General features: G+C 48.0%; 1 long non-coding RNA gene across 1 annotated transcript; it reads right to left on the reverse strand.

Moving 5' to 3' along the window:
- Positions 1-8,210: 8,210 nt before the first annotated feature.
- On the reverse strand, positions 8,211-30,026 carry LOC149428540 (uncharacterized). Its single transcript, XR_016310718.1, has 3 exons — positions 29,774-30,026; positions 8,451-8,530; positions 8,211-8,329 (listed from the first exon to the last, which is right to left on the reverse strand). It is a non-coding gene; the product is annotated as an uncharacterized LOC149428540 (long non-coding RNA).
- Between the last annotated feature and the right edge of the window lie 42,063 nt (positions 30,027-72,089).

Raw genomic sequence — 72,089 nt, forward strand, 5'->3', positions numbered from 1 at the left:
ACCATCAGGAGCTCTGGGGAATATAGGTTAGCGCTTAGACCCCCCACCACGGGTGAGTCCCCGTCATGTGCCAGGGTGACCTGCTTCTGTACTCAGTGCCGGGACAAAGTAATCTAGAGGACCAGGGCGAAAATGCCAAATTGTGGCCCCCCCAAGATTTATGAGCATAATGTGTCAGCAAAAGCCCCCCTCCCCCCAAAAAAAATCATTTACTGCATGCTTACCCCCAAAGCATATATTCATTTTTCTTCCAGTACAAATCCGCCCCCTACTGAAAGCCCCCCTTCCCCTCACAGAAATTCCTCCCTCACCCCCCCCCCCCAGCTCAAATCCTCTCTCTACAAAAAATGCCCATGGCACAAATTCCCCCCCCAAATATTTCCCCCGCCTAGCACAAATCCTCTACCCCTCAACTGTCCTCTCCAAGCATGACCCCCCCCCCCCCCACACACACACATACTCTAAATCCTCCCAGGCACAAATTCCCCTCCCCCAATTTTCCATCCTAGTACAACCCCTCCCCAAAGTTCCCCTTCTATCACAAAAACCCCTCAATCATTCCCTGCCCCCCCCCCAAAAAAAAATTACCACTCCTAGCACCAAGTCCCCTCCCTTTACTATATTATCTTTTCTAGCCCCACCCCACCCTTCTAACACAAATCCGGCCCCCCCTCCCAAAATAAATCTCCCACAATCAGCAATCCTAGCACAGCTTCCCAAATTTCCCCTCTTAGAACCATTCTTGCCCCCCAGCCGCCCTCCTCATATTCCTTCTCCGAACACAAATCCCCTCGCCCAATCTCCTCGTGGTACCCCCAACCCTCATATAATACCACAGTGCCCAGGGCAGCAGCCCCTCCTACCCACCCCTTGTCCCGGCCCTGTCTGGTTGGTGGAAGCCTCTCTACTGCTATAGCTACTGGCCTCCAAGCCCGACCCCTGACCGGGACAATCTCCTTGTCTATAGTCGTCTGTAACACCAGGCTTTCCGGAAATCAGAACATATCCCCATTTCTGAACTTCCCTGTGGCCCTGGGCCTGGGACTATGTCTTTCCTTTACCTTCTCTTAGGACACCAGGAATAAGCCGATGATAAAAGAAGAAACTCCACACAGTAGCCTGAGGTGTTGGGGTGTGTAAGGATCGGTACTTGTCCCGATACAACAACCTCAAGTGTGCAGCCATGGTGGACATAGATGGGGGAATCCTTGCAGCACTCATGCTGTCAACAGCCCCTTCTGCCCACCCCTTGTCCCGGCCCTGTCTGGTTGGTGGGAACATCTCTACTGCTATCGCTACTGGCCTCCAAGCCCGACCCCTGACCGGGACCATCTCCTTGTCTATAGTTGTCTGTAACACCAGGCTTTCCGGAAATCAGAACATATCCCCATTTCTGAACCTCCCTGTGGCCCTGGGCCTGGGACTATGTATTTCCTTTACCTTCTCTTAGGACACCATGAATAAGTTGATGATAAAAGAAGAAACTCTACACAGTAGCCTGAGGTGTTGGGGTGTGTAAGGATCGGTACTTGTCCCGATACAACAACCTCAAGTGTGCAGCCATGGTGGACATGGATGGGGAAATTCTTGCAGCACTCATGCTGTCAACAGCCCCTCCTGCCCACCCCTTGTCCCGGCCCTGTCTGGTTGGTGGGAACATCTCTACTGCTATAGCTACTGGCCTCCAAGCCCGACCCCTGACCAGGACAATCTCCTTGTCTATAGTCATCTGTAACACCAGGCTTTCCGGAAATCAGAACATATCCCCATTTCTGAACTTCCCTGTGGCCCCGGGACTACGTATTTCCTTTACCTTCTCTAAGGACACCAGGAATAAGCCGATGATAAAAGAAGAAACTCTACACAGTAGCCTGAGGTGTTGGGGTGTGTAAGGATCGGTACTTGTCCCGATACAACAACCTCAAGTGTGCAGCCATGGTGGACATGGATGGGGGAATCCTTGCAGCACTCAGGCTGTCAGCAGCCTCTCCGGGGCCCTGTACTGATGACAGCGAGGTGTGAGAGACTCTGATCTTGTTCCTGCTCATGGCCTGATCCGGTGACAGGAATGTGCGGGAGGAGGCTTTTTCCTGGGGACCTGACACTCTGCGGGCTTGTCATGTCCCTATCCAATTCCTTCAGGGGAGGCCAAGTGGTTTCACCTCCAAATACCTTGTCAGTCAACTAAGCTCTTGGAGTGTAATTCAAACCTTGGCCTCCCTTCTTGTACCCTCTAACCTTCTGTGTACAGGTCCTCAGCTAACCCTTCACTGCCTGGATTTACTCACCCTCTTCTTGTAAACTTGACTGTCAGGTCCCTGTCACATCAGAGAGGTTTACTGACCACTGTGACCCCCAGAGAGAAAGCCCAATAAGGGCCCATTCATGCCGTGGTGCATACCGTTCCTGCACGCTGTGTGACTTTATATTTATTTATTTCAGGTACTTATATAGCGCCATCATTTTACGCAGCACTTAACATATACAGTTGTGTTCAAAATAATATCAGTGTGTTGAAAAAAGTGACTAAAGCTGAAAATCCTTCTAATCGCTTTTATTTCCATCCACACAAATGCATTGGGAACACGACACATTCTATTCCAAATCACAACATGAAGAAAAATACATCAAATTTGTGTTGTTCCTCTAAAAAAATGGAAGAAAAGTGAATATTAGACGGTTCAAAAAAATCTCAGTGTTTGTATTCTTCTTTCCAAACTCCAACATTCACTATATAAACTGAGAAATGTTTGAAGATTTTGCTTTCCTTTGAATGACTTCATGAATATTTGGTTGTAGTCGCACTGTTTCTGAGAACTGCTGTACATCTGTGTTGCATGGAGTCCCCCAACTTCTGGCCCCTGTGATCAGGTATTCCAGCCCAGGATGATTGGACCACATTCCACAGTTCTTCTCTATTTCTTGGTTTTGCCTCAGAAACGGCATTTTTGATGTCACCCCCCAAGTTTTCTATTGGATGAAGATGCGGGGATTGGGCTGGCCACTCCATAACGTCCATCTTGTTGGTCTGGAACCAAGATGTTGCACGTTTACTGGTGTGTTTGGGGTCGTTGTCTTGTTGGAACACCCATTTCAAGGGCATTTCCTCTTCAGCATAAGGCAGCATGACCTCTTCAAGTATTCTGATGTCTTCAAACTGATCCATGATCCCTGGTATGCGATAAATAGGCCCAACACCGTAGTATGAGAAACATCCCCATATCATGATGCTTGCACCACCATGCTTCACGGTCTTCACAGTGTACTGTGGCTTGAATTCAGTGTTTGGGGGTCGTCTGACAAACTGTCTCTGCCCACTAGACCCAAAAAGAACAATCTTACTTTCATCAGTCCACAAAATGTTGCGCCATTTCTCTTTAGGCCGGTCAATGTGCTCTTTGGCAGATTGTAACCTCTTCAGCACACGTCTTTCTTCCAACAGTGGGACTTTGCGGGGACTTCTTGCAGATTGCTTGGCTTCACATCGGCGTCTTCTAATTGTAACAGTCCTCACAGGGAACGTCACACCTTCTTTCATCTTCCTGGAGCTGATTGTTGGCTGAGTCCGCCCCATTTTGGCTATTCTTCTATCCATTCCAATGGCAGTTTTTCGCTTTCTTCCACGTCTTTCAGGTTTTGGTTGCCATTTTAAAGCATTTGCCATCATTTTAGCTGAGCATTTTCTGCACTTCTTTATATGTTTTCCCCTCCAATCAACTTTTTAATCAAGGTACGCTGTTCTTCTGAACAATGTCTGGAACGACCCATTTTCCTCAGAATTTCAGAGAGAAATGCACTGTAACCAGCATGTCCAACATTTGCTGCCTTCCTTCCTTAAATAAGGGCAATAATTGCCACCTGTTTATCAAAGAATGAATGACGTCACTAATAGAACTCCACACGGCTATTATTGTGAACACGCCCCTTTCAATGAGTGATTCAATGACACAGAATCAGCAGCATGCATGTCATGACTGTCGGGTCTGTTGGATTTCTATGACTCTACTACACCTGCTAGGAAATTATCTGCCATGTAGAAATATCATTTCCACCAAAAACAGTGATTGATCCGGTTAGTGATGTCTGACTGCTAGTATTTTCAACACAACTGTATATTGTGCATTCACATCAGTCCCTAACCCTCAAGGGGCGCACAGCCTAAAGTCCCTAACTTACATTCATACATACACATACTAGGGCCAATTTAGACAGGATCCAATTCACCTCCCAGCATGGTTTTGGAGTGTGGGAGGAAACCAAAGTACCCAGAGGAAACCCAAACAGGAAGAGGGAGAACATGGTCCTCCTGCAGACCCTGCACTTTCTGCTTCCCAGCTCCATCTCCAGCTTCTTCCTGGCCACAGCACTGTGCTAAGGGAGGGTGGAAGATGCGGGGGGGGGGGGGGGGAAATGATGTGGACATCTAGTCTTGACAATACAACTGAGGGCAACCATAATGCTGATGTGGCCCACAATGAAGTTTGACACCCCTGCCTTAGAGAATACATTGGTGGGTTTTGCCATTTTTTACATCACACGGTATTTTCGCAGCGGTTTTTCAAACCCAATACACTTTTTTGAATTTTAATGCAAACAAAAACAATACATAACCCATTTTTTTGGTAAAATATAAAAGATGACGTTACGCCGAGTAAATAGATAGCAAACATGTCATACTTTAATATTGCGTACGCCCACACAACGGCGACAAACAAACAATTGTACTATCCATAGGTGACATTTTAAAAGCCTTTACAGGTGACCACTTTATATTTACAGGAGAGATCTGGTGCTAGAATTACGGCCCGTGATCTGATGTTCACTGGGATACCTCACATGTGTAGGATGACCACTGTGTGCGTGCGTGCAGGATCAACGTGTGCGTTCGCCTTTGCGTGCAAGAATGGGGGGGACAGGGGCACTTACATTTTTTTTTATCTTACATTGTCACTTTAAAAAACATTTTTTGATCCCATTTATTGCTGTCACAAAGAATGTAAACATCCTTTGTGGCAGAAACAGGCCTGTGACAGGTACTCTTTATGGAGGGATCTGGGGTCAGTAAGACCCCCAAATCCCTCCTCTGCCTATAAAAGCGTTCAATCACACCAATATCGGAGTGATTGGATGCTTTTATTTTTTTCAAAATGGCGGCGATTGTTTCCGAGTAAACGGAAAGGGATGTCAGGTCATCGCTTCCAGTTTGCTATTTAACAGAGCTGGACAAAGCTGATCCGGTCTTTGCTTGGATCTGTGACTAGCCGGCTGGTCGATCGGGACCCCTGGTGGGACAGGAGATCACTTAAAAGTGGTGAAAGGAAGATGGGGGGGTCGCTCCGATTGCTATTACAAGAAAGCCAACTATCAGCTGTAAATAACAATACCGCTGCAGACATCATCCCGGTACAACCACTGGAAGACCCATGATGTACCAGGTAGGTGACTGATTGGCAAGTGGATACAATAACGATCTGCTCCAATTCCACTGTGTCAACACCAAAAAGAAATAGTCCGCACTCACCAGACCGATTTTGTCCCCTTGCTTACACAAGAAAGGAATAAATCCCTTGTGGTTGGATCATCACTTGGACCCAATCTGGAAGGATGCCCATAGTCTTCTTGTGGCTTGGGATTGGATCATCACCCAATCTGGAAGGAAGCCCATAGTCTTCTTGTGACTTGGGATTGGATCATCACCCAATCTGGAAGGAAGCCCATACTCTTCTAGAGGCTTGGGATTGGATCATCACCCAATCTGGAAGGAAGCCCATAGTCTTCTTGTGGCTTGGGATTGGATCATCACCCAATCTGGAAGGAAGCCCATAGTCTTCTGGAGGCTTGGGATTGGATCATCACTCAATCTGGAAGGAAGCCCATAGTCTTCCTGTGGTTTGAGATTGGAGCATTACCCAATATGGAAGGAAGCCCATAGTCTTCTTGTGGCTTGGGATTGGATCATCCCCCAATCTGGAAGGAAGCCCATAGTGTTCTTGAGGCTTGGGATTGGATCATCACCCAATCTGGAAGGAAGCCCATAGTCTTCTGGAGGCTTGGGATTGGATCATCACTCAATCTGGAAGGAAGCCCATAGTCTTCCTGTGGCTTGAGATTGGATCATCACCCAATATGGAAGGAAGCCCATAGTCTTCTTGTGGCTTGGGATGATGTTTTGACAGGTATTTCAAACAATACTGCATTAGCCCCCTCTTTATCTGTAATTTGGTCCTCTCCCTGGGTTTAAACCACTTGTGGCAGTGTTAGAAGGAGATGGAGAAGTCTCCATTTGCGTAAACCACTTTATTTCAGATAAAACTCTATTTACACAAAGATAGAAGAACACTGCATGTACAATACCTGATACAAGAAGCGTTGCTGGCTCTGCAGCATGCATTTCATCCTTCAGCAAGTGACGTGATGGAAGTCCCAACCTACGCGCTTCGTCATTACTGTGCGACGTCTTCAAGCTGCCTAAGCGTGTGGTGTCAGCCCTGCCTGTTTCCTTTCTGATGTGTTGCAAAGAACATAAACTCCATCCTCATCTCCATAACCTATCCTTCCCCTCTCCATAATCCCTTCTCATCTCCATAACCCTCCTCCTCTCCATAATCCCTTCTCATCTCCACAACATATCCTTCTCATCTCCATAATCCCTTCTCATCTCTATAATCCTTTCCTCCTCTCCATAATCCCTCCTCATCTTCATAACCCCTCCTCCTCTACATAATCCTTCCCTATCTCCATAACCCCTCCTCCTCTATGTAATCCTTCCCCATCTCCATAACCCCTCCTCTTCTACATAATCCCTCCCCATCTCCATAACCCCTCCTCCTCTACATAATCCCTCACCATCTCCATAACCCCTACTACCTTCCAACACCATTCTAATTTCTTAAGCACCTGACGTCAGTCTTTCCCTTTTAATTTCTGATGCATTTCAAAGAACACAGACCCTTCCTCATCTCCACAACCCCTCCTCCTCCTCTCCTTAAATCTTCCTCATCTCCACAACCCCCCTATAATCTCTCCCTATATCCATAATGTCTTTTCTTCCTGTCTTTAATTCCTCCTCTTCTCCATAAATGTTCCTTCTCCTCTCCATAATCTCTCTCCATCTCCATAACCCCTCCTCCTCCTCTCCATAATCCCTCCCCATCTCCATAACCCCTCCTCCTCTCCATAATCCCTCCTCCTCTCCATAATCCCTCTCCTTCTCCATAACCCCTCCTCCTCCTCTCTATAATCCCCCCCATTTCCATAACCCCTCCTCCTCTTCTCCATAATCCCTCCTTCTCTACATAATCCCTCCCCATCTCGATAACACCTCCTCCTCCTCTCCATAATCCCTCCCCATCTCCATAACCCCTCCTCCTCTTCATAATCCCTCCACACCTCCATAACCCCTCCTCTACATAATCCTTCCCCATCTCCATAACCCCTCCTCCTCTACATAATCCCTCCCCATCTCCATAACCCCTCCTCCTCTACATAATCCCTCTCCATCTGCATAACCCCTCCTCTACATAATCCCTCCCCATCTCCATAACCCATCCTCCTCTACATGATCCCTCCCAATCTCTATAACCCCTCTTTCTCTGCATAATCCCTCCCCAACTCCGTAACCCCTCCTCCTCTACATAATCCCTCCCCATCTCCATAACCCCTCCTCCTCTCCATAATCCCTCCCCATCTCCATAACCCCTCCTCCTCTACATAATCCCTCTCCATCTCCATAACCCGGCCTCCTCTCCATAATCCCTCCCCAGCTCCATAACCCCTCCTCCTCTGCATAATCCCTCTACATCTCCATAACCCCTCCTCCTCTACATAATCCCTCCCCACTTCCATAACCCCTCCTCCTCTGCACAATCCCTCCCTTTCTCCATAACCCCTCCTCCTCTACATATTCCTTCCCCATCTCCATAACCCCTCCTCCTCTGCATAATCCCTCCCCATCTCCATAACCCCTCCTCCTCTACATGATCCCTCCCCATCTCTATAACCCCTCCTCCTCTGCATAATCCCTCCCCAACTCCATAACCCCTCCTCCTCTACATAATCCCTCCCCATCTCCATAACCCCTCCTTCTACGTAGGAAGCGAACAAAAGGAAGTTATCAGCGCACAAGATTTCTGGCGGGATGGACGGGGATTATTCACATTTATGGAAGGGATGTAACAAAACACTTTGAATGATATATTGAGCAGAAGGAATGAGTGATCAGAAGTTCATTGTTGGGGTTTACATGCACTTTAAGGCAGATTTCACTCCACGTCATATGTTGCCCTGTTGTCTTCAAACATGCGACTTCAGAATTGATGATCTGCGGAATCTAACGATATTAGGACAATTTAGTGAAATACAATAAAAAATGTGTTTTCTTCACATTTTCTACACCCATCGTAATAAAAACCCAAACGTGCGTTTATACCATGGGAATGCAATTCTCCCACCTGGGTCTGTGTCCCTTGATGGCTTCTTGCTTCATCAGCTGAAGAGGAAGAAAACCAGACGCCTGACTCACCAACTTCGGCTGCAACCGAAAAAAAATATCTCCAGTCAACACTCTTTTAGTTTTTATACATTGGTGTCAGTGAGTACAATAATAAGTTCTGATGTTGGTGTCAGTGGCTACAATAATAGCCCCCAGCATTGGCGGTGTCAGTACTATTTCCCCCCCACCCCAATTGGTGAATACTGATAGGGAAACATAATCCTTACACTTCCTGCCTTGGTGGTCATGGCAGTAAAAGTTAACCCCCACCCCCCTGCATTGGTGGTCATGGCAGTGAAAGTTCACTCCCACCTCCCAAAATTGGTGGTCATGGCAATAAAAGTTCACTCCCACCTCCCGGCATTGGTGGTCATGACAGTGAAAGTTCACCCCCACCTTCCAGCATTGGTGGTCATGGCAGTGAAAGTTCACTCCCACTTCCCGGTATTGGTGGTCATGGCAGAGAAAGTTCACCTCCATCTTCCGGCATTGGTGGTCATGGCAGTGGAAGCTCACCCCCACCTCTTGACATCAGTGGTCATGGCAGTGAAAGTTCACTTCCACCTCCCGGCATTGGTGGTCATGACAGTGAAAGTTCACCCCCACCTTCCAGCATTGGTGGTCATGGCAGTGAAAGTTCACTCCCACTTCCCGGTATTGGTGGTCATGGCAGAGAAAGTTCACCTCCATCTTCCGGCATTGGTGGTCATGGCAGTGGAAGCTCACCCCCACCTCTTGACATCGGTGGTCATGGCAGTGAAAGTTCACTTCCACCTCCCGGCATTGGTGGTCATGGCAGTGAAAGTTCACTCCCACCTCCCGGCATTGGTGGTCATGGCAGTGAAAGTTCACCCCCACCTCCCGACATTAGTGATAGTTAAAGTTCACCCCCCATCCCCCTTCATTGGTGGTCGTGGCAGTGAAAGTCCACTCCCAGCTCCCGGCATTGGTAGTCATGGCAGTGAAAGTTCACTCCCACCTCCCTGCATTGGTGGTCATGGCAGCGAAAGTTAACCCCCATCTCCCCTGCATTGGTGGCCATGGCAGTGGAAGCTCACCTCCACCTCTTGACATCGGTGGTCATGGCAGTGAAAGTTCACTTCCGCCTCCCGGCACTGGTGGTCATGGCAGTGAAATTTCACCCTCACCCCCCTGCATTGATGGTCATGGCAGTGAAAGTTCACTCCCACCTCCCAGCATTGATGGTCATGGCATTGGAAGCTCACCCCCACCTCCCGACAGTAGTGGTAGTTAAAGTTCACCCCCCCATCCCCCTTCATTGGTGGTCATGGCATTCAAAGTTAACCCCCCACCCCCTGGCATTAGTGGTCACGGCACTGAAAGTCCAACCCCAACTCCTGGCATTGATGGTCATGGCAATGAAAGCTCACCCCCACCTCCCAACATTGGTGGTCCTGGTAGTGAAAGTTCACTCCCACCTCCCAGCAATAGTGGTAGTTAAAGTTCACCCCCATCCCCCCTGCATTGGTGGACATGGCAGTGAAAGTTCACCCCCACCTCTTGGCATTGGTGGTCATGGCAGTAAAAGTTCACCCTCACCTCTCGGCACTGGTGGTTATGGCAGTGAAAGTTCACTCCCACTTCCCTGCATTGGTGGTCATGGTAGTTAAAGTTCACCCCCCAACCCCCTTCATTTGTGGACATGGCGGTGAACGTTAACCCCCCGCTGCGTTGATGCTCGTGGCAGTTAAACTTTAAATTCTTACAGGTGAAAAAAAAAGTTGTCATTGTATTTTTCTCCTATTATTTTGCTACATAGTTAAAGCCTGGGAATAGGAAAAAATCCTCCCTTGTCACAGGGCTGTCCTTTCACTGCAAGGGTTAAATGCTTGTTTATGGTCCAGGGTAATGTAAAAGTACTTTTGCTTCCCCAACAACTGACAGGCTCCCTCCCCACTGCTAGTCTGGTCCCCACAACCTCTGCTCCCCTATGCTCTATTGGTCGGAGGTCCTCCAATGTCATCAAATACAATGCAGGTCAATGTGCTATGGATGGGAAGACGTGGAGGTGGAGTCCACAGCCATAACGCAGGGAAGTAGAGGAGATCCCTGGCTACCAGGGAGCTAGGGTTCAGGTGGGTAAAGCTGCTTTTTCTGGTACCCTGGACCTAAACGAGCCTTTAACCCATACAGTGTAGGGGAAGCCCCATTACAAGGCTGTTTTCCTTTCCCCAGAGATGGGCTTTAACGATTTAGCAAAGTATAAGTGAGAAATAGGTGAAAACTACAATGACAACTTTTTTTTTCACAAGTAACATCTCATGCTAATTAGAAATTTGCATTACTACATCGATTAGACCATAGCCTTCATGTCCAATGAGCCTGTTATACTTTTCCAGGCCTCATGGCGTGATATTAAACACATTCTGCGAGTTCCACCCCCTCTTCCTCCTGATGGAGACAAAAACCAGGCCGCTCTGGCCTACAGAACCCACCATAGACCAGCCTGGGGTCTGTGTTTCAGATGTTAAACATTCCCAGGGCTGGGTCAGATCTTTCAATAGGCCACCATTGTTTGAAGTTTCCATTAAAGGCAAGTGCTTCCCACAAGGGCGTATCCAGAGCTGGACTTGAAAGGTTGCTGCTCCCCCCCCCTCCTGCTATATTATACTAATTGCCTAGTTTCACCTTTATTTGTTGTCCTTAGGTTTTTATGAGGGTCCCAGCAGGATGTCGTGCTTACTGTACTGTTTGGCTCTCCTTTCATTCTATTCAGCCAGAAACTGCATTGAAATGCTCTCAGACATGCTCTGGGCAAGTGGCAATAACAAGGTGATTCCTAATTCTGACATTTTGTGGCTAAGAAGGAATGTCCAGGCCAAGGGTGGATTTTACGAGTGATACTGTGGAAAAGCGTGCTATGGGGCAGTAGTTAAATTTTGCAGCTTTATGGATTATAGTCTTGGGTCTTTGTGTCAGGGGCGCTGATAAGGGGGGTTCATTGTGTACCTAGTACTTATACAGAATGAAGGCACCTATATTGGTGCGTAAACAGTCCTATGCAAAAGCAGTAAGTGCCTAGCATGCCTAGTGGTCATGAAGGTCCCAGTTTCAGCCTCCAATCAGTGAGTAGTAGCTTCAGTGTAATGCACAGTCCAATGCCAAGGTTGGAAACTATAGTTGGCTGAGGAGATACTGTGGAAAAGCGTGCTATGGGGCAGTAGTTAATTTTGCAGCGTTATGGATTATAGTCTTGCGTCTTTGTGTCGGGGCGCTGATAAGGGGTGTCCATTGTGTACCTAGTACTTATACAGATTGAAGGCACCTATATTGCATGCCTAGTGCTCATGAAGGTCCCAGTTTCAGCCTCCAATCAGTAAGTAGTAGCTTCAATGTAACGCACAGTCCAATACCAAGGCTGGCAAGGTTGGAAACTATAGTTGGTTGAGGTTTCTTCTGCCTTTCACAGCCCTTGTTCCTATGAAGCAAGCAGGACTGTATTTCTTGGCCAGATGGCTCTGAGACTGAGCAAGACCTGTGGCATCTGGGTCAGAAACTATAGCTAGTTGATGTTTCTTCTGCCTTTATCAGCCTTCATTCATATGAGGCAAGCAAACCAAGAAGTACTTTGATGCCCCCAGGTCTTTAAACGCAATGGTATAGTTCTTGGTCAGATGCACCGGGACTGGGAGAGACAAGGAGAGGTACCTGTAGCACCTAGGCCAGGAATTATAGCTAGCTGATGTTTCTTCTGCCTTTAGCAGCTCTTGTTCCTGTAAGGCAAGCAGGACTAGCAGCACTTGGTTGCCCCCCAGTCTTAAAACACAATCTATATTTCTTGGCCAGACGGCATCGGGACTGAGTGAGACAAGGAAGGGTACCTGTAGCACCAAGGCTGGTCAGACAGTGGACAGTGGTTGGTAGAGGAATTCTGGGACAGTCCAGCGTTAGGGCAGGCAGAAAGCTAGTGTAGTCCGAAAGCAGTTGCGTGTAATCCAATAGGCAGTTCTGGGCTTGGGGCAGGAAACAATCTGAGGTCAAGTTCAGGTGGCAATCCAAAGAAATCTGGGTACAAGGCAGAGTTTCGCAATGAGAACTTCCAGCAACAGGTAACACACAACAGGGCACAACAAGAAGGGAGCTAAGAAGATGACATTATCACAAGTCCAGAGCCCTGGGATTCTGATGCTTAATGCTTAAAGCACCAGGAAGCACACAGTCAATCAGGGAGCAGGAATTAAAGGTAGGGTTCATAGACCAAACAGTGCTGTGGATGTGTTGAAGTAAGTGCAATGTGGTGTGGCAGGCAGAAAACACAGTCTCAGTTCACAAAGAACATTGCATTGTAAGCCAAGTCAGCAGTATGAACAGTCCTAGTGGGATGCTACCCATCTGGGTCCACTTACAACTGAGCAGCAGCAGACAATCAGTGGACAGAAGACTCCGAGATGCCAACAGCATCTGTCAGGAGTAGCAGAGTGTGGCTTTGCTGGTCGGACCAAAAGGGGAGGCTTCCTGAAAAGACAGATGTAGGTCCTGCTCTCTCCACTGGAACCTTTACCTATAGCTTTTCCCTGACAGACGGGGTTCCTGTCCCTAGCCTGTCTACTCAACAAAAGCACACCAAGCCCAGGAGCCAGGGTCTAAATAGACTCTGGCTGACCCAAGATGACCACCAAAATCACATGGGGTTCCACCATCCAATGGGATAACTACACCCTGTGACCGAGGAAACTGTTGAAGAACTGAGTTCCTCCAGGTATCCATCTGCATTGGCACTACAGTCGAGCACCATCCGCAGTGCAGAATAATGACTGCACCTGCCTACAGATGGCTAGGCAGATGGAGCTGACCTGTTACCTAACCACGAAGATGCCTTGGGTGGGCCATGCCACCATCCAATGAGCACATAGGTACTGCTGTCCCAGTTGCCCAACAATGAGGGCACGGATGGGATAGAGAATCAAGAATCCGCCTCGCGCGCCCAACATTTAATGTCTATGTATGCTACAGCCCTCATTCATTTTGTTGAAACACAAAATAAAGCACCTTGCCAAGTGCTAGTGTGTACTGAACCATTCAGTTTAATATACGTCTTCATTTCCAGGCAGGTAGGTATTCCTTTTTGATACAACATAGTCTTTCAACAGACATCCACAAATGACAATAAAAAGGATTCTGTAAAAGTAATCTGTGGTAAACCAGAACAGCAATAACACTCCTTTAAGGTGTGAGTCCAAACCTCAAGATATAGGGATGGCCAGGTGGCTAGCGAGAGTCTCAGGTTGCTACCATGTAAAAGGTGTATTCCTCCAAGAATTTAAATTCACTGGCAGTAGGCTTCCTCTCTTCCATTAGTGGTGGACATGTGGTCCTCCACTGGTTTAATATCTGTGCACCAAGTGCTTGCTTTGACATCTTCCTGGGGATCATGTTATGAGGGAGAAGGAAAAAGGCCAGGTCATGGGAAAATATGGAAGTCTGTGAATTTCTGCATTTAATGATTTCTCTGTTCACTTAATGGTGGGTGTGAAGTCCTCTATTAGATATTTTATACTGGAAAAACCATTGTGCCAAGTTCAGGGGTTTGCTGGCCAATGCTAGAGGGCAGGAATGCATGCCCAGGCTGCATTGATGGAACGGATGAGCAGCAAGTGCTCTATGTCTTCCTGGGGATCATGTTATGATGGAGAAGGAAACAGGTCGGGTCATGGGGAACTGAGAGGTCTGTAACTTTTTGAAGAACGAATGCCATTTCATACCTAGTGATTCCTCTGTTCACATAATGGTGAAAGGGTGGTCCTCCATTAGTGCAATATCTTATATTCTGGCAAGCCATTGTGCCAAGGTCTGGTGTTCAGTCAATGCCAGAGGGCAAGGATGCATGTCCAGGTTGTGTTGATTAGATAGGTGAGCAGCAAGTGCTTATACGTCTTCCTTCCTAGGGATCATATTATGATGAAGAAGGAAAAAAGGCTGGGTCATGGGGAGATGGGAAGTCTGTGATTCCTCTGTTCACTTAATGGTTGAAGTGAGGTCCTCCATTTGTTTGCTATCTTCTACTTTGGCAAACATTTGTACTAAAATCCAGGCCAACTGGCCAACACCTGAGGGCAGGGTTGCATACCTGGGCTGTGTTGAGTACCAAACGCTTATATTGTGTAATGTGTAATGATGGAGAAGGAGGAAGGCTGGATCATGGGGAACTGAGAAGCCTGTTATTCCTCTGTTCACTTAATGGTGGATGTGAGGTCCTCCATTTTCTTGCTTTCATCTACTCTGGCAAGCCATTGTGCCAAGGTTTAGGAGTATGGCCAACGCCAGAGGGCAGGGATGCATACCTGGGCTGTGTTGAGTACCAAAGGCGTATATGTCTTTCTGGGGATTGCGTTATGATGAATAAGGAAGAAGGCTGGGTCATGGGGAACTGGGAAGTCTGTTAATTTCTGAACAACACATGCCATTTCTTGCTTAGTGACTCCACTGTTCACTTGATGGTGGACATGTGGTTCTCCATCAGTTTAGTATCTTGTAATCTGGCAAACCATTGTGCCAAGGTCCAGGTGTCTGACCAACGTTGGAGGGCAGGGATGCATCCTTGGGCTGTGTTGATTAAATGGGTGAGCACCAAGCACTTATTCGTCCTCCTGAGGAAGAAGGCAAGGTCACGGGAAACTGGGAAGTCTGTGACTCCTCTGTTCACTTAATAGTGGACATGTGGTTCTCCATCAGTTTAATATCTTGTAATCTGACAAACCATTGTGCCAAGGTCCAGGTGTCTGACCAACGTTGGAGGGCAGGGATGCATCCTTGGGCTGTGTTGATTAAATGGATGAGCATCAAGAACTTATTCATCCTCCTGAGGAAGAAGGCAGTGTCATGGGAAACTGGGAAGTCTGTGATTCCTCTGTTCACTTAATGATGGACATGAGGTCCTCCATTTGTTTTCTATCTTCTACTCTGGAAAATCATTGTGCCAAGGTCTAGGGGTATGGGCAATGCCAGAGGGCAGGGATACATACCCTGGCTGTGTTGAGTACCAAACACTTATATATCTTTCGGAGGATTGTGGGATTGTGTTATAATTGTGTTATGATGGAAAAAGAAAAAGGCTGGGTCATGGGGAACTGGGAAGTCTGTTAATTTCTGAAGAAAACATGCCATTTCTTGCTTAGTGTTCACTTAATGGTGGACATGTGGTTCTCCATCAGTTTAATATTTTTCACTCTGGCAAACCATTATGCCAAGGTCCAGGTGTCTGACCAACATTGGAGGGCAGAGATGCATCCTTGGGCTGTATTGATTAAAGGGATGAGCACCAAGCACTTATTTATCTTCCCGAGAGAGAAGGCTGAGTCATGGGGAACTGGGAAGTCTGTTAATGTCTGAAGAAAACATCCCATTTCTTGCTTAGTGTTCACTTAATGGTGGACATGTGGTTCTCCATCAGTTTAATATCTTGTAATCTGGCAAACCATTGTGCAGAGGTCCAGGTGTCTGACCAACGTTGGTGGGCAGGGATGCATCTTTGGGCTGTGTTGATTAAATGGGTGAGCACGAAGCACTTATTCGTCCTCCTGAGGAAGAAGGCAGGGTCACGGGGAACTGGGAAGTCTGTGATTCCTCTGTTCACTTAACGGGGGACACAAGGTCCTCCATTTTTTTGCTATCTTCTACTCTGGAAAAATCATTGTGCCAAGGTCTAGGGGTATGGCCAATGCCAGAGGGCAGGGATGCATACCCTGGCTGTGTTGAGTGCCAAACACTTATGTGTCTTTCAGAGTATTGTGTTATGATTGTGTTATGATGGAGCAGTAAGAAGGCTGGGTCATGGGGAACTGGGAAGTCTGTTAATGTCTGAAGAAAACATGCCATTTCTTGCTTAGTGTTCACTTAATGGTGCACATGTGGTTCTCCATCAGTTTAAAATTTTTACTCTGGCAAAACCTTATGCCGAGGTCCAGGTGTCTGACCAACATTGGAGGGCAGAGATGCATCCTTGGGCTGTATTGATTAAAGGGATGAGCACCAAGCACTTATTCATCTTCCCGAGAGAGAAGGCTGGGTCATGGGGAACTGGAAAGTCTGTTAATGTCTGAAGAAAACATGCCATTTCTTGCTTAGTGTTCACCTAATGGTGGACATGTGGTTCTCCATCAGTTTAATATTTTTCACTCTGGCAAACCATTATGCCAAGGTCCAGGTGTCTGACCAACATTGGAGGGCAGAGATGTATTGATTAAAGGGATGAGCACCAAGCACTTATTCATCTTCCCGAGAGAGAAGGCAGGGTCATGGGGAACTGGGAAGTCTGTTAATGTCTGAAGAAAACATGCCATTTCTTGCTTAGTGTTCACTTAATGGTGGACATGTGGTTCTCCATCAGTTTAATATCTTGTAATCTGGCAACCATTGTGCCGAGGTCCAGGTGTCTGACCAACGTTGGAGGGCAGAGATGCATCCTTGGGCTGTATTGATTAAAGGGATGAGCACCAAGCACTTATTCATCTTCCCGAGAGAGAAGGCTGGGTCATGGGGAACTGGAAAGTCTGTTAATGTCTGAAGAAAACATGCCATTTCTTGCTTAGTGTTCACCTAATGGTGGACATGTGGTTCTCCATCAGTTTAATATTTTTTACTCTGGCAAACCCTTATGCCAAGGTCCAGGTGTCTGACCAACATTGGAGGGCAGAGATGTATTGATTATAGGGATGAGCACCAAGCACTTATTCATCTTCCCGAGAGAGAAGGCAGGGTCATGGGGAACTGGAAAGTCTAAAAGGGTAAGAACACAAGCCATTTCTTATTTAGTGCTGGTGTTCTGTTGCCTTCTTCATGCTACATACGCCGTCCTTTAGCCGTAGACAATACATGGATATGAGACTTGGACTCTTCGTTCGTCTCAAACATGCTCTCGCCAAGCCTTCCAATATCCATGCTGAATGCAGGTACACGGCAAAGCCAACAGCCACTTAAAGGCTCCCATCTCCAAGACTTGATCCTTTTGAAGTTATTGTGATGACATATATTGTGTCTACATACAGACGCGGGTACTTTTCACCACAAAACGTAATCTTTCAGAGATTGAATTTCTTGATACACGAAGTACAAGAATCGTGATCTCTTCATCTCCGATTATTTCGCAGCCGGTTTTCTGTGATAAATTTCCCCACGTGCGTGTTGGGTAATTCACAGAAGGCACGTCTAAATTGAAATAGGGATTAGAAGAAGAAAGAAAAGAAATAAAAGAATGTTAAAGGATTTATGAGACTCTTAAGCAAGGCGCTATGGCTGATTTATAACAGCTCACTGGTAGAATGGGCCACCCAGGGTATGTGCCAAGCAGAAAACTTCGAGAGCCTACAAATGAGCGTTTATAGTTGGGTGATGTGTGCTGGTGAGTCTGAAAGGCCTGTGAGAAAGCCAACATTTTATACTATATATCCTCTGGGTTGGGATTTTCGTTCCCTTGGGCGAAGCTTGCACTGGTATGGCGAACATGAATTACAAGAACGCTGAACCGGTTGCAGTTTATTGGGCCACTGGCTCTTTTATGGTGTTTGAAGTGCGTTTAATGATTTAGACGGAGAACCTTCTATGTGCGTTTTATCACTGCAGTCATTGTAGATATCGCCGTAAAAGAAGAGTCATATAAAAAGAGTCTGAAGTGTAAACTCTACAATGGACTTCTCTTATTTCATCCCTTCTGATCTGTCATAGACCCCCGGTTCACATCTATGCGGCCATGCGGGCCGTGTTGTGCACGGGCACAAGAGCCCATTCATTTGAATGGACTCCCGTACCCCAAGACATGGAGGGAACGCAGCCAACACAGGAACCTCGGTTCCCAGTACGGTTGCGTTTTCCAGCGCAGGCGGCGTGCCATTAGAATTAATGGCACTCGCCCGCAGGTCAGCATTTCTTTGTGCGGGTGGGGCGGCTGCACGGATTTTTGTGCGGAGCTGCGGCACCACCCGCACAGATGTGAACCTAGGGAGAAGCGCATTCTATTAGACATGTGCAGAACGGGGCGGGGACTGATGTGAATGTACAATATATATGTAAAGCGCTGCGTAAATTGATGGCGCCATATACAGTAGGTACCAGTGATGGGCTGAACATCCCCATGTTCGGTTCATGGTCGAAGATTCAAACCTAACGAAAGTTTGACCGCGAACTTCAAACCAGATCGTAGCTAGGGGGGCAGGGGGGTACATATGTACCTGGGCGCCAAGGTACAGGGGTGCCAAAATGAGGTCACAAGATCACTGTCGTGTCATCCGATAAGTCTGCCATCCACAGTGAGTTATGAGAGGAGAGAGGAGCCAGCTGGGGGAGGAGCGGAGAGGAGGGCAGTGAGCCGGGCATGTGCCGGGGGGGACGAGGGGAGAGGCCAAGCCGGGTGAGTAGTGCCATGGATGAAGAAGGGGAGAGGGGCAATGTGATCGGGATAGGGGAGGTGTCTAAAGGGACCATATAAAGCGGGGGGGGGGGGTGTCATGAGGTGGCCGTTCATCCCCGGGCGCAAAATATCCTAGCTACGCCTCTGCTTCCAACAGAGGGGACAATTCACAAAGCGGAATCTTACCGCGTCTGCGTATGACACCGTTCAGCTACAAAACACATTCTTCAATGTTTCCGCTGTCAGCAAAGCTCCGCACTGACAGCTGATTGTAAAAAGAATTGAATTGAAAACATAAACAGGGGTGTATTTACCAGGCAAACAAGGCACTTGCCTAGGGCGACATTTTTCAGGGGGGTAGCACCTCCCCCCAGAAGAAGGAATGAAAGAAGGGACACGTGCATGATGGGAACCAGGTGGGATCCGAGAGAGGCTGCGGGCTGCTTGATTCCGGAGCGGTGAAGATAAGTGTCTCTCTGTCGCTTGGGAAGGAGGGGTAGTGGAAGACTCTCCCGGGTGGGGGGCAGGGGTGTTGTTGGTCAATGTCCCTCTACGCAGGAGGGGGAAGGGAGGGTTGTGTTGGTCGGTGTCCATGGGGACAGACAATTTTTGTGTTGCCTAAGGCAGCCTTTCTCAACCAGGGTGCCCAGGCACCCTAGGGTGCCTTGAGGTCTCTTCAGGGATGCCTTGGCAAAATGTCTAAAAATTGCCCAAAACTTGTATACAAACCAGTGGGTGGACAGGCCTTTTAGTTAATAAATCACCTCCAATGTTGGGTGTCCTACAAGTGTGGGTGTTGCTGTGTTATAAAAACTATTAGAAGAGTTTCTCATATTTTAGAATGGGGTGCCTCAGGACCGTCCATCATTATAAAGGGTGCCTCAGGACCGTCCATCATTTTAAAGGGTGCCTCGGGACCGTCCATCATTTTAAAGGGTGCCTCGGGACTGTCCATCATTTTAAAGGGTGCCTCAGGACCGTCCATCATTTTAAAGGGTGCCTCAGGACCGTCCATCATTTTAAAGGGTGCCTCGGGACCGTCCATCATTATAAAGGGTGCCTCGGGACCGTCCATCATTTTAAAGGGTGCCTCGGGACCGTCCATCATTTTAAAGGGTGCCTCGGGACCGTCCATCATTTTAAAGGGTGCCTCGGGACCGTCCATCATTTTAAAGGGTGCCTCGGGACCGTCCATCATTTTAAGGTGTGCCTCGGGACTGTCCACCATTTTAAAGGGTGCCTCAAGACTGTCCATCATTTTAAAGGGTGCCTCGGGACCGTCCATCATTTTAAAGGGTGCCTCAAGACTGTCCATCATTTTAAAGGGTGCCTCGGGACCGTCCATCATTTTAAAGGGTGCCTCAAGACTGTCCATCATTTTAAAGGGTGCCTCGGGACCGTCCATCATTTTAAAGGGTGCCTCAAGACTGTCCATCATTTTAAAGGGTGCCTCAGGACCGTCCATCATTTTAAAGGGTGCCTCAAGACTGTCCATCATTTTAAAGGGTGCCTCGGGACCGTCCATCATTTTAAAGGGTGCCTCAAGACTGTCCATCATTTTAAAGGGTGCCTCGGGACCGTCCATCATTTTAAAGGGTGCCTCAAGACTGTCCATCATTTTAAAGGGTGCCTCAAGACTGTCCATCATTTTAAAGGGTGCCTCAAGACTGTCCATCATTTTAAAGGGTGCCTCGGGACCGTCCATCATTTTAAAGGGTGCCTCAAGACTGTCCATCATTTTAAGGTGTGCCTCGGGACTGTCCACCATTTTAAAGGGTGCCTCGGGACCGTCCATCATTTTAAAGGGTGCCTCGGGACCGTCCATCATTTTAAAGGGTGCCTCGGGACCGTCCATCATTTTAAAGGGTGCCTCGGGACTGTCCATCATTTTAAGGGGTGCCTCGGGACTGTCCACCATTTTAAAGGGTGCCTCAAGACTGTCCATCATTTTAAAGGGTGCCTCAAGACTGTCCATCATTTTAAAGGGTGCCTCAAGACTGTCCATCATTTTAAAGGGTGCCTCGGGACTGTCCATCATTTTAAAGGGTGCCTCGGGACTGTCCATCATTTTAAAGGGTGCCTCGGGACTGTCCATCATTTTAAAGGGTGCCTCAAGACCGTCCATCATTTTAAAGGGTGCCTCGGGACTGTCCATCATTTTAAAGGGTGCCTCAAGACTGTCCATCATTTTTAAAGGGTGCCTCGGGACTGTCCATCATTTTTAAAGGTGCGTCGGGACCGTCCATCATTTTTAAAGGTGCCTCGGGACCGTCCATCATTTTTAAAGGTGCGTCGGGACCGTCCATCATTTTTAAAGGTGCCTCGGGACCGTCCATCATTTTTAAAGGGTGCCTTGACTGAAAAAAGGTTGGGAAACACTGGCCTAGGGCAGCACAAAACCTAAACACACCCCTGATCTCACCCCATCCATACCAAGCTCTTCGGTTCTGGTATGGATTTTGAGGGGAACCCCTACGCCAATTTTCTTTTTAAATGGTATGGGGGTCCCCCTCAAAATCCATACCAGACCCGTATCCAAGCATGCAACCTGGCAGGTCAGGAAAGGGGGGGGTGATGAGTGAGCGCCCCACTTCCTGAACCATACTAGGCCACATGCCCTGAAAATGGGTGGGGGTGCTTTGGGGCAGGGGGGCTCCCCCCAAAGCACCTTGTCCCCATGTTGATGGGAACAAGAGTCTTTTCCTCACAACAGTGGACGGTGGTTGTAGAGGTCTGCAGGCGGGGGGGGGGGCTTAACAGAATCCCCAGATCCTGCCCCCCCATGTGGAAAAAAAAAAGTGTAGTGTAAAAAATGACAGGAGACCGTCTGTGACAAGTCCTTTATTAAAATTAAAAAAATGTCCCCTGAAGTAGATCTAACGTCAATCACGATGTCCGCCGCCACCGCCAACCCGAAAAAAAACCCACTCCGCTCTCTACGCCGTCTCCTACCGTCTGACAGCTGTACCGGATGACATTTCTTAAATACTGTGATGTCACAAGGGGGTGGGGTCACCTTGCCCCTTGCGCCGTCATTGTGATTGGCCAAAGCATTGCACCTGACCTGTGGCCAGGTGCATTTTTTTTTGCCAATCACAATGCACTGTCAGGGTGCAGTGCATTGTGGGGCGCGGCAGGCGAAAAGACCGCCGAACGCCCTTACGGTTTGTGCGTTCGCCGAACATACGAACATCATGTCCAACCCTAATAAGTACTTAATACATAAAAATATTGAATCGATCCAAATTAATTGTGAAGAACAGCTGGTTCTATTTCATTCAAAATTTGTATTTATTTACAATTGAAGTTCTATTGCATTCTATTCTTTTCTTTTATATTCTATTCCTTTCTATCAGTTTCTATTTTATTCCTTTATTTTCTATTCTATTCCTTTATTTTCTATTCTGTTCTTTTTTACTCTATTCTATTCTTTTTGAAATTTGAATTTCGGGGCTAGACAGCTATATTCTTTCTATTTTTTTTTTTCTATTCCTTTATTTTATTTTTATTTTCTATTTTTTTTTCTACTCCATTCTTTTATATTCTAGTCTTTTTTATTTTACTGTATTGTATTCTTTTCAAAATTCAAATTTTTGGAAAACAAATATAACGTTTATGTTTATATTTAAAATTTGTTTTTGAATTCGATTTCATTTTCGCATTTGATTCAAATTTTGGACAAAATTTAGTTTTGTTATTTCGGATTCATTTAAATTTGTTACTATTATTATAATTTGTAAATTCAGAAATATCCGAATCTGAGAATAGTGAAACGTTTGTCCGAATTTCTATTTGGACCGAAACGAACCGCACATGTCTATTTTCTATAATAACTCTGAAGAAGAAAGGGGAACCGTTCATCATGTTGAAAGCCTCAGAACCGTTTATTAATCCATCCAAAGAACAGACCAATCCATGTGAGGTGCAAATACCAACGCGTTTCAGGAGTAACCAGTGGCTACACTGTGTTCCAGCTGGAGTCATGACCTCAGGTTTCCTGTTCCAGGGTGGCTCCATTCTCTTGCAGCATCCTATGGAGCCACCTTTGCATGTAGGAACTAGAGTTGTGTCTTCCTACACTGTGTGCATCAATAGAAACACACGGGCCCATAGTCTAGGATGGCAAGGTACTCTTCTGCTCCTCTCTCCGCCAAAAGCGGCAGGTTATATAATTTTCACTGCGTCATAACCATGGTGATGTCAACTAACATGACCGCAGGTCATACCCCTGACATGTAAAATGAACAAAGCATATCCTTCTATAGTGTATATTGCCTCCATCCAAAGCACTGAGTGTGATTTCTGTCTCCTCTCTCTGTCCTCTACTATCTGCATGAGTTGCTTCTGACAGATTGTACAGACCAGGGGCGGACTGACCATTCGATCCACTAGGGCACTGCCCGAGGGCCCGGGGTCAGAAGGGGGCCCCATAAAATGCCCCTGGTACCTTTTTATAGGCTTTTTTTGGGTGTGTTTTGAGTGTGGGCAAGGACACAGGGGCCCCATGATTCACAATTGCCGGGGGCCCCGTGAGTTGTCAGTCCGCCCCTGGTACAGACTCCAGGTAATCAAGAGGGAACGGGAGGGGGCTTTCAGCACACAGTCTATGATTTGGCAGCCGCAGCTGTGCATGTTTCCCTGTGGGACTGTGTAGCAGGGGGGTGTCCTATCCCCACACTCAGGTCTCAGATTACACTCAGCTCCCTGCTCTATGCTGTGCAGTGTGTATCATCAGATCCCCACCCCCTGCCTTCTGGAGCTCAGAAGAATCCTTTGATCTGTATGTTTTAGAAGGCTGTAGATAAGCAGGTACAACTTATGTAGGAGGATTTGTTTCATTTCTGTGTATCACCCGAGGCCAGTCACTTCACTGGCTTCTGACAGATTGTACAGACTCCAGGTAATCAAGAGGGAACGGGGAGGGGGCTTTCAGCACATAGCCTGTGATTGACAGCCACAGCTGTGCATGTTTCCCTGTGTGACTGTGTAGTGGGGGGGGGGTTGTCCTATCCCTACACTCAGGTCTCAGATTACACTCAGCTCCCTGCTCTATGCTGTGCAGTGTGTATCATCAGATCCCCACCCCCTGCTTTCTGGAGCTGAGCAGAATCCTTTGATCTGTATGTTTTAGACGGCTGTAGATAAGCAGGTACAACTTATGTAGGAGGATTTGTTTCATTTCTGTGTCACTTCACTGGGTATATGGAAGGGTTTACAACCACTTTAACCTATGGCTCGGCAGTTGGGGGTTGGTAAAACCCTGTTTAAACTGTCTAGTTTTACCACCCCTCGCCCATCCGTGTAAATGAATAAGGCATTTAGGACAGGGGTGGGCAACTGTGGCCCTCCAGCTGTTGGTGAACTACAAGTCCCATCATGCCTGAATTACAAGTCCCATCATGCCTGAACTACAAGTCCCATCATGCCTCTGCCTTTGGGAGTCATGCTTGTAACCAATGGTGTATTTAGGTTTTGTGCTGCCCTAGGCAACACAAAAATCGTCCGCCGCCCCTCCCGCGGAGACAGCCTGACACCAACACCACCTGCCCCCTCCACCCCCATCCGAGAAAGCCTTCCACTACCACCACCCTCCATTCAGCGGCCCCTGGTCCAGACACTCACCTTCACAGGTCCAGACATTCACCTTCACAGGTCCAGACATTCACCTTCACAGGTCCAGACACTCACCTTCACAGGTCCAGACATCCCCTGGAATGAGAGTCTCTGAGGCTCTTCATACACCTTCAAAGAACCTACAGCCTCTCTCGGATCCCACCTTGTCCCCATGCCGCATGGGTCCCTTCTTCCGGGGAGTGGTGCCCCCCCCCCCCCCTGAAAAATGCCGCCCTAGGCAAATGCCTTGTTTGCCTTGTGGTAAACACACCCCTGCTTGTAACTGTCAGTTTTGCAATGCCTCCTGGGACTTGTAGTTCTACAACAGCTGGAGGGCCACAGTTGCCCCCCCCTGATTTAGGAGATTGTGTGTTAAATGCCGAAATCAATAGTAAGGAATCTGCCTGCAGCTGACGGAAGCCCCGTCTATGGCGTCCAACGTGTCGCCGTAGGTTCTCGCTCCTGGCTCTTTCTGATTTTTGCTCTCGCCATCGCCTTATTGAATAATCCCGCCAGACCTGAAGACAACAATTGTAAAAAGTACAAAAGAGAACGGCGCACTTTTTTTTTGGGCTTTTTCCTTCCATCTCATAAATATAGAGCGGAGTCTCAGAGGAGCGTGCCTCCTTGATAACCATATGTTATGTTTCCTATGCCGCACCTGTTCCTCGCACATCGCCGCGCTCCGTCCATAATAGACAACATTTTGGAGTTTAAAAAGAGGCAGAATTTGATTTTAAATTGTGTCATCGCCGCGATAAAAAGATATTTATGTGCAAATACAGCTGAGATAAAGCACAGGCGTACTCATCGGCCTTCACAATGGACTGGGTTCCTGCATTGACTTGGCCTCAATTGTGGGCGAAGCTTCGCCACGTCCCCGATAATTCATGAAGAAAATGGGATTTAAAAAAATAAAGCGACACCAAAAAACAGCCCGGTACTTGTGTAGGCTTTTGTTTGTACCTCCTGGGGTCACTTACGGTTTCCTCGGGTGTGTAGCGCCAGGGAAGCTTTTTGTGGCAGCTTCAACCCAGCAGGAAAAGGACTACGAGGGAAATTCACATCAACGCTGGAATATTCATGAAATATTGTCATTGAACTTGTGTTCTGACATTGACTTAAAGCCCCTGTGCAAGGTGAAGGAAACCCTGGAAGCATGAACTGTTGAGGGTGCTTGAAGACTGAGGTTGGGAACCACTGATTTTTATTAAGCCATTAATCATCCAGGGCTTAATGTAGAGCAGTGTTCCCCAACTCCGGTCTTCAAATGGGCTCCAATATAGCAGCCATGGCTTAATGTAGAGCAGTGTTCCCCAACTCCGGTCTTCAAATGGGCTCCAATATGGCTGCCAGGGCTTAACATAGAGCAGTGTTTCCCAATTCTGGTCTTCAAATGGACTCCAATATGGCAGCCATGGCTTAATGTAGAGCAGTGTTTCCCAACTTTGGTCTTCAAATGGGCTCCAATATAGCAGCCAAGGCTTAACGTAGAGCAGTGTTTCCCAACTTTGGTCTTCAAATGGGCTCCAATATGGCATCCAGGGCTTAATGTAGAGCAGTGTTTCCCAACTCTGATCTTCAAATGGGCCCCAATATAGCAGCCAGTGGTTAATGTAGAGCAGTGGTTCCCAACTTCGGTCTTCAAATGGGCTCCAATATAGCAGCCATGGCTTAATGTAGAGCAGTGTTTCCCAACTTCAGTCTTCAAATGGGCTCCAATATGGCATCCAGGGCGTAATGTAGAGCAGTGTTCCCTAACTCCGGTCTTCAAATGGGCTCCAATATAGCAGCCAAGTCTTAACGTAGAGCAGTGTTTCCCAACTCTGATCTTCAAATGGGCTCCAATATAGCAGCCAGGGCTTAATGTAGAGCAGTGTTTCCCAACTCTGATCTTCAAATGGGCTCCAATATAGCAGCCATGGCTTAATGTAGAGCAGTGTTTCCCAACTTTGGTCTTCAAATGGGCTCCAATATGGCATCCAGGGCTTAACGTAGAGCAGTGTTTCCCAACTTCGGTCTTCAAATGGGCTCCAATATGGCAGCCATGGCTTAACGTAGAGCAGTGTTTCCCAACTCTGATCTTCAAATGGGCTCCAATATGGCATCCAGGGCTTAATGTAAAGCAGTGTTTCCCAACTTCGGTCTTCAAATGGGCTCCAATATGGCATCCAGGGCTTAACATAGAGCAGTGGTTCCCAACTTCGGTCTTCAAATGGGCTCCAATATGGCATCCAGGGCTTAACGTAGAGCAGTGTTCCCCAAATCCGGTCTTCAAATGGGCTCCAATATAGCAGCCATGGCTTAATGTAGAGCAGTGTTCCCCAACTCCGGTCTTCAAATGGGCTCCAATATAGCAGCCATGGCTTAATGTAGAGCAGTGTTCCCCAACTCCGGTCTTCAAATGGGCTCCAATATGGCATCCAGGGCTTAACATAGAGCAGTGTTTCCCAATTCTGGTCTTCAAATGGACTCCAATATGGCAGCCATGGCTTAATGTAGAGCAGTGTTTCCCAACTTTGGTCTTCAAATGGGCTCCAATATAGCAGCCAAGGCTTAACGTAGAGCAGTGTTTCCCAACTTTGGTCTTCAAATGGGCTCCAATATGGCATCCAGGGCTTAATGTAGAGCAGTGTTTCCCAACTCTGATCTTCAAATGGGCCCCAATATAGCAGCCAGTGGTTAATGTAGAGCAGTGGTTCCCAACTTCGGTCTTCAAATGGGCTCCAATATAGCAGCCATGGCTTAATGTAGAGCAGTGTTTCCCAACTTCAGTCTTCAAATGGGCTCCAATATGGCATCCAGGGCGTAATGTAGAGCAGTGTTCCCTAACTCCGGTCTTCAAATGGGCTCCAATATAGCAGCCAAGTCTTAACGTAGAGCAGTGTTTCCCAACTCTGATCTTCAAATGGGCTCCAATATAGCAGCCAGGGCTTAATGTAGAGCAGTGGTTCCCAACTCTGATCTTCAAATGGGCTCCAATATAGCAGCCATGGCTTAATGTAGAGCAGTGTTTCCCAACTTTGGTCTTCAAATGGGCTCCAATATGGCATCCAGGGCTTAACGTAGAGCAGTGTTCCCCAACTCGGGTCTTCAAATGGGCTCCAATATGGCATCCAGGGCTTAACATAGAGCAGTGTTTCCCAACTTCGGTCTTCAAATGGGCTCCAATATGGCAGCCATGGCTTACTGTAACTTTGCTTACTGTGTTTGATTATGTACCTGATTGCTGGATGCCAGTAGTTACACACAGATCAGGCATACAGTGAAGGAAATGTGTATTTGCTCCCCCCCGATGCTGAATGTTCGCCCCTCACACAGAAATGATCGGTCTAACAATGGAATGTTCGCCCCTCACACAGAAATGATCGGTCTAACAATGGAATGTTCGGTGTAACACTGAGAGACAGAATACAACAACAAATTCAGCAGAAATGCGTCTAACAAATGATGACTGATCTGCATGTTCATGAGGGAAAGAAGGATTTGATCCCCGAGGCCCTAAGGGCAGTAGAAAAAGTGCCAAAGGGCCACATGTGGCCCTTGGGCTATGGATTGGCCACCAGGGTAATAGATAGTCAAAATTATTATTATACAGGATTTATGGCGCCAACAGTTTGCTCAGCACTTTACGATATAACGGGAGACAATACAGAATACAGATCAATACAAGAGGGATAGGAGGGCAAAATAGTAGAAACATATCTCTGAAATGCAAACCATCCAGCCCTTTCCTCCTGCACAATTAATGATGTTCCGTCTGGTCTGTTCCGTTTGATGGGTCTGTTCCGTCTGTTCAGTCTGGTCGGTCTGTTCCATCTGGTCGGTCTGTTCCGTTTGATCGGTCTGTTCCGTCTGGTCGGTCTGGTTGGTCTTTTCAGTCTGTTCGGTCTGTTCTGGCTGTTCAGTTTGTTCCGGCTGTTCGATCTGGTCGGTCTGTTCTGTCTGGTCGGTCTGTTCGATCTGGTCGGTCTGTTCGATCTGGTCGGTCTGTTCTGTCTGGTCGGTCTGTTCGGTCTGTTCTGTCTGGTCGGTCTGGTCGGTCTGTTCTGTCTGGTCGGGCTGTTCTGTCTGGTCGGTCTGTTCTGTCTGGTCGGTCTGGTCGGTCTGTTCTGTCTGGTCGGGCTGTTCGGGCTGTTCGGGCTGTTCTGTCTGGTCGGGCTGTTCGGGCTGTTCGGGCTGTTCTGGCTGTTCTGGCTGTTCAGTTTGTTCCGGCTGTTCGGTTTGTTCCGGCTGTTCGGTCTGTTCCGGCTGTTCTGTCTGTTCCGGCTGTTCTGTCTGTTCGATCTGGTCTGTCTGTTTGGTCTGTTCGGGCTGTTCGGTTTTTCCGGCTGTTCTGGCTGTTCCGGCTGTTCAGTTTGTTCCGGCTGTTCGGTCTGTTCTGTCTGTTCTGTCTGTTCTGTCTGTTCCGGCTGTTCGGTCTGTTCTGTCTGTTCTGTCTGTTCTGTCTGTTCTGCCTGTTCGGTCTGTTCGATCTGGTCTGTCTGTTCTGTCTGTTCGGGCTGTTCGGGCTGTTCGGTCTGTTCTGTCTGTTCTGTCTGTTCTGTCTGTTCTGTCTGTTCTGTCTGTTCTGTCTGTTCTGTCTGTTCTGTCTGTTCTGTCTGTTCTGTCTGTTCGGGCTGTTCGGGCTGTTCGGTCTGTTCTGTCTGTTCGGTCTGTTCTGTCTGGTCGGTCTGTTCTGTCTGGTCGGTTTGGTCGATCTAGTCAGTCTGCTCACTCTGGTCAGTCTGCTCGGTCTGTTCCGGCTGTTCGGTCTGGTTGGACGATGGTTTCATGTTGAATCTGGTCGGTCTGCTCTGTCTGGTCGGTCTGTTCACTCTGTTCCGGCTGTTCGCTCTGGTCGGACTGTTCCGGCTGTTCCGGCTGTTCGCTCTGGTCGGACGATGGTTTCATGTTGTGTTGGGTGACGGCTCCTCCTCCATCTTTCCCTCCTTTGTAAAATTTCTTGTATGTAAAGGTTGAGGGGTGTCGGTGGAAACACACAGTACACATCGACTTACAGTACACATCGACTTACTGTACACATCGACTTACAGTACACATCGACTTACTGTACACATCGACTTACAGTACACATCGACTTACAGTACACATCGACTTACTGTACACATCGACTTACAGTACACATCGACTTACTGTACACATCGACTTACAGTACACATCGACTTACTGTACACATCGACTTACAGTACACATCGACTTACTGTACACATCGACTTACAGTACACATCGACTTACTGTACACATCGACTTACAGTACACATCGACTTACTGTACACATCGACTTACTGTACACATCGACTTACTGGAGGAGCGTTGGTTTTTGTTCGTTTGTCATTCGTGTACTTCCTAGAATCCCGTATATCTTCTCCTCCATACAGAGCGGAATGGTCACGTTTCCCCCGATTATCCCAATGGCCGAACGAAGGCCCTTCCAGCCAATCGATGTGAAGTTCGGCCGGGTTGGGGAATGGAGACGGCGCTCACAGGGTCACAAATCCCTTTCAGCAGTCTGTGTGATATCATGTGACATATTCATCCGCGCTGCCAGAAGGAATAGCCGGAGTCACGTGTATGGCGTGTCCTGAAATAGAGTCTAACGTTCCATGAACTCCGCAGAACGACACGCTGGAGGCTCCTACAGAGAACCAGCCAATCCCAGGACAGGGCTTCTGGGGATCGAACGCTCCACCCTGGGACAAGGACGAATGGAAGATCCAACAACGAACAATTCCGGGAGAAACTCCGGTCTGTAGAGGGAATAAAGGAGTGACCGGAGCCTGGATGGGGCACACTGATTGGTCCGTCTTTAGGACTCCTGTTTCTGGGGTCACCAAACGTCTCCTTGGAAGGGCCCCATTGTAGATTTTACAAATATTCGCAGGACAAAAGAAAGAATGAATACAATGTAAATGGTTGTTTGTTGGGGTTCAGCAGGAAATGATACAAAGTAACAGAGAAAACAAAGAAACAATTCCAAATCAACTTCAGCCCAGCAGGGTCCCCTCTAGATTCCACCTTACATCAGGGGCCCCATCAGGGTCCTACTCATATCAGGGTCCCCATCAGAGTCCAACTCATATCAGGGTCCCCATCAGGGTCCAACTCATATCAGGGTCCCTATCAGGGTCCAACTCATCAGGGGCCCCATCAGGGTCCAACTCATATCAGGGGCCCCATCAGGTTCCAACTCATATCAGGGGCCCCATCAGGGTCCAACTCATATCAAGGGCCCCATCAGGGTCCAACTCATATCAAGGGCCCCATCAGGGTCCAACTCATATCAGGGTCCCTATCAGGGTCCAACTCATATCAAGGGCCCCATCAGGGTCCAACTCATATCAGGGTCCCCATCGGGGTCCAACTCATATCAGGGTCCCCATCAGGGTCCAACTCATATCAGGGGCCCCATTAGGGTCCAACTCATATCAGGGTCCCCATCAGGGTCCAACTCATATCAGGGTCCCTATCAGGGTCCAACTCATATCAAGGGCCCCATCAGGGTCCAACTCATATCAGGGGCCCCATCACATTCCCCCCTTATATCTGGGTCCCCCAACATCTGGGTCCTCATCTGAGTTCAGAGTCCCCTTCAATGTCCCTCTAATATCAGGATCCCTATCAGAGTTTCCCCTTACATCAGAGTTTAGAGTTTCCCCTTACATCAGGGTCAAACTCATATCAGTCATCCCCCATATATAAGGGTCCCTTTCAGAGTCCTCCAACACCAATGCAAAGTTCCCTTACATTAGCGCCCCCCCCCCATGTCAGGGTTCCTATCATAGCTCCCCTCTATGTAAGGGTCTTCATGAGAGTACCCCTTTACGTTAGGGTCCCCATCAGGGTTTCCCCTTACATTAGGTTCTCCATCAGAGCCCCCCTTATATCAGAGTCCCAATCAGAGACTTCTTTATGTCACAGTTCCCGCCTGAGTGTCCTCTTATGTGTCCCCATCAGACACTTCCTTATTTCAAAGTCCCCATTAGAGTCCCCTTACATCAGAGTCCCTATTGGAGTGCCCCCCCGTCCCATTATCAGGGTTCCCATCATCATCATCCCCCTTTATGTCAGGATCTCCATGAGAGTACCACCTGATGTTAGGGTCCCCATCACAGTTTTCCCTCACATTAGGGTTTCCATCAGAGTCCCCCTTTTATCACAGTACCCATCAGAGACCCCCTTATGTCAGAGACCCCATTAAAGTCTCCTAACATCAGGGTCTCCTTTCAGAGTCCCCCTCCCCCCCACACCAGGGTCCACATCAGAGACCCCTTTATATCAGAATCCCCATCGGGGCATCCTCTTATATGTCCCCATCAGACACTTCCTTCCTTCCTGTCAAAGGCCCTATTAGAATCCTCTTACATCAGAGTCCGTATTGGAGTGCCCCCCCATCAAGATTTCCATCATAGCCCCCCTTTAAGTCGGAGTCTCCATGAGAGTACTCCTATGTGTTAGGGTACACATCAGAGTTTTCTCACACTGGGGTCCCTATCAGAGACCCCTTTTATCACAGTACCCATCAGACACCCCCTTATGTCAGAGTCCCCATCAAAGTCTCCCTACAGCAGGGTCCTTTTCAGAGTCCCCCCTCACATCAGGGTCCTGATTGCAGTGCCCTCCCTCATATCAGGGTTCTCATTACAGTCCCCCCTTATGTCAGAGTCCCTATCCAAGTTTCCCTTCATGTTAGGGTCTCCAACAGAGTCCCCCTTATATCAGAGACCCTCTTATGTCAGAGTCCCCATCAAAGTCTCCCTATATCAAGGTGCCCACCAGAGTCCCCCCTTCTATCAGAATCCCCATCAAAGACCCTCTTACATCAGAATCCCTGACAAAGTCTCCCTACATCAAGGTGCCCACCAGAGTCCCCCCTTATATCAGAATCCCCATCAGAGACCCTCTTACGTCAGAATCCCTGACAAAGTCACCCTACATCAAGGTGTCCACCACAGTCCCCCCTTATATTAGAGTCTCCATCAGACATACCCTTACATCAGAGTCCCCATCAGAGTCTTCCTACATAACAATCCCTATTAGAGTATTAGAGCACCCCCCTCCCCCTCAAATCAGGGTTCCCATCACAGCCCCTGTTATGTCAGGATCTTCATAAGAGTACCCCCAGAGTGCCCATCAGAGTCTTCCTACATCATGGACAACACCAGAGTCTCTCCTTATGTCCGAGTATCCATCAGAGTCTCAATTACATCTGAGCACCCTTGCTTTAGAGTCCCTAGCGGAGTTCCCCCCACAGTTCCCCTTATGTCAGGCTCACCCTTTCAATAGGCTGCTCTATGAAGTCCCTGACGCTTTTCCAAAATCTTGCGGCACCGATGTGCATGGCGCTGTGGCACCCTAAAAAATGCGTGCATTGCAGATGCATGGGGGTGCCATTAACAATCAATGGCACCTCCATGCGTTTGCTAACGTGCAGCACTTTTGTCTGCCTGTCGGGTAAGCACAGGGGCGGACTGACAACTCATGGGGCATGCGATTTTGTATGCGTTCCCGGCACACGGAGATGTGACCCGAGCCTCGGTGCTCATAGACTTTCGGGGTACAGAATATCTGATGAATAAATCTGTGCGGTGCGTCCTGGTGGGTGCATCCTTGTGGGTGCGTCCTTGTGGGTGCGTCCTTGTGGGTGCGTGCTTGTGGGTGCGTCCTTGTGGGTGAGTCCTTGTGGGTGCGTCCTTGTGGGTGCGTCCTTGTGGGTGAGTCCTTGTGGGTGCGTCCTTGTGGGTGCGTCCTTGTGGGTGCGTCCCGGTGGGTGCGTCCGGTGGGTGAGTCCCGGTGGGTGCGTCCTGGTGGGTGCGTCCTTGTGGGTGCGTCCCGGTGGGTGCGTCCCGGTGGGTGCGTCCTTGTGGGTGAGTCCCGGTGGGTGCGTCCTTGTGGGTGCGTCCCGGTGGGTGCGTCCTTGTGGGTGCGTCCCGGTGGGTGCGTCCTTGTGGGTGAGTCCTGGTGGGTGCGTCCTTATGGGTGCGTCCTGTTCTGGCACAACACAGAAACATACGAGAGGAAAGTATCCGATCCAGAAGAGTCCTTCCATCCATCGAAGTGTTACCCTGAACCCAACGCCAACCAGCTAACCTGACTCTGACCTCCTAATGGGACTCTCTTAACCCCAACCTGACCTTTAAATGAAGGCGGCTGATTTAATCACTTACAGGTTGTATTACTAAAGGCATATAAGGACCGCCCACTCGGCAAGAGAGGATATTATCCTCACTGAAAAAAAAAAGTAAAATGTAACAAAAAACAAAACAAATCCAAAAATAGAGGAAAAAAGATGGGAATGGAAAAAGACTGAATCGGGGAGACAATGGGGATGGTCCAAGACAAATAGGCGGCTCACTTTGTGGGGGCATTTTCACTTTGCAAGCAGATTACCTCCTAATTCAGTGAATGTGGTGAAATTTTACTTCTCAAAGAATATCCAATCACTTCCAGGAAAAAAAAGACAGATGTTTTGCTTGCACATGATTGGATGAGAGAAGTCAGCAGAGTTTCAACTCATTGACTAAGCTCTTGGAAAATTTCCCATCCCATCCTCCTATGCCACTTTATTAGGTCCACCTTGCTAGTGCCAAGAAAATCTCCCCCACACCATGACACCACCACCAGCCTGAACCGCTGATACAAGTCAGGATAGATCCACCACACCATGACACCACCACCACCAGCCTGAACTGTTGATACAAGGCAGGATGGATCCCCACACCATGACACCACCACCACCAGCCTGAACTGTTGATACAAGGCAGGATGGATCCCCACACCATGACACCACCACCACCAGCCTGAACCATTGATACAAGGCAGGATGGATCCCCCACACCATGACACCATCACCACCAGCCTGAACCATGGATACAAGGCAAGATGGATCCCCCACACCATGACGCCACCACCACCAGCCTGAACCATGGATACAAGGCAGGATGGATCCCCCACACCATGACACCACCACCACCAGCCTGAACCATTGATACAAGGCAGGATGGATCCCCCACACCATGACACCACCGCCACCAGCCTGAACCGTTGATACAAGGCAGGATGGATCCACCACACCATGACACCACCACCAGCCTGAACCATTGATACAAGGCAGGATGGATCCATGCTTTCATGTTGTTTACACCAAATTCTGACCCTACCATCTGAATGTCGCAGCTGAAATCCAGACTCATCACACCAGGCAATGTTTTTCCAATCTTTTATTGTCCAATTTTGGTGATCCTGTGCGAATTGTAGTCTTCGTTTCCTGTTCTTAGCTGACAGGAGTGGCCCCTGATGTGGTCTTAGCTGACAGGATTAGGCCCCTGGTGTGGTCTTAGCTGACAGGAGTGGCACTCGGTGTGGTGTTCTGCTTCTGTAGCCTATCTGCGTCAAGGTTGGACGTGTTGTGCGTTCAGAGATGGTATTCTGCATACCTTGGGTGTAATGAGTGGTTATCAGAGTTCCTGTTGCCTTTCTATCATCTGGAACCAGTCTGCCCATTCTCCTCTGACATCAACAAGGCATTTTCCTCCACACAACTGCCACTCACTGGAGATTTTCTCCTTTTCGGACCATTCTCTGTAAACCCCAGAGATGGCTGTGCATGAAAACCCCAGTAGATCAGCAGTTTTTGACATACTCAGACCAGCCTGTTTGGCACCAGCAACCATGGCACGTTCAAAGTCACTTAAATCCCCCTTTTTTCCCCAGCATGACCTTCAGCAAGTCATCTTCACCACGTCTAGATGCCTAAATTAATTGAGTTGCTGCCATGTGATTGGCTGATTAGCAATTTGTGTTACCGAGCCATGGAACAGGTGGACCTAATAAAGTGGCCGGTGAGTGTATACGGTAACTCTTTTCGGAATTTATTCAGTTATTATTTGTAAGACTTTAGCGCTGCTGTTTTTTTTTTTACTTACTGCTTTGTATCTTCCTGGGGTTCAGCTTTGAATCTCAGCTTCGAATATAACTCCACATCTGAGACAATATCCAGTCTAGGACAGACCTTCACCATGATGGGTTTCACATCGCAGAATACAGAGCCTGACTTGTGATTTGTTGATGATGAAGCCGGCCTTTTCAGTGGAAGGAAGCGATCTAAGCACACAGGAAAAGAGCGAACACTCCCAAAAGGCCATTGCACATGATGGATGGACTGTAGCGAGGCCACTAAATCCATACATACGTCCATGCGCGCCACGCTCCGCCTCCTCCTTCTCTTTCCCAAGCCCTTAACTAAGGCCAAAAAAGCAGATGACAGACCAACAGGACGCGCTTTTGTTTTGCAAGAAGAATGTGAAAAATTCCACATGATGAGGAAATGGAGCTCTGCGGCAGGAAATTTCCATGTGTCCTGCTTCTCTTTGACATTAATGGCGTATGTGTGCTGCCATTGTTCATTGTGGAGCTCCGGAGAGATGTAAAGGGTTGCAGATTCCCCCATAAAGCGACAAATCCTCGCGCCGATGGCTGTGATGAGGAGTCATGTGAAGAGCGGCCAGGGCGCGTTAATACGGCCGTCTCTTAAAATCGGTCTCTTCTTCCATTTAGTCGTCGCACGTCAAACCACAAAGGGAATGGCGGAGGATTTCTTGTTCGGTTTGCTGTGTTATATTAATGGAGTTGATGGAGATTAGAGGCCCTCAGATCATCCATAATATGCCGCTCTTTGATCTCCTTTAAGGGTTACCACCATGGAAGTCGTATTCAAAGGAGAAAAAGAAATGTATTCGTTCGGTTTCAAAGGGGGTTTTCACTTTGAGGAATTGTTCTGTACCAAAAACAGGACTTATAGGGAATCTAAACCCAAAACCAAAAATGATTATTAATATTCAGGATTTATATACAGCTGACAGTTTGTGTCTTACTTTACAAAATGAGGGCCCACAGTCAGCGGTGAATTTAGATTTTGTGCTGCCCCAGGCAACACAAAAATTGGCTGCCCCCCCCCTCCCACGGAGAGAGCCTGACACCAACCAATACCACCTCCCCCCTCCACCCCCATCCGAGAAAGCCTTCCACTACCACCACCCTCCATACAGCGTACACCCCACCCCCTTCACAGGTCCAGACACTCACCTTCACAGGTCCAGACATCCCCTGGAATGAGAGTCTCTGAGGCTCTTCATACACCTTCAAACAGTCCGCAGCCTCTCTCGGATCCCACCTGGTCCCCATGCCGCATGGGCCCCTTCTTCTGTTCCTTCTTCCAGGGAGTGGTGCTGCCCCCCTGAAAAATGCCACCCTAAGCAAATGCCTTGTTTGCCTTGTAGTAAATACCCCCCATGCCCACAGTACAGTTATGATAGCATTCAATACAAGAAGGATCAGAGGGCCCCGCTCATTAGAGTCTATAGCAGTGGTTGTTAACTTGCAAGGTATAGGGGGCCTCAAATGCGGCCCCTACTGTGTCCAAAGGGCAGCATATAATGTTTGTTGCATGTAATGCTCCAGAAAACTGTTGCAGACTGAAGACTTACTAGAGGAAATGGTCAAAAATATTCTACTGGAATGGTTAGAGGCTGAAGTCATGCAATACGTGCAACACAGGCTATCGCCCCTTCAGTCTATTATGAATGCTGCTGCTAGACTCATACACCTCACCAACCGATCAGCGACTTCTGCCGCTCTCTGCCAATCCCTCCACTGGCCTCCACTCAGTGTCCTCCACCCCTCTCTGCCAATCCCTCAACTGCCCTCCACTCAGTGTCCTCCACCCCCCTCTGCCAATCCCTCCACTGCCCTCCATTCAGTGTCCTCCACCCCTCTCTGCCAATCCCTCCACTGGCCTCCACTCGGTGTCCTCCACCCCTCTCTGCCAATCCTTCCACTGACCTCCACTCAGTGTCCTTCACCCCTCTCTGCCAATCCCTCCACCTGCCTCCACTCAGTGTCCTCCACTCCTCTCTGCCAATCCCTCCACCTGCCTCCACTCAGTGTCCTCCACCCCTCTCTGCCAATCTCTTCACTGGCCTCCATTCATTGTCCTATACTCCTCTCTGCCAATCCCTTCACTGGCCTCCATTCAGTGTCCTCCACCCCTCTCTACCAATCCCTTCACTGGCTTCCACTAACCCAATGTATAAAATTCTAATTGCTAACCACAGCTTACAAAGCCGTCCACAACACTGCCCCGGCTACATCACCGACCTCATCCACAGATATCGCCCGCTCCGCTCCTGCCAAGATATCTTCCTCTCTAGCTCCCTCATCACCTCCTCCCACACTCACCTCCAGGACTTCTCCAGAACCTCTCCCATCCTCTGGAACTCCCCACCACAGTGTGTCCAGTCAACCCCCACCCTGTCTGCCTTTAGGCGATCTTTGAAAACTCACTTCTTCAGGGAAGCCTACCCCACCCCCACCTAAGAACTGTACTTGAGCCACCACCACCAGATCATCCCCCGCAGTTATCACCCTTTGTATCACCTCCCCCTTCCTGTAGATTGTAAGCTCCACAAGCCGGGCCCTCCTATTCCTCCTGTACTGAAATGTATTGTAATTGTACCGCCCCCCCCCCCTTATATTGTACAGCGCTGCGCAAACTGTTGGCGCCATAAATCCTGTATAATAATAATAATGATGCAATAGGAGACTGTAGGGCCATGTTGCCTGAAACTGCAAGACTTTACTTCTAAGGGACCCTTTTCAAATCTCAAATGTTCCCTCTACTGACTGCTGGGGCTCAAAGGCTGCACTTCAAACACTAAAGGGCCACATGTGGCTCTTGGGACATAGGTTGGGCACCAGGGGCTTACAATAGAAACAGGAAGGATCAAGTGATACAAAAGGTAATAACTGGGGGATGAGCTGCTGGAGAAAGTAAAAGTACAGTCGTTAGGTGGGGGTGGGGGGGGGGGGGTGGGATAGACTTCTTTGAAGAGATGAGATTTCAGGGATTACATAAACTTGGAAAGTAGGAGATAGCCAGACATTTTGAGGTACAGAGTTCCAGAAGATGGGAGAGGCTCTGGAGAAGTCCTAGAGGTGAGTATCGGCGGGAGGGGATGAGGGAGCTAAAGAGTGAGCTAGAGAGCAGGAGATCTTGTGAGGAGCGGAGAGGATGGTTTGGGTGATATTTTGGAATGAGGTTGGTGATGTAACTCGGAGTTGTAAATGGCTTTGTAAGTTGTTAGTATTTTGAATTTTATTTGTTGGGTTAGAGGAAGCCAGTGGAGGGATTGGCAGAGAGCGGTGGAGGACACTGAGCAGAGGCCACTGGAGGGATTGGCAGAGAGGGGTGGAGGACACTGAGTGGAGGTCAGTGGAGGGATTGGCAAAGAGGGGTGGAGGACACTGAGCGGAGGCCAATGGAGGGATTGGTATAGAGGGATGGAGGACACTGAGTGGTGGTCAGTGGAGAGATTGGCAGAGAGGGGTGGAGGACACTGAGTGGAGGGATTGGCAGAGAGGGGTGGAGGACACTGAGTGGAGGGATTGGCAGAGAGGGGTGGAGAACACTGAGTGGAGGTCAGTGGAGGGATTGGCAAAGAGGGGTGGAGGACACTGAGCAGAGGCAAATGGAGGGATTGGTATAGAGGGATGGAGGACACTGAGTGGTGGTCAGTGGAGAGATTGGCAGAGAGGGGTGGAGGACACTGAGTGGAGGGATTGGCAGAGAGGGGTGGAGGACACTGAGTGGAGGTCAGTGGAGGGATTAGTATCGAGGGGTTGAGGACACAGAGTGGTGGTCAGTGGAGAGATTGGCAGAGAGGGGTGGAGGACACTGAGTGTTGGCCAGTGGAGGGATTGGCAGAGAGCGGTGGAGGACACTAAGTGGAGGCCAGTGGAGGGATTGGCCAAGAGCGGTGGAGGACACTGAGCGGAGGCCAATAGAGAGATCAGCAGAGATAGGTGGAGGACACTGAGCAGTTGATAAAGTGGATGAGTCTGGCAGTAGCATTCATGATGGACTGAAGGGACAATAGTCTGCTTAGAGGTCTGCCAGCAAGGAGGGAGTTGCAATACCCAAGGCGGGAGACAACCAGTGAGCAGAGCAGAAGCTCTGTGCTGTCGTTGGTTAAGAAAGGGGCATATTTAAAAAAAAACAATTTACAAAAATGGAGGCAGCAGGATCTGGACAGCGATTGGATATGGGGCTGAAAGGAGTTTTCTTCCCCAAACTCGATGTATCCAAACCCTTCCCATGTGTCTCAGGGTGTTAGCTGTAATCCTAATAATATATTGCAGATTACTAGTACTTGGTGTGGTGGCTGCATTTGTTTTCTTTTTTCAAGCTTCATTCCTTTTATTTTGACCCGGTGATCCTCCAAATAACACACTTCCTGTCCCTGGGGGGCCACTCCTCCACTGTATCTATGGAGGGAGCCATGATTGTCACTCTGGGCTGCTCACCTGATATGAATAACAACGCATCCATATCTCTTCATCTCCATTACACGGGGGGGCAGGGCAATTGGTAGTTTACAGAAGATGGCGAGGAGGGAGGATATTCTGTTTTGCAGCTCACAGGAAGTGAGCTAAGGCATCACCACGCTCAACAACGCGCAGTAAGGCTCTTGTTGCATGGCCCCATTCACTTGAATACTGGTGATGTTGCCCACTGAACATGGCATGGGGTATCATTTTTGTTTTGCTTAGTGTACAATCCTAGGTGGCTTCATTTTTTACTTTAGATGGACGGTCAAGGTGTGATAAAACCATGGCTCAACCACCTGTGTTTACAGCTTGTGTGAATGAGGCCTAAATGAAAGCTTTACAATGAAATAGAATGAATAATGTAGGCCCAGAATATTAGAGAAGCATGGACGCAGGGTTTCACAATGTAGGGTTTTTCTGTAGGTTAAAGTAAGTAGAAATCAAGGGGTATTTACCAGATTGGTGGGTCAGGCAGGAACAGGTGAGGCCTCAGGGGATGGCCAACAGGAGGGTCCTAGATAGTGTTCACTCTGAAGTCCCTCCCTTCTTTAGCTTTGGTGGACAATGAGGCATTTGGTTTACTGGTTTGGTGAATATGTCATAGCAGCAGCGTTGCGTGGCTGGAGTCCTACATGTACCCTGTTAAGTAGAGAAGTCTATTGACTTTGGTCTAGGAGGATTTTTTTCTGTAGATTAAAGTAAATAGGAATCAAGGGGTGCTTACTAGATTGGTGGGTCAGGCAGGATCAGGAGGGGCTTCAGGAGATGGCCATTGGGGGGGTCCTAGGAAGCCTTCAGTCAGAAGAGAGTTGGCATTGGGAAAACTTCCCACCCTCTCTCCCTTCTTTAGCCTTGGTGGACGATGTGGAATTCTGCTGGGGTTTTGCGGGTTTTGTGTGGATATGTCATAGCAGCTGGCAGGAACAAGGTCCTTGTAGATGGTCGTTATGGACAAAATGTACATTGGTAGGGACCTGTCTTAGGTATGGCTCCTCTTATTTTGTATGGTTCAGCAACAGTGAACTGGGGTAGTTTATGGTGGTATCTATGGTTGTTGCTATTGACTGAGTCAGGGTTGTGTGGCTGGAGGCCTACAGGTACCTTGTTAGCTTTAGCAAAGGTGGGTTTTTCCATAGGTTAAATTAAATAGGAATTATTATTATCATACAGGAATGAAGGGGTACTACTAGATTGGGTCAGGCAGGAACAGGAGGGGCTCCAGGAGATGGTCAGTAGGAGGGTCCTAGGAAGCCCTCAGTCGGAAGAGAGTTGGCTTGGGGAAAACTTCTTACCATTCCTCCCTTCTTTAGCCTTGATGGACGATGTGGCATTCTGTTGGGGATTTGGTGTGGACATGTCATAACAGCTTGCAGGAACAAGGTCCTTGAAGGTGGTCATTATGGACAAAATGTACATTGGTAGGGACCTGTCTTAGGTACGGCTCCTCTTATTTTGTATGGTTCAGCAACAGTGAGCTGGAGGAGTTCATAGTAGTATCTATGATTATTGGTGCTATTGAATGAGTCGGTGATGTGTGGCTTGGAGGCCTACAGGTACCTTGTTAGGTAGAGATGCCTACTGGCTTTGGCAAAGGTGGGTTTTTTCCATAGGTTAAAGTAAATAGGAATCAAGGGGTACTACTAGATTGGTGGGTCAGGCAGGAACAGGGGGGGCTCCAGGAGATGGTCAGTGGGAGGGTCCTAGGAAGCCTTCAGTCAGATGAGAGTTGGCTTGGGGAAAACTTCCTACCATTCATTCAAAAATCAGGGAAAAGGAAACTAGGAAATGCTGGGGAATCCACACACAGTATCTAAAAGTGGAGGTGCCACCAGAATATCTGGAAGGTGCTACCTAATCAATTGTCAAAAACAAAAAAAGGGGGAATAAAAAGGATGCACATCTAAAAGGCTAACCTCAAAGGAATTTTATTATGCACCATAGACAGTAATAAGAGTCATGTCTCCAATGTCTCATTACTGTCTATGGTGCCTAATAAAGTTCCTTTGAGGTTAGCCTTTTAGGTGTGCAGCCTTTTTCTTCCCCCTTTTAGGTGAGCAGCCCTTTTCTTCCCCCTCTTTTGTTTTGCCTACCATTCCTCCCTTCTTTAGCCATGGCGAACGATGTGGCATTCTGTTGGGGATTTGGTGTGGACATGTCATAACAGCTGGCAGGAACAAGGTCCTTGAAGGGCGTCATTATGGGCAAATTGTACATTGGTAGGGACCTGTCTTAGGCATGGCTCCTCTTATATTGTATGATTCAGTGACAACGAATTAGGGGTCATGCATGGTTGTACCTGCAATTATCGGTATTATTGTTTCCGAGTATGTGTTTTGTGGTTGGAGGCCTACAGGTACTCTGTTCAGTGGAGATGCCTACAAGGACCTTGGAGCTCCATTCATACTGTATTGATTGTTACTATGCTATTTATACAATTTATTAATAATGGGCTCCTATGGTCATTAAACTCCAATTTGTGTCATGTGTGGTTACTTTGGTGTGAATAAATGGAGTTGGTCAAGCAGTAATGGAGACAAATCATTCTTAATACCCTGGTCATGACCCAAGTCACATTCCCATGTTGAATACTATATGGATTTTTCGTGGTTTATTTACATTTTCGACAGATTTGAGTGGAATTGGTAGTCCAGCTTGGTCTTTACATTTTTGTCTTCCATTGTTTTTGGCTGGCTATAACCCACTTGGCCGATGCCGGTACCATGCCCCACGCCTCCTTACGGTCTTCTGTCATTACGGAACTGATGAACTTGGATGCATTCTTCCATATTACATCAGCCCAGAAAACTGCTGCTTTACCGTGTTTAGCTCCTTGACATATTTTTTTAACATCTTTTACCAACAAAACATATCAGTGATGTATGATTTTATGATGTTTGGTGTTTTATTCGCCATATGTTATCTGTCGACAGGTTTATGGATCATGTTTAATTATAATGAAAAATCTTCAGCAGTTTAGAATGTTATTATAGGGTATTGTCTAAATGAGTGATTTCCATTCATGGCGGCTCTAGTACGTGTCACTCAGTAATGGCTTTTTGTTTGTTTCTTGTATCCTGCTGGACACTCCAGCCACAGAATGGTTTATGTTCTTAATTAAGTCTTTGTGTCAATCCTCTTGCATTTCCTTACACATCATAAACACAGTCTTGGCCAGCAGTGCAGTACTTGGGATAGGCGGTAACCCATTGTCTGAACTCTTGTTTGTACAGAGTAAACACAGATGTCTCCTCATGGATCACTAAGCAGTTGGCTGTGGATTCTGATGACCCTCTCACCCAAATATCTCCATGGTCGGTCAAAGAGCGCTGCTAAACAATTACTCAGTTGACGCGGATTTTTTAAGTTCACCGTTTATTTGAAATCTTCTGTTTGCTGTGAAATCAAACCGCACCGACAGTGCCGGATCTAACACTGAGCAATGTAGACCTGCGTCCAGAGGTGATCTGGAGGACTCCCGTACATTCAGGTGGCTCCTTGAGCAGAAAACCGGAACTTGGGAACATTTGTTTTCCTTTTGCGTTTTTTTTTTTTTTTTTGGTTCTGTAAACCTTTTTTTGGTCCATTAAGACAATAGAAGTTGGAGTTCTTTAATATGTTTCAGAAGTTCAGCTTGCCTGCATTTTCCAGCATTTTTAACGTATAGGAAACGTTTAATCTGAATTTAACTATGCGTCTATTTTGCCTTCCTTGGTGTCTCCCCTCCCCCTTCATCAACATGATATTGAAATCTAAAGGCATGAATTGCTCCATATACCTATAAAAGGTGCATTAGTTGCCTTTGTAGAGTTCATATAACGTGTGGAATGTACTTGATGGCCAGTTTTTGCCAAGTTCCTTTATTCCTGGCTGTGACCCTCGGTCGGTTTCCTCATTTCTGTTTGTTTGCAGCCTGTCTTGACCCTGTTACCCATCTTTGCCTGTTATATTCCTCATCTTGCTACTACTACCTCTCACCTGTTGGACTCTCTGGATTTGAGCACTTGCTTGACCAAATCTTTTTAGAATGCCTCCTGCTCTGACCTTGGGTTATTGACTGCATTCCTGCTCAGCCCTTTGACTTTGACACTGAGGACCTTGGTTACTCACCTCGACTACTGCAGTCCTTAGCTTTCCTTCAATTAAACCGCACCGGCAGTGCCGGATCTAACACTGAGCAATGTAGACCTGCGTCCAGAGGTGATCTGGAGGACTTCCGTACATTCAGGTGGCTCCTTGAGCAGAAAACCAGAACTTGGGCACATTTGTTTTCCTTTTGCGTTTTTTTTTTTTGGTTCTGTAAACCTTTTTTTGGTCCATTAAGACAATAGAAGTTGGAGTTCTTTAATATGTTTCAAAAGTTCAGCTTGCCTGCATTTTCCAGCATTTTTAACGTATAGGAAACGTTTAATCTGAATTTAACTATGCGTCTATTTTGCCATCCTTGGTGTCTCCCCTCCCCCTTCATCAACATGATATTGAAATCTAAAGGCATGAATTGCTCCATACACCTATAAAAGGTGCATTAGTTGCCTTTGAAGAGTTCATATAACGTGTGGAATGTACTTGATGGCCAGTTTTTGCCAAGTTCCTGTTCCTGTATTCCTGGCTGTGACCCATGGTTGGTTTCCTCATTTCTGTTTGTTTGCAGCCTGTTTTGACCAGGGGCGGACTGACAACTCATTGGGCCCCCGGGCAATAGGGGATCATGGGGCCCCTGTGTCCTTGCCCAAACTCAAAAAAGCCTATGAAAAAGGTACCAGGGGCATCTCATGGGGCCCCCTACTGACCAGGGGCCTCGGGCAGTGCCCGAGTTTCCAAATGGTCAGTCCGCCCCTGGTCTTGACCCTGTTACCCATCTTTGCCTGTTATATTCCTCATCTTGCTACTACTACCTCTCACCTGTTGGACTCTCTGGATTTGAGCACTTGCTTGACGGAATCTTTTTAGAATGCCTCCTGCTCTGACCTTGGGTTATTGACTGCATTCCTGCTCAGCCCTTTGACGTTGACACTGAGGACCTTGGTTACTCACCTCGACTACTGCAGTCCTTAGCTTTCCTTCAATTAAACCGCACCGGCAGTGCCGGATCTAACACTGAGCAATGTAGACCTGCGTCCAGAGGTGATCTGGAGGACTCCCGTACATTCAGGTGGCTCCTTGAGCAGAAAACCAGAACTTGGGCACATTTGTTTTCCTTTTGCGTTTTTTTTTTTTGGTTCTGTAAACCTTTTTTTGGTCCATTAAGACAATAGAAGTTGGAGTTCTTTAATATGTTTCAAAAGTTCAGCTTGCCTGCATTTTCCAGCATTTTTAACGTATAGGAAACGTTTAATCTGAATTTAACTATGCGTCTATTTTGCCTTCCTTGGTGTCTCCCCTCCCCCTTCATCAACATGATATTGAAATCTAAAGGCATGAATTGCTCCATACACCTATAAAAGGTGCATTAGTTGCCTTTGAAGAGTTCATATAACATGTGGAATGTACTTAATGGCCAGTTTTTGCCAAGTTCCTGTTCCTGTATTCCTGGCTGTGACCCATGGTTGGTTTCCTCATTTCTGTTTGTTTGCAGCCTGTCTTGACCAGGGGCGGACTGACAACTCATGGGGCCCCCGGGCAATAGGGGATCATGGGGCCCCTGTGTCCTTGCCCAAACTCAAAAAAGCCTATGAAAAAGGTACCAGGGGCATCTCATGGGGCCCCCTACTGACTAGGGGCCTCGGGCAGTGCCCGAGTTTCCAAATGGTCAGTCCGCCCCTGGTCTTGACCCTGTTACCCATCTTTGCCTGTTATATTCCTAATCTTGCTACTACCTCTCACCTGTTGGACTCTCTGGATTTGAGTACTTACTTGACCAAATCTTTTTAGAATGCCTCCTGCTCTGACCTTGGGTTATTGACTGCATTCCTGCTCAGCCCTTTGACTTTGACACTGAGGACCTTGGTTACTCACCTCGACTACTGCAGTCCTTAGCTTTCCTTCAATTAATCCGCATGGACAGTGCTGGATCTAACACTGAGCAATGTAGACCTGCATCCAGAGGTGATCTGGAGGACTTCCGTACATTCAGGTGGCTCCTTGAGCAGAAAACCGTAACTTGGGAACATTTTTTTCCTTTTGCGGTTTTTTTTTTGGTTCTGTAAACCTTTTTTTGGTCCATTAAGACAATAGAAATTGGAGTTCTTTAATATGTTTCAAAAGTTCAGCTTGCCTGCATTTTCCAGCATTTTTAACTTATAGGAAACGTTTATTCTGAATTTAAACATGCATATATTTTGCCTTCCTAGGTGTCTTCCCTCCCCCTTCATCAACATGATATTGAAATCTTTTACTAAAAACCTTTCTGTTTTCATTACACACTTTATGTTAAACCTGGTGATGTCATCATTGGGTCTCTGTTCTTCTTTGTACCAGAATTTCCCAACATATTTTCCAGTCGCAGCTCCCTTTAAGAGTATGCAAAATATCGAGACAATAGTAAAAAAGTAAATAAATCCACACATGAACATAAGGAACGCCGCTCTCCCAACCAGCCAGTGTGGCATGAAAGTAAGGAGCAACCTCAGCCTACATGTCTCCATCAAACCACTCCCACTGACACATTTGGCCCTGGCCACCGGGTCTGATCATGGGGTCATATTAGTCAAAGAGCCTATGACTAATCCCTGGTGGGCAGGGCGCAATGCATCAGGGGGCGTGGTTTGACTGAGACATGCTCCTTACTTTTATGTCACACGGGCTGGTCGGGAGAGGTGCATTTGTTCTATTTATGTGCCCATTATATTTCTGCATAAGTACAATGATATGTCCCAGTACAAGCTAAAATGTTATTTATCAATAGGAAACCTGAGCCTGGGATGATGCACACAATCACCAAATTACTTTGCATCAGGAGCCCCTCCTCTCATCCAGGTCCCCCTTTCACATCAGAAGCCCCTATCACATCAGAGGTTTCCCCATCACATCAGAGGTTCCCCCATTGCATCAGAGGTTCCTCCATCGCATCAGAGGCTCTGCCATCGCATCAGAGGTTCCCCCATCGCTTCAGAGGTTCTACCATCACATCAGAGGTCCTCCATCATATCAGAGGTTTCCCATCACATCAGAGGCCCCCCAGCACATCAGAGGTCCCCCATCACATAAGAGTTTCTCGCATCACACGAGAGGTCCTCCATCACATCAGAGGTTCTCCCATCACACCAGAGGTTCTCCCTTGACATCGGAGGTCATCCCATCACTCCAGAGGTTCTCCTAACACATCAGAGGTCCTCCATCACATCAGAGGTTCCCCATCACAGCAGAGGTCCCCCAACCATATCAGAGGTCCAACCATCACACCAGAGGTTCTCCCATCACACCAGAGGCTCCCCATCACATCAGAGGCTCACCATAACATCAGATGTCCTCTATCACATCAGAGGTCCTCCATCACATCAGAGGTTCTCCCATCAAATCAGAGGTCCCCCATTACATCATAGGTCCTCCCATCACTTCAGAGGTTCTCCTATCACATCAGAGGTCCTTCCATCATATTAGAACCCTCCCCCCTTCACATGGGCCAATCATAAGCCTGAGCGAGTCCACCAGGATGCTGCCATCATAAGTGGCAGAGACATTCTCAGCCCCACAGCCGCTCGTATACATGCCCATTGTATAAATGTAGTTGTATGGTATGGCATGCCCATGTTGCAGATGATTGACCCAGTATAGTGACAGTTTCCTGGTGGGCTCACTCAGGCTGGGATCCGCTCCTGCCAGAGCTTATCAGTCCTTACCAGCTATGGGACGGGTTACTCTTGTAAAGATTTGTGTCAGGAAATTACCTGTGCTCTGCTTGCTGTGTCCACCTGTTGTTTTTGCTGAAGTTCCTCCTTTCCTCCAGGGATCCCATTGCCTGCCTGTTTTGGCTTCTAGGTGTATTTCTTTTCTTACAGTCATGTGTGGCTTACTGCACTGCAAGTCTCTTTCCTGTGTTCTGATGCACTCTATCTGTTCAGGTGGACTGTGCACATGCATGGAAGTAGCTAAAGGCATGAATTGCTCTATATACCTTTAAAAGGCATGCATTAGTTGTCTTTGTAGAGTTCATATAACATGTGGAATGAACCTAGATGGCCAGTTTTTGCCAAGTTCCTGTTCCTGTATTCCTAGCTGTGACCCTCAGTCGGTTTCCTCGTTTCTGTTTGTTTGCAGCCTGTCTTGACCCTGTTACCCATCTTTGCCTGTTATATTCCTCATCTTGCTACTACTACCTCTGACCTGTTGGATTCCCTGGATTTGAGCACTTGCTTGACCAAATCTTTTTAGAATGCCTCCTGCTCTGACCTTGGGTTATTGACTAAATGCCTGATCAGCCCTTTGACTTTGACACTGAGGACCTTGGTTACTCACCTCGACTACTCTGCAGTCCTTAGCTTTCCTTCAATGGTCTCCTGACGGAGTCTGATAAACCGACAGTTCTGATATTTGGTGCTTACGTCTTGGGGGCACCCAAATGCCAATGCTGAAATTGACTACAACTCTGCTCAGCACTTTGATGCATGGGACCTTGGTTACTCGCCTCAACTACTTCACAGTCCTCAGCCTTACTTCATTAGAGAACGGCCTCCTGAAATAATCTAATAATCTGGCACTTAAATCCTGGGGGCACCCTAATACCAGTGATGAAATTGACTACATCTCTGCTCAGCTCATTGGCTTTGACGCTTGGGACCTTGGTTGCTCGCTTCACCTACTCAACAGTCCTTAGCTGGGGAATGGTCTCCTGATAAAGTCTGATACTCCATCGCTTCTGATATATGGTGCTTACATCTTGGGGACACCCAAATGCCAATGATGAAACTGACTACATCCCTGCTCAGTCCAAAGGCTTTGACACTTGGGACCTTGGTTGCTCGCTTCACCTACTCAACAGTCCTTAGCTGGGGAATGGTCTCCTGATAAAGTCTGATACTCCAATGCTTCTGATATCTGGTGCTTACATCTTGGGGACACCCAAATGCCAATGATGAAAGTGACTACATCCCTGCTCAGTCCAATGGCTTTGACGCTTGGGACCTTGGTTGCTCGCTTCAGCTACTCAACAATCCTTAGCTTTCCTTCATTGGGGAATGGTTTCATGATAAAGTCTGATAATCCGGTGCCTCTTATAATTGGTGCCAGTGCCAGGACAAGGTCTAGTGCCCAGGGCAAACATGCCAAATTGCACCCCCCCCCAAGATGTATAAGCATTATCTGTCAGCAAAAATATCCCCCCAAAACAAAATCAAGCACTAATCTGCATGATTACCCCTAAGCATAAATCTCCCCTCCCTGCTGAAATCTCCCCTCCCAGCACAAATCTTCATCCCCCTTCCCAGCACAAATCCTCTCTCTTCCCAAACACCCTTCTCCACTCAAAAAAAAAAAAAAAAAATAAAGCGCCCACAAATGATGGCTGCTAAAGGTCATCAGACCTTAACAGACACCCTTACATCTGGGCAGTGTATGGGTGCCTTTAGTCTAAAGGCAATTTGGTATGTCTAGACGTGAGAGCATTGTTCTATAACAACACACCATGAAAGAATTGGTTACATACAATGTTCCATTCTCCGCCTCGCATTCAATGCCAAGTGCATACAATTGCATCAAACGAATACATATCCAGAGCGATCGGCCTCTAACGGAAGCTGGGCAAGGGTTAAACATTTCCCGTGTCCCTCTGCTGTCTTGCAAAATCCTGGGCTCTATTTCAACCTTGATTCAGAGGAGTCTGGTGAAAGATTATATCATTTTTACTGCAAGGCTTTGCTGTCTAGCGGGAGGAATATTTCTAAGTATCATATTTATCAAACAGACCTGCTCGCCGGAGACAGAGTATGTGTAAGAGAGAAGGTAAAGGAGAGAGAGTGTGAGAGACAGCTCAGGAGAGAAATATATAACACCGAGAGGCCACAGTGCCCCTCCAAGCCTCATTTTTTACTTTCTTGCACTTTACACTATTACATTTCAAACGTTTATATCATTTTTTTCCTCCTTCTTATGGAAGGTTTGCTCTTGAGGGAGTTATTTCATATGGTGGTGCAAAGAGCAGCGGCAGTGTACAAAGTGCAATGATCCATGGCGGAGGTTTCAGCATTTTATGGTTGAAACTTTCTGCTCAGCCAGTTTGCTGTTTGCCTTTTTAAAAGAAAAAAGGCTAAATGGAGGGGGCCAACTTAATCGCTTCACTGAGGCCCCTACCAGCCTGTTCTGATTTACACACCTAAAGTATAAATAGTTGATAGAATTAAACATACACTATAATGCCAAAAGTATTGGGCCAATCGTCTCAGCTTGATCGAAAATGGAGTCTAAGCCGATTGGAAGGGAAGTTAAATCTAGCGGCTTCTCCTATCAAGTGACTACCAACTCAAATCTGCATATACACTATATTGCCCCAAGTATTGGCCCGTCGACCTTTCCACACACATGACCTTTAATGGCCTCCCAGTCTTAGTCTGTAGGGTTCAATATTGAGTTGGCTCCACATTTCCACACACATGACCTTTAATGGCCTCCCAGTCTTAGTCCGTAGGGTTCAATATTGAGTCGACCCCGCCCTTTCCACGCACATGACCTTTAATGGCCTCCCAGTCTTAGTCCGTACGGTTCAATATTGAGTTGGCCCCGCCCTTTCCACACACATGACCTTTAATGGCCTCCCAGTCTCCGTCCGTAGGGTTCAATATTGAGTTGGCCCCGCCCTTTCAACGCACATGACCTTTAATGGCCCCCCAGTCTTAGTCCATAGGGTTCAATATTGAGTTGGCCCCGCCCTTCCCACACATATGACCTTTAATGGCCTCCCAGTCTTAGTCTGTAGGGTTCAATATTGAGTTGGCTCCACATTTCCACACACATGACCTTTAATGGCCTCCCAGTCTTAGTCCGTAGGGTTCAATATTGAGTCGACCCCGCCCTTTCCACGCACATGACCTTTAATGGCCTCCCAGTCTTAGTCCGTACGGTTCAATATTGAGTTGGCCCCGCCCTTTCCACACACATGACCTTTAATGGCCTCCCAGTCTCCGTCCGTAGGGTTCAATATTGAGTTGGCCCCGCCCTTTCAACGCACATGACCTTTAATGGCCCCCCAGTCTTAGTCCATAGGGTTCAATATTGAGTTGGCCTCGCCCTTTCCACACACATGACCTTTAATGGCCTCCCAGTTTTAGTTCGTAGGGCTCAATATTGAGTTGGCCCCGCCCTTTGCAGCTATAACAGCTTCAACTCTTCTGGGAAGGCCGTCCACAAGGTTTAGGAGGGTGTCTATGGGAAGGTTGGACCATTCTTCCAGAAGCACATTTGTCAGGTCAGGCATTGATGTCGGGGGAGGAGGCCTGGCTCGCAGTCTCTGCTCTAATTCATCCCAAAGGTGTTCTATGGGGTTGAGGTCAGGACTCTGTGCAGGACAGTCAAGTTCCTCCACCCCAAACTGGCTCCTCTATGTCTTTATGGACCTTGCTTTGTGCACTGGTGGGCAGTCATGTTGGAACAGGAAGGGGCCATCCCCAAACTCTTCCCACAAAGTTGGGAGCATGAAATTGTCCAAAATGTCGCCTTAAGAGTTCCTTTCATTGGAACTAGGGGGCCAAGCCCAACCCCAACCCCTGAAAAACAACCCCACACCATAATCCCCCCTCCACCAAATTTTACACTTGGCACAATGCAGTCAGGCAAGTACTGTTCTCCTGGCAACTGCCAAACCTAGACACATCCATCGGATTGCCAGACAGAGGAGCGTGATTGGTCCCTCCAGAGAACATGTCTCCACTGCTCTAGAGTCCAGTGGCAGCGTGCTTTACACCACGGCATCCGACGCTTTGCATTGCACTTGGTGATGGAAGGCTTGGATGCAGCTGCTCGGCCATGGAAACCCATTCCATGAAGCTCTCTACGCACTGTTTTTGGGCTCATCTGAAGGCCACACCAAGTTTGGAGGTCTTTAGCTATTGACTCTGACCCCGCCCTGTCATGTGACATGGCCTACCACTTGGTGGCTGAGTTGCTGTTGTTCCCAGTTGCTTCCACTTTGGTATAATCCCACTAACAGTTGAGCATGGAATATTTAGTAGCCAGGAAATGTCACGGATGGATTTATTGCACAGGTGGCCACCTATCACGGGACCACGCTTGGAGTCACTGAGCTCCTGAGAGCGACCCATTCTTTCACCAATGTTTGTAGAAGCCGTCTGCATGCCTAGGGGCGTGATTGTATACACCTGTGTCCATGGAGGTGATTGGAGCACCTGAATCACATGATTTGGAGGGGATTGGAACACCTGAATCACATGATATGGAGGGGATTGGAACACCTGAATCACATGATTTGGAGGGTGGGGCCAATATTTTTGGCAATATAGTGTATATTTTTTAGTACTTTCAATAAAATTGATTTTAAACAATAAAAAAATACCATAAATCAAAGACTAATCAACAAAAACAGCACAGTATGGGGGGGGGGGGGAGGAGGCAGAAGGACACAGTACAGGGGGAGTCAGGAGGGCACAGTACAGGGGGAGTCAGGAGGGCACAGTACAGGGGAAGTCAGGAGGGCACAGTACAGGGGGAGTTAGGAGGGTACAGTACGGGGGGAGTCAGGAGGACACAGTACAGGGGGAATCAGGAGGGTACAGTACAGGGGAAGTCAGGAGGGCACAGTACAGGGGGAGTCAGGAGGACACAGTACGGGGGGAGTCAGGAGGGCACAGTACAGGGGGGAGTCAGGAGGGCACAGTACGGGGGGAGTCAGGAGGGCACAGTACAGGGGAATCAGGAGGGTACAGTACAGGGGGGGTCAGGAGGGCACAGTACAGGGGGAGTCAGGAGGGCACAGTACAGGAGGAGTCAGGAGGGCACAGTACAGGGGGAGTCAGGAGGGCACAGTACAGGGGGGAGTCAGGAGGGCACAGTACAGGGGGAGTCAGGAGGGCACAGTACAGGGGGGAGTCAGGAGGGCACAGTACAGGAGGAGTCAGGAGGGCACAGTACAGGGGGAGTCAGGAGGGCACAGTACAGGGGGAGTCAGGAGGGCACAGTACAGGGGGAGTCAGGAGGGCACAGTACAGGGGAATCAGGAGGGCACAGTACAGGGGGAGTCAGGAGGACACAGTACGGGGGAGTCAGGAGGGCACAGTACAGGGGGGAGTCAGGAGGGCACAGTACGGGGGGAGTCAGGAGGGCACAGTACAGGGGAATCAGGAGGGTACAGTACAGGGGGGGTCAGGAGGGCACAGTACAGGGGGGAGTCAGGAGGGCACAGTACGGGGGGAGTCAGGAGGGCACAGTACAGGGGAATCAGGAGGGTACAGTACAGGGGGAGTCAGGAGGGCACAGTACAGGGGAATCAGGAGGGCACAGTACAGGGGGGAGTCAGGAGGGCACAGTACAGGGGGGGTCAGGAGGACACAGTACAGGGGGGAGTCAGGAGGGCACAGTACAGGGGGAGTCAGGAGGGCACAGTACAGGGGGAGTCAGGAGGGCACAGTACAGGGGGAGTCAGGAGGGCACAGTACAGGGGGAGTCAGGAGGACACAGTACGGGGGAGTCAGGAGGGCACAGTACAGGGGGGAGTCAGGAGGGCACAGTACGGGGGGAGTCAGGAGGGCACAGTACAGGGGAATCAGGAGGGTACAGTACGGGGGGGGTCAGGAGGGCACAGTACAGGGGGAGTCAGGAGGGCACAGTACAGGGGGAGTCAGGAGGGCACAGTACAGGAGGAGTCAGGAGGGCACAGTACAGGGGAGTCAGGAGGGCACAGTACAGGGGGAGTCAGGAGGGCACAGTACAGGGGGGGTCAGGAGGACACAGTACAGGGGGGAGTCAGGAGGGCACAGTACAGGGGGAGTCAGGAGGGCACAGTACAGGGGGAGTCAGGAGGGCACAGTACAGGGGGAGTCAGGAGGGCACAGTACAGGGGGGAGTCAGGAGGGTACAGTACAGGGGGAGTCAGGAGGGCACAGTACAGGGGGAGTCAGGAGGGCACAGTACAGGGGGAGTCAGGAGGGCACAGTACAGGGGGAGTCAGGAGGGCACAGTACAGGGGGGAGTCAGGAGGGCACAGTACAGGGGGGGTCAGGAGGGCACAGTACAGGGGGAGTCAGGAGGGCACAGTACAGGGGGAGTCAGGAGGGCACAGTACAGGCTCTGGGACACTACTTGGTTCATCCTGGGACATCTTAGTATAAAGCATGACTTTCCCAGGCAAATCAAGGCAAGAATGATGTAATGCAAGATTATTATGGGGCCCCATGCACCTGGGGCCCCTGGGCAGTGCCAAGGGTTGCCCATGTGTTAAGACAGCCCTGGTCAATGGTCTGCTACAAAACCAGGAAAGGTGTATTTAGCGAAGGGGGTACAATACAGGAACAATATAGCAAGGCTCCATAACACCAAAAGGCGAACCTGTACCGGGAGAAGGGCGAAGCTGCTCTTGCTGACCTCCCTGTGAAAATAGGGACCATTAAGCCTCAGTAAAGTGAGGAGAGGCTGCTGGGAAAAAATGACACTAAACAGAGAAGTGTTAATTGCCACAATTAATTCACAGAAATCATATACTGTATATCATGCCACAGAATTGTTTTTAAGTACCTTATTCCTGCAGCACTGTTGGTTGTGTGGTCACATGACCGCTCCCTATTTTTAGCATCTGCAGGGAAAGATCCTTGGGGGAGGGGCTTCTATTACTCTGCTGATGTATGCTCTCTGCAGTGTGAGTCTGTCTGGCCAGGTATGTTCCAGAAGAGCAATTCAAATTAAATTATAAATATCAACAAACTGTTTTACAGCAACCAATAAATCTTTATTGAACATCAAGTGGGTTTTTGTTCATTAATGTGTCGGCAGAGTCAGAGATGATTGACACTAGCTTTTATTTTGTTCAGGTGGCATCTGCATCCAAGGCTCTTTTTTTTTTACTTTACAGGTATTAGAAATTACATTTTATATATTTATTACTATTGATATTAAAGCTAAATTTTTGGTGAGTTTCTTAGTGAATGTAATCAATCAGCATACTATATCCAACCCAGGGGCGGACTGACCATTCGGACACTCGGGCAATGCCCGAGGGCCCAGGGTCAGTAGGGGGCCCCATGAGATGCCCCTGGTACCTTTTTCATAGGCTTTTTTGAGTTTAGGCAAGGAAACAGGGGCCCCATGATCCCCTATTGTCCGGGGACCCCATGAGTTGTCAGTCCGCCCCTGATCCAACCCCAACAGTGTTTAGCAATAGGAGGACATGGAGGAGGAGGGAGGGGAGTGTTATTACCACTGTGTATACGCCCACATGCGTGACTCTGTAGCACAGGTGGCAAACACAAGGCCTGCAGGTCCAATCTGGCCCACCAGGCCTTGTCACCAGAACTAAAAAAGACAAATGGAGGGGATTAATGGTAACGAATAACACAAGAGCTGGCAAGGTGAACCCACCAATGAAGTTGTGACAAACTCTAAACTCAAGAAGGGCACAGGACTGAAAGGTCAATGCGTGTGACCCCCACCATGACCCTAAGCAGCCAACCAACCCCACCCTCACAGAACACCATCCAAACAAATACAGGGGCTGTATTGAAAGCAATGCAACATAGGGTATAGCTTTTTTATTAACTCACATTGATTGTTCAAGTTTCACATGTTGGTAGAGTAACTTGTCCTGTGGGGTAACGTTTCTTCTGCTTGCTCATTGCAGGTAAATAATGGATTCCAGGCAGAAGCAATGTGCCCTCATTGAGTTCTTGATGAAGGAGCGATGCCGGCTGTCCGACATCCACAGAAAGCTACAGAATGATTACAGAGAGGACACCACTGACAAGAGTCGCCAATGACTTGACATTGCTCTTGTCAATGGTGTCATCTCTGTAAACATTCTGTAGCTTTCTGTGGATGTCAGACAGCCGGCACTGTCCACTTCCCCCACTGACTTCACCATAAATATTGCTAACACCACCCTCAGTCCATCCCCTCACGCCGGGGTACTAGCGGTGATCCTAGACTTCCATCTGTCCTTCCAGCCCCAGATCCAATTGCTGACAATTTCATGTAGACTTCACCTCCGCAACATCTCCAAGATACGACCGTTCCTAACCCCGGAAACCACTAAGCAACTAATTCACTCCCTCATCATATCACACCTCGACTATTGTAACTCCCTCCTCACTGGCCGACCTCATCCAGTCTATCCCCCCTTCAGTCTATCATGAACGCTGCTGCCAGACTCATCCACCTTACTAACCGCTCTGTATCCGCCGCCCCTCCCTGCCAATCCCTCCACTGGCCTCCACTCAGTGTCCTCCACCCCTCTCTGCCAATCCCTCCTCTGGCTTCCAGTTGCCCAACGGATAAAATTCAAAACACTAACAATAACATATAAAGCCGTTCATAACTCCGCCCCAACTTACATAACCGATCTTATGTCTAAATATCACCCAAACCGTCCTCTCCGCTCCTCGCAAGACCTCCTACTCTCTACCTCCCTTATCTCCTCCTCCCATGTTCGTATCCAACACTTCTTCAGGGCGGCACCCATCCTCTGGAACTCCCTACCCCAACCTATCAGACTATCACCTCCTCTACTTGCCTTTCGGCGATCACTGAAAACTTTTCTCTTTAGGGAAGCCTATCCCGCCCTCTACTAATTCCGGAATCCTCTACTCTTCCAAACAATCCATCCCCCACAGTGACTACCTACTGTACCACTCACCCCTCCCTCCTAGATTGTAAGCTCCAAGGAGCAGGGCCCTCAAATCCCTCTTGTATTGAACTGTATTGTTACTGTATTGTCTCCCACTATAATGTAAAGCGCTGAGCAAACCGTTGGCGCCACAAATCCTGTATAATAATAATAACTCAATGACAGTACAATGCTTCTGCTTGACGAAGTGATAATGAGGACATTATCCGGGCAGCCTCCTGGGAAAAGTCACACATCCTGGCCCTTTGGTGAGGTTCAGGGCCGCACTTGAAAACCCTAATATCAAGGATGAAGTTGAGTCCATAGGGAAAGGGAGCCTTGATTTCAGGGAGCAAGGCTCCGTAATTGGGTGTGGACATAAGCATTAAGTTAAGTTGGTTTTGAGATGATTAGCTATTTAGGCATGGGGCAGGGCCTGAACTCTAGAAACGGTCTGCTCTGAGCTAAAATCTTCACTCCCCTTAGGAATTGGACCTACACAAGAGTTGCCCCATTTGTTTGAGGTCGGTTGTCACAGCTTTCTCTGCATTTTTGTTGTCCGTGTTAAACGTTCCTTTAACGGGCCTTGAGTGGAAGTTCGGTCAGTCTAATGTCTGTCCGGCACTCATGGTAACAGACCTTTTCAACTAGGTCAAGTTAAAGTAGACCTATAGGCAAAAGGTTTTTTGCATTTTGGATAGAGCACGGAAGCGTTATAACCCCGGTCTGATTTTTTTTTCGCCATCTGTGTCCCATTGCAGAGATTTCCCTTCACTTCCTATCCCATCACCAAACAGGAAGTGTAAGGAAATCCCTGCAAATTAAGGAAATTCCTTGGGAACCCCCCAGGTCACCAGAAGTAGTGTCCTCCATTGGAAAATTTCCCCTCTATTACTTTTGTGGGGACAACCCAAAATGTGTGATTTTGTTTTTTTACTTTCACTTATAACAGTAAACAGGACAAATAGAGAGGGTGGATCTCCTTAACGGGGGGGCACAGACAGCGATAAAAACGAATCCCTCTCCACCCGATGCAAAACCACAAGAAACGTTTTGCCTTTAGTTATAGTTTAATGTTCAAGCATGCTCTCAGCACAACTAGGGCTGGCACTGGTTAGGTGTTTATGTTGGAAATTGCTTGTGTTGGAAATTTCAAATAAAGCTGTGGCCTTGCCCTTTCCAACTCAACCTAAGTGTCGTTTTTGGGCAAGGTTACTGAATTGCCCCATTTGTTTGAGGTCGGTTGTCACAGCTTTCCGTGTGGCTTTTCCTTGCCAGCGTTAAACGTTCCTTTAATGGGCCTTGAGTGGACGTTCGATCAATCTAATATCTGTCCGGCACTCATGGTAACAGACCTTTTCAACTAGGTCAAGTTAAAGTAGACCTATAGGAAAAAGGTTTTTTGCAGTTTGGATAGAGCAAGGAAGGGTTATAACCCCGGTCTGATTTTTTTTTCGCCATCTGTGTCCCATAGCAGAGATTTCCCTTCACTTCCTATCCCATCACTAAACAGGAAGTGAGAGGAAATCCCTGCAAATTAAGGGAATATCTTGGGAACCCCCCAGGTCACCAGAAGTAGTGTCCTCCATTGGAAAATTTCCCCTCTATTACTTTTGTGGGAACAACCCAAAATGTGTGATTTTGTTTTTTTACTTTCACTTATAACAGTAAACAGGACAAATAGAGAGGGTGGATCTCCTTAACGGGGGGCACAGACAGCAATAAAAACGAATCCCTCTCCACCCGATGCAAAACCACAAGAAACGTTTTGCCTTTAGTTATAGTTTGATGTTCAAGCATGCTCTCAGCACAACTAGGGCTGGCACTGGTTAGGTGTTTATGTTGGAAATTGCTTGTGTTGGAAATTTCAAATAAAGCTGTGGCCTTGCCCTTTCCAACTCAACCTGTCTAAGTGTCATTTTTGGGCAAGGTTACTGGTTGACGTGGTTGTGGCTTTAAGCCCATGCTCCTCAGCGGTCAGGTTGTCCACCACTGCCGTACAATATTGGTATATGGAACTCGCGTTGAACACCTATAGCTCAAAATAGTAAAAAAAGATAACAGATGGATGTCTGGGTCTTCTCCTGTATGGACATGTCAACACAGTGAACACAAGGCTTCCAACAATGTCTGATCATTAGTCAACGGAACTCTTTACGGGTCAAGAAAAACACCTCTTTGCAGCTTTTGTCCTGTCCTCCTTTTACCTTTATTTTTTTTTTATCCCTCTCTTTCTTTTTTTGTCTCTTTCACTCTCTTCTTAAAACTCCTTCACTTTCCCTCTTTTTTTTTTTCACCAGCAGGAAAAAAAACCATCTGGTCTCACTTACAAGTCAGATCTCAGAACTCCCAAAGGCAGAATATATTCCCCTCCTGCCTCTAAATCAGACCCCAGCAGTCGTAAATCACACAGCAGGCTTATTTATTAGACATAGTTTTGGGCCACTTCAAGCATGGAAAATAAATTTAACCAAAGAGTTCTGAAGCAATTTTCTTTCACATCTCTGTGGGATTATATGGGAAAGGCGGGAGGGTTGAGGGGGTTTCTGGAGGTCCCAGCCAAAGAGCCAAACTCCAAAAGACTGATGGCAGGTCGAAGGGGCAAAGAAATTATGGGAGACCGTCTTCAAAAGACCCCCAGTGCACCTTAAATCAAAACACTAAACCGCTGTCACTTCAAGAGATCTGCTGGAGGAGGATTTAGTTTGGCAGGAGAGGAGAAGGTTTAATCATAGTCTCTCTTCGGTGGGAAGTGGTTTGTGTCCATGTTGCATTTTTCTACAAAAAAACCTTCAGTGTGTGAGGAACTACACAGCATCCTGGGAGGACATCCAATGTGAGCATCAGGCCGAATATCTGTTTTCTTCATTCAAACTTTTATTATGATGAATGCGATCTGCAAAGAAAGTATGGCTTCCTAAAACAGGTCAATGCCATCACTTCTGTAGAGCACCCCCTCCCGAAAGAGCCACTGGTGAACTTTTTACCTTTTCGCCTAGTGACAACACACACAGCCAAGCACCGAGCATTTTCTTCACTCTTCCACTGGCTTGAAGGAATAGTCTAGGGGTGTCTTTTTAAGGTTTAATTGAAGCAATGAATTTGAATGGTGAAAGTGAAGGGAGTATGGAATACCCTAAACCTGATGAACTGAACACTTTGAGGATTCCCGTCACACATAGTTTTGCTTTTAGGCCAACAAGTTCAGTTTTGGTCTCCTCTAACCAGAGCCCCTTCTTCCACATGTTTGCTGTGCCCCCCACATGGCTTCTCGCAAACTGCCAAACTTATGGCTTTCTTTCAACAATGGCTTTCTTCTTGCCACTTTTCCATGAAGGCCAGATTTGTGGAGTGATGACTAATAGTTGTTCTGTGGACAGATTCTCCCCCTTGAGCTGTGGATGTCTTCAGCTCCTCCAGAGTTCCCATGAGCCTCTTGGCTGCTTCTCTGATAAATGCTCTCCTTGCCCGGCCGGTCAGTTTAGGTGGACGGCCATGTCTTGGTAGGTTGGCAGTTGTGCCGTACTCTTTCCATTTTTGGATGATGGATTGAACAGTGCTCCGTGAAATGTTCAAAGCTTGGGAGATTGTTTATAACCTAACCCTGCATTAAACTTCTCCACAATTTTATCCCTGACCTGTCTGGTGTGTTCCTTGTCCTTCATGATGCTGTTTGTTCACTAATATTCTCTAACAAACCTCTGAGGGCTTCACAGAACAGCTGGATTTATACTGAGATCACATGACACACAGGGGGACTCTGTTTACTAATTAGGTGACTTCTGAAGGCAATTGGTTCCACTAGATTTTAGTTAGGGGTATCAGAGTAAAGGGGGCTGAATACAAATGCCACCACACTTTTTCACAAATTTATTGGTCACAAATGTTGGAAACCATTTCTCATTTTCCTTCCACTTCACAATTATGCGCCACTTTGTGTTGGTCTATCACATCCAATTCCAATAAATAAGACGGTTCTGGTTGTAACATGACAAAAAGTGGAAATTTTCAAGGGGGAGGAAGACTTTTTCAAAGGCACTGTAGGTCACATATGTAGACGGTTATTGCACCACACATGTGAGGTATCGCCCTGAACGTCGAGGTGACAGCAGTAATCCTAGGGCCATAATTCGCGATGAACTCTAAACTGATAAAGGATTTTAAAGTGTCACTTATGGACGATTTTAGGTACCGTAGTTTGTTGCCATTTCACAGGCGCATGCAGATTAAACATTTTGACATGTTTGGTATCTATTTACTCGACATAATATCATCTTTTATTCTTTACAAAAAAAATGGGTATTATATTGTGTTTGTGTGTGCTAAAGATCATTTAGGTGTATTTTTTTCAGAACATTGGAGTTTAATAAATAGCTGCGCAAATATTGTGTAACATAAAAAATTGCAGCAACCATCATTTCATTGTCCTGGACCTTCAAAAAATATATACTGTTTGGAGGTTCTAAGTAATTTTCTAGCAACAAGAATTGCAGATTTTTAAAATGTGTGCAAAAAATAAAATAATTGCCCCAGTAGGCAAGTGGTTGAAATGTATCTAAACCCCAAACCACACAAAACTAATATGTCGCAGTTTCTGGTTTGGTCCTTGGTTTGGTGGCTGCATTTGTTTTCTTTATTCAAACTTCATTTGCTTTATTTTCACCTGGTGAGCCTGAAAATAACACACTTTCTCCACCGTATCTATGGAGGGAGTCATGGCTGTCACCCCCTAGCATTTCACTCTAAACTAGAGCTTAATTGTAGCATGACTCCATGGCTTTTTTTTCTCACAAAATAGGTGCAGGAACTCCCCCCTTGTCTCTGCCCCCTACCCACCCCCGATGCATTGAGACTTGGTTCCACCCCCTACCCACCTCCGAGCACTGAGATTTGGTTCCACCCCCTACCCACGTCCAGGCACTGAGATTTGGTTCCACCGCCTACCCACCTCCGAGCACTGAGACTTGGTTCCACCCCCTACCCACCTCCGAGCACTGAGATTTGGTTCCACCCCCTACCCACGTCCAGGCACTGAGATTTGGTTCCACCGCCTACCCACATCCGAGCATTGAGACTTGGTTCCACCCCTACCCACCTCCGAGCATTGAGACTTGATTCCACCCCCTACCCACCTCCGAGCATTGAGACTTGGTTCCACCCCCTACCCACCTCCGAGCATTGAGACTTGGTTCCACCCCTACCCACCTCCGAGCATTGAGACTTGGTTCCACCCTCTACCCACCTCCGAGCATTGAGACTTGGTTCCACCCCCTACCCACCTCCGAGCATTGAGACTTGGTTCCACCTCCTTCCCACCTCTGAGCACAGAGACTTGGTTCCACCTCCTACCCACCTCTGAGCACTGAGACTTGGTTACACCCACTACCCACCTCCGAGCATTGAGACTTGGTTCCACCCCTACCCACCTCCGAGCATTGAGACTTGGTTCCACCCCTACCCACCTCCGAGCATTGAGACTTGGTTCCACCCTCTACCCACCTCCGAGCATTGAGACTTGGTTCCACCCCCTACCCACCTCCGAGCATTGAGACTTGGTTCCACCTCCTTCCCACCTCTGAGCACAGAGACTTGGTTCCACCTCCTACCCACCTCTGAGCACTGAGACTTGGTTACACCCACTACACACCTCCGAGCATTGAGACTTGGTTCCACCCCTGCCCACGTCCCAGTACCTCTCCATTTAGAGAATACACAGCCAATTATAATTTTGATAACAAGAAAAGCAGAAAAATAGATCCCCCGCAGCCAGAAGCAATACCCCCTCTTCCTCAGCCAGAGTAGATTCCTCCAGCAACAATTATTATTATTATTATACAGTATTTATAAAGCGCCGATAGTTCGCTCAGCGCTGTACATTACAAAGGGGACAGAACATGTGACAGAACAATACCAATACAATGCAAAACATGAGGGGATCGAGGGCCCTGCTCTTTCGAGCTTACAATCTAGGAGGGAGGGGATGACCCCCAAAACAAAATACCTCCCCAGCATCAATAGACCCCAGCAGCTACAACTGATCTCCCAGCAGCCAGCATCAATAGACTCTCCAGCAGCCAGCAACAATAGACAATAGACCTCTCCCTCAACAATAAATTGCTTCCAGCATCAATTGACCCCCATCAACAATAGATTCCTCTCCAGCAATGATAGACCTCCCCAGCAACAATAGACCACTGCACAAAAATAGATCCCCTTCAGTGTCAATAGATCCACCAGCAGCCAGCAACAATAGATATTCAGGCACCCCTTGCCATTAGTGAAAAGTATACCTTATGGAGCTGCTCCAAGCTATGGATGGGAGGAAAAGGATCACCACACCGGCAAGTGAGAAGTGAGGAGCATGAGTCCAAGTGATTCCAGTATCAGCCAATACAAGTGAAGGGATGGACACAGCTCAAATGACCCCAGGAGTCCAATGTTGAGGAATGGCCTCAGCCACTGTTTTGGCCATACCCACTGATGCGTTTCACCCCACCTACCAGGGCTTGGTGACAGAGGTCCTCTGTGATCAAGCCCCGGTGGGTGGGGTGAAACGCGTCAGCGTACATGTCCAGAATGGCGGCTGACGCCATTCCTCAACATTAGACTCCTGGGGATGATTGAGCAGCGTTCATCCCTCTCCTTGTCCTTACATACATTCAGTGCTGGAGGTGCTGGAACTGCGTTCCCCCCGCGTTCCTGCTGAAAAAAAGCCCTGAGTGACTCTACAATAAAGCTCCAGTTACGAGTGAAACCTGGTGGACTTGTCCGTGCGTTGACTTGCTTAAACTTTGGTTTTTACGGTGAACGGCTTTTTACCTCCTTTCTTCTGAAGGACTGAGGTGATGTATGTGGAACATTTCATGACCCCGGGGAGTCTGCTCCCAATACTTGGTGGCTGTAGGAGCCTGCAGTGGAACATTACTCTCTTTACATATTGACCAAGAAGGATTGTGCTGGATGACGTCTTCTGAGCAATGGCCCCTTTTATGGGCTACAACTGACTTTGGAGGCTGACAAATATTTGCTTGGACGTTGAACAGCTGGGATGTAAACTTCAGTCATTCAAGGCACACACTGGTTTATTGCTGCTTTTTCGGGATGGCTCCTACTGTCACACATGATATCCAGAGGAGCCTTAGGCCTGTATGCCCAACCCTTCTTGGTCAACTGATAAGTTGCATATTACTACGCACATAGATGAGGACAGGAAGTGTCCTCCTATGTGTGAACTGCACATGTGTAGACTTACCAACATAGCTCCCACCTGTCCTTCTTTTGGAACCTCTGTCCCTCGTTCTTCCGTAGTTTCCCCCTATTTTTTGGCCTGATGTATAAACCTCTGTCAAAATTGTACTATTTATCAAACATAGGTGAACCCATTGGTGTAGCTTGGGTTGCCAGTGCCTTGAGGCAAAGCAGCTGCTGCCCCCCCACCCCATAGACTTTTAGCACTCCCTTCCATCAGAATATACAGTTGTGGCCAAAATTATTCAACCCCCAATGCTGTAAAGGGGTTTAGGGACTATAGTGTACATTTGGAATTGTATTCAGAATCAAATCCTACAAGGACGTTGTAACTACCCAAATGCAACTAAAATGACATCAATTGTTTATGTAATACAGTAGTAAATGGTTCTTATGTGGTTTCTTCATTGCCACAATTATTCAACCCCTTAAAGACTACCACTCTGAAGAACAGAGGTTCATACAGGTGCTTTCCATCAGGTATTGAAAACACCTGTGGATGTCACCGAGCAGCAATCAAGCATAATAAGCACCAATTAGGCAGCTTTAAAATGACTGTGATACTCAGCTCCTTCTAGACATTTACTGGTGTGGTTACAAACATGGTGAAGGCAAGAGAATGGTCCAGGAAGACAAGAGAAGAGGTGATTTCTCTTCACAGGAAGGGCAATGGCTATAAGAAGATTGCAAAGATGTTAAACATACCAAGAGACACCTTAGGAAGCATCATTCGCAAATTCAAGGCAAAGGGCACTGTTGAAACGCTACCTGGTCGTGGCAGAAAGAAGATGCTGACTTCGACTGCTGTGCGCTACCTGAAGCGTAGAGTGGAGAGAAGTCCCCGTGTGACTGCTGAGGAACTGAGAAAAGATTTGTCAGATGTGGGTACAGAAGTTTCAGCCCAGACAATAAGACGCACACTGCGTAATGAAGGCCTCCGTGCCAGAACTCCCAGGCGTACCCCCTTGCTGTCTCCAAAGAATAAGAAGAGTCGACTGCAGTATGCCAAAAGCCATGTGGACAAACCACAAAAGTTGTGGGATAGTGTTCTGTGGACTGATGAAACAAAATTAGAACTGTTTGGGCCCATGGATCAACGCTATGTTTGGAGGAGGAAGAACAAGGCCTATGATGAAAAGAACACCTTGCCTACTGTGAAGCATGGTGGAGGGTCAATCATGCTTTGGGGCTGTTTTGCTTCTGCAGGTACAGGGAAGCTTCAGCGTGTGCAAGGTACCATGAATTCTCTTCAGTACCAGGAGATATTGGATGGAAACGTGATGCAGTCCGTCACACACCTGAGGCTTGGGAGACGTTGGACCTTTCAACAGGACAATGATCCCAAGCATACCTCCAAGTCCACTAGAGCATGGTTGCAGAGGAAAGGCTGGAACATTTTGGAGTGGCCATCGCAGTCACCAGACTTAAATCCGATTGAGAACCTCTGGTGGGACTTAAAGAAAGCAGTTGCAGTGCGCAAGCCTAAGAATGTGACTGAACTGGAGGCCTTTGCCCATGAAGAATGGGCGAAGATACCCGTAGATCGCTGCAAGACACTTGTGTCAAGCTATGCTTCACGTTTAAAAGCTGTTATAACTGTAAAAGGATGCTGTACTAAGTACTAAGATTGAATGTCACTTGGGGGTTGAATAAAACTGATAATGCTGTGAGCACAGAAAAGACATTTGTGGTTATTTCATTATAACTGTTATGTTATATTTGTCTGACCTACAAGTGCCTCTTTAATGTAAATGTAAGCAAGATGACTGAATGATCAAAAGCAATGTCAAACTGGCCAAAACACTCAATTTCAGTGGGGGTTGAATAATTTTGGCCACAACTGTATATATAAATACATGCTTCACAGTATAATTTGGGCCTTACCTGAGTTCCCCTGTAAGTCTGGCTTACTCATCCACTCTACGCACCCTCTTAGGTGAGCATCTCTCTCTGTATACCCCTATCCTCTCATAGTGCACCCCCACTCCCTTCAACATCTCATTGTGCCCCCCATCTCCATACATCCCCACCACATTGTGCAGTCCCAGTGTGGAAACTCCCTTATTATGCAGCACAGCTCCATACACCCCCAATTGTACACCCCAGTCCCTCCATCCCTTTATTGTGCACCCGAACTCCATACACCCCTCCATTGTGTACTCCCAGTCCTTCTACCCCCCTATCCTGCACCCCAACTCTATATTCCCCATTGAGTACCCCAGTTCCTCCACCCCCTTATCGTGCACCCCAAATCTATACACCACCATTGTGTACCCCCAGTCTCCTCACCAAATTATTGTGCACCCCATCTCCATACATGCCACCACTTTGCACCCCCAGTATCTTCACCCTATGATTGTGCACCTCAACTCCATACAACAAAACTCTATACTCCACACTGCATTGTGCAGCATCAGTCTCTCCACCCCCCTTATTGTGCACCCCAACTCCATACCCCCCACCCCCCATTGTGTACCCTAGTCTCTCCACCCACTTATTGTGCACCAAAACTCCATACTCCCCATTGTGCACCCCCAGTCCCTCCACCCCCTTATTTTGCACAGTAGCTCCATATAACCCCCCGCCCCCCCCAGGCTCACTGGCTGGAGTTCCAGTGTATGGTGTGACGGTTGGCAGTGGTCCTGGGGAGGGGGGAGGAGAGAAGAGAAAGGAGATGGGAAATCAGATTCCTCCTCAACTGAACCAAGCAGAGCACTGCCATACACTCAGCGGGGGCGTGCTGCCTGCTCTCCTCAACCCCACCCACTCTGACCCAGAGCCTCCCAGTTGGACCCACCCACACCGCCTATAAGGGAGAGAGAGAGAGGAGGTTAGCGTTGCTGACAAGATCAGAACATTCGATTTATTTTCCCAGTGCTCTCTCCCAATAGGAAGATTCAATCTATAGTCAACAACCCATACAATCAATACGACACATGGGGAAACGGATTTTGATCGATAGTTGAAAGTTACGATCATAAGTTATCAATCGCATCTCTGTTTTCACGATGCACCCTCATTATCTGATCGATCGATATCTGGTCAGATTCATTAACAAAGTGCCTCCGACCAATGCTTGATAATAATTTTCTAGCCTGACCAATCGTCTCAGCTTGATCGAAAATGGAGTCTAAACCGATTGGAAGGGAAGTTAAATATAGCGGCTTCTCCTGTCAAGTGACTACCAACTCAAATCTGCATATACACTATATTGCCCCAAGTATTGGTCGGCCGGCCTTTCTACGCACATGACCTTTAATGGCCCCCCAGTCTTAGTCCGTAGGGTTCAATATTGAGTTGGCCCCGCCCTTTGCAGCTATGTGCACTGGTGTTCAGTCATGTTGGAACAGAAAGGGGCCATCCCCAAACTCCTCCCACAAAGTTGGGAGCATGAAATTGTCCAAAATGTCTTGGTATGCTGACGCCTTAAGAGTTCCCTTCACTGGAACTAGGGGGCCAAGCCCAACCCCTGAAAAACAAACCCACACCATCATCCCCCTTCCACCAAACTTTACACTTGGCACAATGCAGTCAGGCAAGTACCATTCTCCTGGCCACCGCCAAACCCAGACACGTCCATCGGATTGCCGGACGTCCAGCGTGATTGGTCACTCCAGAGAACACGTCTCCCCTGCTCTAGAGTCCAGTGGCGGTGTGCTTTACACCACGGCATCCGACGCTTTGCATTGCACTTGGTGATGGAAGGCTTGGATGCAGCTGCTCGGCCATGGAAACCCATTCCATGAAGCTCTCTACACACTGTTGTTGGGCTCATCTGAAGGCCACACCAAGTTTGGAGGTCTTTAGCTATTGACTCTGCAGACAGTTGGCGACTTCTGCGCACTGTGTGCTTCAGCATGCGCTGACCCCGCCCTGTCATGTGACGTGGCCTACCACTTGGTGGCTGAGTGGCTGTTGTTCCCAGTTGCTTCCACTTTGTTATAATCCCACTAACAGTTGAGCGTGGAATATTTAGCAGCCAGGAAATGTCACGGATGGACTTATTGCCCAGGTGGCCACCTATCACGGGACCACGCTTGGAGTCACTGAGCTCCTGAGAGCGACCCATTCTTTCACCAATGTTTGTAGAAGCCTAGGGGCTTGACTGTATACACCTGTGGTCATGGAGGGGATTGGAACACATGATTTGGAGGGGATTGGAACACCTGAATCACATGATTGGGAGGGGATTGGAACACCTGAATCACATGATATGGAGGGGATTGGAACACCTGAATCACATGATATGGAGGGGATTGGAACACCTGAATCACATGATATTGAGGGGATTGGAACACCTGAATCACATGATATTGAGGGGATTGGAACACCTGAATCACATGATTGGGAGGGGATTGGAACACCTGAATCACATGATATGGAGGGGATTGGAACACCTGAATCACATGATATGGAGGGGATTGGAACACCTGAATCACATGATATGGAGGGGATTGGAACACCTGAATCACATGATATTGAGGGGATTGGAACACCTGAATCACATGATTGGGATGGGTTTGAAACACCTGAATCACATGATTGGGAGAGGATTGGAACACCTGAATCACATGATATGGAGGGGATTGGAAGACCTGAATCACATGATTTGGAAGGGATTGGAACACCTGAATCACATGATATGAAGGGGATTGGAACACCTGAATCACATGATATGGAGGGGATTGGAACACCTGAATCACATGATTGGGATGGGTTTGAAACACCTGAATCACATGATTGGGAGAGGATTGGAACACCTGAATCACATGATTGGGAGAGGATTGGAACACCTGAATCACATGATTGGGAGGGCGGGGCCAATACTTTTATAGAGCACCTTCACAATACAGCAATGTATAAATATCTCTGTATAAAGCCTACAGTATGTATAACAATAGATACGTCTTTCTCGGTGGGCTGTGAGGAGTCATCGAGGTCGCGGAGCCTCCATTGTGCTGCAGAATGAATCTATGTCCATAGGAGACACCGTTTTTTGAGGGTCACGCTCCTTGAAATGAAAGGAATCCGCGGTATTTGAGAGAAATGTTATTTTCTTGCCTCTAAACGCTCCTTTCCCCGCTTGTCAGAGCCGGGCTAATTGGAAGTGATTGGGTCTGACAGAGAGCATTATAACTCAATGCATTGAAATGCTATTTATCAGAGCCTGTAATAAGGGCGCACCGGGAGCCAAACCACACGCGAGGACTGCGATTGGGCCGGAGTTGTATGGCGCAGCGCGGTGGGAAGGACGAGACGCTTATACAACACAGATGAGGATTTAAAGGCGCTATTCTTCATTTCGGCTCTAATCGGCGCCGCGCGTGGCGAGGAGACCTTTTAGCTCTTCAAACCTAATAGGTGAAAAAGGCGACTTATGACCGGAGGGTTCTAAACGAAGGCTGGAGGCCCACATACCTGCCCACCATCTATCATCTCTGAAGACTCTTCAAATGGTGGACCCCGGAGTAGAAACTCATTTTTCTTTTAATATTTCTAAAAGGTTGTAGATATTTATTCAGGATCAGGGGTGGACTGACCATTTGAGCACTCGGGCACTACCTGAGGGCCTGGGGTCAGTAGGGGGCCCCATGAGATGCCCCTGGTAACTTTTTTATAGGCTTTTTTTGAGTGTGGGCAAGGACACAGAGGCCCCATGATCCCCTATTGCCCAGGGGCCCCATGAGTTGTCAATCCGCCCCTGTTCAGGCGTAACACGGTTTACGGACACCTCAGTTAACGTCATTGAAAATAATGCCTCAGTTTATGAATTTTTTTCACACTACGAAGCAAGTTTCCCCAGGATGCATTGCGCCTGGGACGTTTATAGCACCGGCGCCGTGCCTTTAACCACTTCCCGTCCGGCCCATGTACGTAAACGTGTGGACGGGAGCAGTCCCGGAGCGGGTGGACGTTTATAAATGGTGCCTGCATTCACTTCCTGTGCGCGCTTCCTGGGATTCTGGTGCCTGCTGTGTCCTCCTCTGTGTGAGGTCCCGATTCATGTGATCCCTGATTGGCCAAACAGTGATCACATGAACAGTAGTATTTCTTTATCTATTCATTACAGGTACTTGTATAGCGCCGAGAAATTTACACAGGGAAAGTGGGGGAAAGAGTCTTACTCGAAGGGGGGGAAAGTGTCCGGACTGGAAGGGGGGAAAGTGTCCGGACTGGAAGGGGGGGAAAGTGTCCGGACTGGAAGGGGGGAAAGTGTCCGGACTGGAAGGGGGGGAAAGTGTCCGGACTGGAAGGGGGGGAAAGTGTCCGGACTGGAAGGGGGGGAAAGTGTCCGGACTGGAAGGGGGGAAAGTGTCCGGACTGGAAGGGGGGAAAGTGTCCGGACTGGAAGGGGGGGAAAGTGTCCGGACTGGAAGGGGGGGAAAGTGTCCGGACTGGAAGGGGGGAAAGTGTCCGGACTGGAAGGGGGGGAAAGTGTCCGGACTGGAAGGGGGGGAAAGTGTCCAGACTGGAAGGGGGGTGAAAGTGTCCGGACTGAAAGGGGGTGAAAGTGTCCGGACTGGAAGGGGGGGAAAGTGTCCGGACTGGAAGGGGGTGAAAGTGTCCAGACTGGAAGGGGGGGTTAAAGTGTCCGGACTGGAAGGGGGGGAAAGTGTCCAGACTGGAAGGGGGGGAAAGTGTCCGGACTGGAAGGGGGGTGAAAGTGTCTGGACTGGAAGGGGGTGAAAGTGTCGGGACTGGAAGGGGGGGAAAGTGTCCGGACTGGAAGGGGGGGTGAAAGTGTCCGGACTGGAAGGGGGGAAAGTGTCCGGACTGGAAGGGGTTAAAGTGTCCGGACTGGAAGGGGTTAAAGTGTCCGGACTGGAAGGGGTTAAAGTGTCCGGACTGGAAGGGGGTAAAAGTGTCCGGACTGGAAGGGGGTAAAAGTGTCCGGACTGGAAGGGGGTAAAAGTGTCCGGACTGGAAGGGGGGAAAGTGTCCGGACTGGAAGGGGGTGAAAGTGTCCGGACTGGAAGGGGGTGAAAGTGTCCGGACTGGAAGGGGGTAAAAGTGTCCAGACTGGAAGGGGGTAAAAGTGTCCGGACTGGAAGGGGCTAAAAGTGTCCGGACTGGAAGGGGCTAAAAGTGTCCGGACTGGAAGGGGGTAAAAGTGTCCGGACTGGAAGGGGGTAAAAGTGTCCGGACTGGAAGGGGGTAAAAGTGTCCGGACTGGAAGAGGGTAAAAGTGTCTGGACTGGAAGGGGGTAAAAGTGTCCGGACTGGAAGGGGGTAAAAGTGTCTGGACTGGAAGGAGGTGAAAGTGTCCGGAATGGAAGGGGGGGAAGTGTCCGGAATGGAAGGGGGTGAAAGTGTCCGGACTGGAAGGGGGGGAAAGTTTCCAGACTGGAAGGGGGGAAAAGTGTCCCCTTATGTATTATGGATGGAGATCATATCCCCCCCTTATGTATTATACATGGAGATCATATCCCCCCCCTTATGTATTATACATGGAGATCATATCCCCCTTATGTATTATACATGGAGATCATATCCCCCCTTATGTATTATACATGGAGATCATATCCCCCCCTTATGTATTATACATGGAGATCATATCCCCCCTTATGTATTATACATGGAGATCATATCCCCCCCTTATGTATTATACATGGAGATCATATCCCCCCTTAATCTCCTCTTCTCAGTAGAGAATACATTCAGTTCCTCTCATCTTTCCTCATAGCTGATCTCCTCCATGCCTCGTATCAGTTTGGTTGCCCTTCTCTGTACTTTCTCCAGTTCCCCAATGTTCTTTTTGTAAATTGGAGCCCAAAACTGAACTGCATATTCCAGATGAGGTATTACTAATGATGCACTGTTGTTGGACTCCTCTGAAGGTCACACCAAGTTTGGAGGTCTTTAGCTATTGACTCTGCAGACAGTTGGTGACTCCTGCACACTGTGCGCTTCAGCATGCGCTGACCTCGCCCTGTCATGTGACGTGGCCTACCACTTGGTGGCCGAGTGGCTGTTGTTCCCAGTTGCTTCCACTTTGTTATAATCCCACTAACAGTTGAGCGTGGAATATTTAGTAGCCAGGAAATGTCACGGATGGACTTATTGCCCAGGTGGCCACCTATCACGGGACCACGCTTGGAGTCACTGAGCTCCTGAGAGCGACCCATTCTTTCACCAATGTTTGTAGGAGCCGTCTGCATGCCTAGGGGCTTGATTGTATACACCTGTGTCCATGGAGGGGATTGGAGCACCTGAATCACATGATATGGAGGGGACTGGAACACCTGAATCACATGATATGGAGGGGATTGGAACACCTGAATCACATGATTGGGAGGGCG

The sequence above is a fragment of the Staurois parvus genome, unplaced genomic scaffold (genome assembly GCF_062004578.1).
Source record: "Staurois parvus isolate SC_StPar_1 unplaced genomic scaffold, SC_StPar_1.0 ptg003151l, whole genome shotgun sequence".
NCBI lineage: Eukaryota > Metazoa > Chordata > Amphibia > Anura > Ranidae > Staurois > Staurois parvus.